Consider the following 55,872-nt stretch of genomic DNA (forward strand, 5'->3'; position numbering starts at 1 on the left):
ACGTATTCTAATACAGATTTTAGTTTTTTTCCCATTTTAGTGTGTCAGATCTTTAAAGTGTTATCTGCTAACAGCTTGAAATGTGCACGTGGTGGGCGTGAGATTCATCTGTACGGTCAAATGCGCACCCATTTCAGAGCTTGTGTGCATACCTGTTTGTTTATTGTGTTTATCTGCTAGACTAATACATAGCCTTGCTTCAACAGGCAGCTTTGCATATATACACAGACTAATGCATTATCGTAATACATATATCTCATGTTTTCCTAATAAAACAAGGTTTTTTTATATATTTGAATGATACAAAAGTAGGATGAAAAATCGGAAAAAAAACAATACTTTTTGTAAAACCCAGGATTATTTTGGGTAAAAAATAGGTTAAATTGAAAATAAAGGAGCTTTTACATATATTAGACACACGTCTCTACAGTATTTATACATATACCCAGATCTATTGTCCACCCCGGGAAAGGCATTAGAGTAGGCCACTGGCTACAAAGGCCTAAAACATGTGTTCCAACTGAAGTGCTGGCTGCAGCCAGAAGAGTAAAAGAAGGTTCAGTAATGTGGGGCAGGGAGAGGCTTAGGCCTGGTCTATAATTCCGCAGTAAATCGATCTAACTTATGCAACTTCAGTTACGTGACTAACATAACTGAAGTCAATGTTGTTAGATCCATTTACTGCAGTGGCTCCACTGCACTGTGTCGACATCGACACTCCTCCCTCCTGGAAAGTCCAAAGTGCTGCCAAACAGCTGCTTGGTGTTGGGAAGCACTGGGAGTTAGGCGGAGGAGGAGGGATGCAGTGCGCTCGGGGGGTAGGGTGGAGGGCAAGGAGAGCTTGGCAGCCGGTGGAGGGGAGCTTGGCAGCCAATGGAGTTGGACCCTATGGTGGGCCACAGGAAATAACTCCATGGGCCGCATGCAGCCTGCGTGTTTGAGACCTCAATCTACAACTTATTTGCATTCAGAAATTAAAGTGCTTGTGAACGTTTTTAATTTATAAAGTGCACCAAGTGCAGATCAGTTCTGGGCACATACCGAGTTTAAAAAACAATACACTGCAAAATAAATGAATAAATAATCTCAAATGCCTTACACTGGGTCCCGAAGGTCAGCAGACTTGGGCTTGGTTAGATCAACTGAGGGAGTAGGTGGGGAAGGAGGAGAAGGAATGAGAATTCTAGAGTCAAGGGCCATCCACTTAGAACACCATGTCCCCAGGCATTTAAAGGTATGGGCTGACTGCTTAGGGACCCTTAGTGACCTCAGCTACTACTGCTGTGCATAGGGAAGGAGAGTGTTTCTCAGGAAATTAAGATCCAGGGATTTTTAGATTGATAGGACTAAGGGAACACATAGGGTATTAGAAATCAGTATCAGCACCATGAATTGCACCCAGAAGGAAGAGCATTTGTCAGAACTTTGGTTTAATATATGCACCAAGGTTGCCAAATAGTTTAGTAGCCACATGGAGCATGTGTCTGCTGAACCTGTAGAGCTCTGAACTAACTGCATCACAGCTCAAATGGTCTAGTTCCCACAACGTCCTTATATGTACACTGAGAAGAAATGGGTGTGTACATACTCGTGAATAGAATCCCACTTAAGCCTGCACACGAATCCACAAGACAGGTAAGCCATTGCTTCAAAACACTTTCTGGGATCCTTCCAGAGAAGAAAACCAGAAGCACTCAACCACCCAATCATGGCTTTCAGGCTAAACAAAACCTCATAGATGATGGTCCCAAAGGCTGCTGATAGATCTAAAAGAAGCAGAATAAACACCTACCCTTTGTCCATCACTAGGCAGAGTTTGCTCACCAACTAGGCTACAGTAGTGTCAACTGCATGTCACTACCCAAAACAAAAGCAAGATTTAGAGGGATCAAGGAAATCTAAGGGACTCCAGGTGATACCAAAGCTGCACTAGCGAGATTCTTAACTGTAGCAGAGGCCTAACCACCACTCCAGTTAAACTGACAACTTGCCCTCTTACAGGGAGGCATTATTCTCAATAACAGACCTAGTACCTGTTTGATTTTACTAACCATGAGGGGGCATATGTTCATCTTGTAGGACTCTGTCTGAAGCTCTCCCAGTGTATCTCCTTGGTGAGCTTTAAAGTGATAGTGCTTCTACACTATAAAAAACCCCATAAATAGATATGTACAAATAGCACCTTATTATTAAGTCCCTGTACCAATGGCAAGCTGGACCTAAATTTTGCAGCAAGGCAGCTTCATTAAGTGAAGTTTCATTGAAGTAAGTATGGAAATAAATAAGTCACTACCGCAGCTCCTGTATTATTTGGATAAGAAGCTCAATTGGATACCATCTCCAGGTTTTCAATTTTTACTGTGCTGTCGATTTTTGCATCTACAAGAAGAGAAAAAGAGGTAGAGAGAAGAAGAGATGGACTGACAACATAAAAAAGTGGACAGGAATGGACTTCACGGAGACTCAAGCATTGACACACAATCGTCAGGGGTGAAGACAATTGGTTGATTGCTCATCAGTGATGGTGCCCCAATGACCAATGCGGTTATGGGAGTGATTATAAGATTTTTGCATAGAAAACAGAGAACAGCATCACAGAATGTGCCAGGGGAAAGTGAGGTCCTGATAGCTGGTGCTTTTGGCACCCAGGAGGATGCAGAAGAAGGTCTGGCATTGGGGATAACACACACTACCATGGTATTTCTGCCAAGATGAGCAGCTGAAGCCTCTGACAGCATGTGCCCAAACAGGAGACACAGTGGGCCTGATTTTTAAAATAGTTGAGCACACATAGCTCCACTTGCAGACAATGGGAGTTGGCGCTGCTCAGCAATTCCAAAGGATCAGCTCCAAGGTTGTATCCCAAGGGTGCTCAAGTTAAGTGCCTAATCACAGATGCACAGAAAATTAGCAAAAACATTTACAAAAACCCTAGCACACAAATCCTGTAAAGTCCCTTTAGTGATCAAACCCAAGTATGGGGCTTAAACTGATGCAAAGTCACTTTCACATAAACAAAGTCACCCAACACAACCGTCCGAACCCAGCTTACTGTCCCCCTCACCTGCACATCTAGTCCAGCTATTAATTTCATGCTCAGACAGTCAGTTTGCTGAATATTCCAGTCCCTCTGTTATTACTTGTGGTAGAAGTGCAAGTGCAGACCAGAGAGTGTCATTTTTACCTACCGGGCCTATCTAGCCCTCCAGTAAGAAAATCATTTGCACAGACAAGGTCCAATAGGTTAACTACGAGTGACGAAAAGTAAAACAAATACACAACACGTTTGGACCAACTCCTAGCCCTGCTGGAGACAATGGACATTTTACCATTGACTTTAATTGGATCACCATTTGGCCTTCATAAAAAAAAGGAATGGACATTTTCTCTTTATGCAGTGCAATTCCCACTACTGCCTGCAGATCAGCTGCATGCGGGTTCCACATTTCCAACATCGGGGCCCGGATTGTCTGTATAGCCAATGCTATACACAGAAAAGCACACTCTGAACCTTCCTTAACATTTATCTGAAATGACTAACACTCCAGCTCCCTAAAATGTGACATACTGGGTGGTAATAGGGTTTACACAAATTCACACTTTCCCCTTGATAGAGAAAAACACACAAGTGAGAAAAAGGACCATAAAAATAGGCAGGTACAATATCTTCTCCCACAACCCTGTAACTCATCTTCAGATGGGGACTGTGGTGGGGATTTCACTGGAATACTCAACTCCTCTCTCTCTTGTAATAGGGAGGTCTGTGGTGAGAGTCACTGGGTTATTAACCCACCTCCCACACGCAGTAGGCACAGGGCCTCAGTGTATTTCAACTGGGCAGCATTAATTCACCCGCCTACCACTTTAGGAAGGAATTTTCTCTTGCATTGTAATTGGAGCTGGGATCAAGTCACAAGACTTGCATCCAGTTAGCCAATGCCCCAGCATGCTAAGACATTCAGATCTAGGGTTTTGGTTCAGCACGTTATAAAGATGGGGGCCCTCGACAAAATTCAAATCCAAGTTCCAACATCAAAACAGCCCACAATATCAGGGAAGTAGGTTTCTTCTGCTTGGGCCCATCTTTCATTGCAATACACATGACAGTTACTCACTGCATGTTAATAAACAAGCCAGTTGTGCATTCCACTGATTATGTCACCATGCAGAAGGTAATCAGGTCTTCCAAAAAAGAACCCTGCACACTCAGTGAGAGAGACAGTAGGTGGTGGAAGGCCCCTTTGCACATGCAAACAAACCCACAGAGGGGGACAGAAGGCCCCTTTGCATACACACACCTGCAAGGGTATTTTTGTCATTTAAGGTTAGTGAAAAGACCACTTGCACACATGCACAAGAGGAATGGTGGGGGGCATATTGGCAGTCACAAGCCCGCACGGGACTGGGGGCTGCATGGTCCCTTCTGGGTGCCTGAATGCACATGGGCTATTGCGGTGCAAAGCCCCTTCTGGGCAAGAGTTTGCACACGGACTGGGGGGGTGCAAGGCCCCCTCTGGGCACATGCACACACTTGGGCAGAGAGGTGCAAGGCCCTTTGGCACGTGCACACCCACAAGCTGGGGAGTGCAATGCCCCCTCAGGGCACATGCACACCCACGGGTGGGGGGGAAGTCTCTTCTGGGCATGGATGTGCACTCATGGCGGGGGGCGCAAGGCCCCGTCTGGGCACAGGAGCACACCCACGGGTGGGGGGGGGGGAGCGCAAGGCCCCGTCTGGGCACAGGAGCGCACCCACGGGTGGGGGGGGAGCGCAAGGCCCCGTCTGGGCACAGGAGCGCACCCACGGGTGGGGGGGGGAGCGCAAGGCCCCGTCTGGGCACAGGAGCGCACCCACGGGTGGGGGGGGGAGCGCAAGGCCCCGTCTGGGCACAGGAGCGCACCCACGGGTGGGGGGGGAGCGCAAGGCCCCGTCTGGGCACGGGCGCGCACCCACGGGTGGGGGGGCGCAAGGCGCCTTGGTAAGGGTGCGCACAAGGGGGGGTGCAGGGCCCCTTGGCACGCGCACACTGGCACCGGGACAGGGCAGCTCCCAGCCCGGCCAAGCCCCGCACTGCTCGCCCGGCTGCCGTCACTGCGAGGCTGACAGGGCCGGCGGGACTCACCTCCCTGCAGCGCCCGAGCAGCGCACAGCGTCGGGCCCCGCAGCCCGTCCCGGGCAGGCAGCTCCGGTTCCGCGTCTCACAACCCCCACCTCCTGCCGCAGCGACCGCGGCTCCCGCCTGGCTCCGCCCCCTCACTGCCCCCCCCCCCGCCCCACGCGCAACTCTCGCGAGAGCCGGAGCAGCCTAGCGGGCGCTGTCCAAAGTGCTGGGCCCGCCGGCGGCGCGGGGTGCGATCCCCACAGCCGGGATGGTTCCGGCGGGCCCAGGGCGAGGGGGAGGGGACACAGGGGGGTGCAGGACTCTGACGGGGGCAGGAAGGACCGGTCTGTGAGGGGGGTGGGGTGCCCCAAGCTCCGGGGGGGAGGGGGTAGCAGGCTCTGGGGGGGGGTGCCCCAGGGGGAGGGGATTCCAGGCTCTGAGGGGGTTGGGATGTCCTTGGGGAGAGGGAGGCAGGAGGGACCAGGCTCTGAGAGGGCAGGAGGGCCAAGCTGTTCGTGGAGCGGGTGGGGCTGGCCCTAAGGGGGGCAGGGAGCACAGAAGGGCCCACTGGTCTGGAGGTGGCAGGCTTTGAGATGGGCAGAGCAGGCTGGAGGCCCCAAAATTATACCACTGCAGGATTCTCCAGTATCTTTCAGTCTGTTCAGTTTATCAAAAAGAAGACCGAGAGATTACTTGATTTTAAGGTATAAGTACATTCACACGGATTGTGAAACTTAATTCCATCACATTTATAAATGGTTTTTAAGATTTTCAGATGAAAAGTACCATAGATATAAATGTATTATTAATAATTCAAGAACTATCAAAATTTTTGCAATATGTATTGTATTTGGAGTCCTCAAACACTACAGCAATACAAGTGTAACATGTAGTGTTTGCACCATTCATGTTGATTGCTATTGCTTTTTTTTTAATTGTTATTTGGTGTTTAATCAAACAGAGAAACTGCTCAGACAATAGAGACTGTGACAACCCACATATACACATATTCATTTACTTTATGGAGTGCTTCCATTGGAAATATGCAGCAGCATAATAGTTTAACTCACATCTTCTGACAGCAGTGCAATTCCTAGGCAGAGATAAAAATAGTAGGCATGACACACAAAGTAGTCGTGACAATCTGCACAGCTCATTCCTACCTTCTTATTGCTTGTTTTATTAGCAAGACACAGTGAAGATAACCTACTGAAGAAATAGACATAGTCAACAAGGACTTTACAGTTGGATAATAGCACACCATGGGAGACACATCTTCACCAGTACAGGCAATGGTGCATACTGCCTACCATTTTGCTCAAGATAGGTCAGAAGAGATCAGTTTAGTGAGAAACTGTGAAAGAAAAACCAGGATGCCACAAGAAGTTGTGCTGGTGATTCAGGACATGGTGCTCTTCCTTCTGAATCAGTACCAAAATAATACCCTAGCCTGGTGTATGAGCCACAGTGCTGTTGATTTTTCTTCCTTTCACATGAAACGTAGAAGGGAAGACCTGACCATTTGTGGTCATTAAAGATCCCATTGCACTTTTTGCAAATCCAGTGTTAATCTCTATCCTGGCCAGATTCCAGCCTGGATCTGTTGTTATTATTTCTAAATCTCCAATCAGGATTGGTGTCCCATTTTTCAACGTACTATACACATATATAATGAAAACATGCTCCCTGCCCTAAAGAATTTACAATCTAACTGTGTGAGAAGAGGCAACAGGTGGATACAACAAACAGAGGGATGGAGTGCAGTAGGAGCACAAGGTAACAGTGACCTCTTCAGCTGAATACAGGATTCCAGTTCATTTTACAATTCACTGTTGATCTCAGTTACACTAATGTTAATACAGAGTAATTTCAGTGCAGTTACCATAGAATCATAGAATATTAGGGCTGGAAGAGACCTCAGGAGGTCATCTAGTCCAATCACCTGCTCAAAGCAGGACCAACACCAACTTAATCATCCCAGCCAAGGCTTTGTCAAAGACGGGCCTTAAAAACCTCTAAGGATGGAGATTCCACCACATCCCTAGGTAATCCATTCCAGTGCTTTACCACCCTCCTAGTGAAATAATGTTTCCTAATAGCCAACCTAGACCTTCCCCACTGCAACTTGAGACCATTGCTTCTTGTTCTGTCATCTGCCACCACTGAGAACAGCCTAGCTCCATCCTCTTTGGAACCCCCCTTCAGGTAGTTGAAGGCTGCTATCAAATCCCCCCTCACTCTTCTCTTCTGCAGACTAAATAACCCCAGTTCTCTCAGCCTCTCCTTGTAAGTCATGTGCCCCAGCCCCCTAATCATTTTTATTGCCCTCTGCTGGACTCTCTCCAATTTGTCCACATCCCTTCTGTAGTGGGGGGACCAAAACTGGACACAATACTCCAGGTGTGGCCTCACCAGTATCTAATAGAGGGGAATAATCACTTCCCTCGATCTGCTGGCAATGCTCCTACTAATAGAGCCCAATATGCTGTTGGCCTTCTTTGCAAAGAGGGCACACTGCTGACTCATATCCAGCTTCTCGTCCATTGTAATCCCCAGATCCTTTTCTGGAGAACTGCTGCTTAGCTAGTCGTTCCCCAACCTGTAGTGGTACATGGGATTCTTCCTTCCTAAGTGTAGGACTCTGCACTTGTTCTTTTGGAGTCTCATCAGATTTCTTTTGGCCCAATCCTCCAATTTGTCTAGGTCACTCTGGACCCTACCCCTATCCTCCAGCGTATCTACTGCTCACCCCATTTTAGTGTCATCTGCAAACTTGCTGAGGGTGCAATTAATCCCATCATCTAGATCATTAATAAAGATGTTGAACAAAACCAGCCCCAGGACCAACCCCTTGGGCACTCTGCTTGATACCAGCTGCCAACTAGACATCGAGCCGTTGATCACTACCCATTGAGCCTGACAATCTAGCCAGCTTTCTATCCACCTTATAGTCCATTCATCCAATCCATACTTTTTTAACTTGCTGGCAAGAATACTGTGGGAGACTATATCAAAAGCTTTGCTAAAGTCAAGATATATCACATCCACCACTTTCCCCATATCTACAGAGCCAGTTATCTCATCATAGAAGGCAACCAGGTTGGTCAGGCATGACTTGCCCTTGATGAATCCATGTTGACTGTTCCTGATCACCTTCCTCTCATCCAAGTGCTTCAAAATGGATTCCTTGAGTACCTGCTCCATGATTTTGCTGGGGACTGAAGTGAGGCTGACCAATCTGTAGTTCCCCGGGTTCTCTTTCTTCCCTTTTTTAAATATGAGCGCTATATATGCCTTTTTTCAATCATCCGGGACCTCCCCAGATCGCCATGAGATTTCAAAGATAATGGCCAATGGCTCTGCAATCACATCAGCCAACTCCCTCAGCACCCTTGGATGCATTAGATCTGGACCCATGGACTTGTGCACTTCCAGCTTTTCTAAATAATAGCAAAGGAACAGGTTAAGGAGTGAGCAAGTCACAGGTGGAAATCGATGGAGCTCTTTGTGCATTTGCAGGATTACTCCTCCATCTAAGAACCAAAGGAGACAACTGGGATCTGTTGCCAAATTAGAAGACAAGATGAATGTATGCTGGAATTAAGAGATCACACAGAGGATAAAGAGTGTACAATAAAAAACAGAATGGATACACCTGCCTCTATGAGTATGTAAATCCCAAATTGCTTCTAGATGGAGAAAAACCTCCTTGATGGCATCTGTCCGTCTATCCAGCAATGTGGCCATCATCACAACCTGATTAGATATGAATATTTCAGCAGGCTTCTAACTTGGGTTAATTTTCAGTGAGACCAGAACCTGATTCGCTGATGTAATATATGAGATTTTGCATTGCAGATGACAGCCCCTATGAAAGGGCAGGAATAGTTTGGTGGACTGCCTTGCTTCTGAGAGTTCTGGAGGCTCTGCTTTTGTGTTCTGATAATTGTAGGATAGGGGGTATAGCAGTCATTGGTGGATGAAATCCTGCCTATTGAAATCAATGGGATTTTTATCACTGACTTCGGTGGAGATAGAATTTCACTTGTGTCTTGTTGGAACTATTTGGTCTATTACAGGGTTGGTCTGGTGATGAGCTTGAGAGGAGGATTTGGCTCATATTTGTCCTTTTAACAGGTCAAGTTCTCAAAAGCAAAATAAATTAAATTCATGGTGGAAATATTTTCAAACTACAAAAAATAAGGCAACAAGAAATCATTAAAATGCTTATCCCAGGTACAGCTTTACATCTGGGCAGCATCCTCCACAGAATAACTAGGTCTGAGTCTGGGAAGAAAGCACCTTGTTCATCTCAAGAAAAATCCCAATCAGTTTAGCTTGGTGTCTTTCCCATGAGCTTTCCTTCTGTTGAATTTCCAGTTGCTTAGCTCTCACAGCTTGTTTAACTAGATTTAGAAGGAATCTTTTCAATTATTGATTCCTCTCCATTCAAATCTGGGATTCAAGATACTTGGGCAGCCAAATAAAAGTTTGAATTCCATCCAGTCTATTTAAAAGTATGTTGTAATAGACATGAATGATACCGCAAACTAGGGTCAGGATTAACTGCAGTAGTCTACCCACTTTTGGTGCCTTTAATCTTGTGCTGTATATTTTTCTTAAATGCTTAGGGCCAAATTATGATCATTCCAGAAATATGAAGTAGGAGTTGGAGAGGATGCAAAGAGCGTCAAGGTGAATTCAGAAATAAATGGGATATAGCATGGCATTAGAATAGAGATGTATCCATGTAATCTATCTAGTGTTTATTATACACCAATGTCTGTGGTATGAGTGCTACCAGATCATCAAATCATACAAACAGGCCACAGACTCATGAGTCAAGATAGAAGTCAAGTTTTACAGACTTGATGGTGAGGAGCAGGAACTTGAATGTGATGCAGAAAAAAGAGTGGAAAGCCAATGAAGGGATTTGAGGGGGAGGGGAAAAGAGTTTGCCTTGATTGTAGGTGCAGGAAAAATGATCACTTTAGCATCAGTGTGAAATGCAGAGAGACCAGGAAGAAGATTGCAGCAGTTGATGCAAAAGAAGCCCAGGGTTTTATTAGCAGAGATGGAAAAGAAAGGACAGACAGCTTGTCCCCCAGTACTAACAGTGTCTCCCAAAAGTGCTGGAATTCTTGGGCAACACCTACAAGATGGCCTCAAAAGGGCAAACCATGCCCACACAACAGATCATATGTGAAAGCTCCTCTGTAATACAGACTCTGTAATGTGACTTGAGTTTGGCGGTCTCATCATGGTTTCTAGTAGACAAGCAGGCACATCACAAAACCACCAGCACAACTGGTACAGCTTGTGGTCCATTTTTGCAGTCTCAGCAATGCAGTCAAGGATTCTCTGGAGCATGGCAGCTGAGCTCTCTTCTCAGCCCTGGAGATGAACCCTTCAGGGGTATGTGCATACATGAATGGAGGGAGGAAGCTTGCACTGACACTAACAATGGTGTAGCCATTCTGTATATATTATTATTATTTATTATTTGTATTGAGGTAGCACATAGAAGCCCCAGTTACGGTCTAGGATCCTATTGTGCCAGATGCTATATGAACATAGAAAAAAAAGATGCTCCCTGCCTCAAAGAGCTAACAACCTACACAGAGACCTTCAGCCTCCAGCCCTGTTCACTAAAGAAACAGAGTGTTTTTCAGTAGATCAAATGTAACTGCTCAAGAGAGTCAGAAATGTATGGCTGTCAAGACCAGAATATAATCAGGAGAGAGACAAATGAATCCACCTCTCAAAATATTGCAGACAGAGACAAGGAAGGGTGTAATGTAGCAAAATGTCTGTTTTAATGCTCCCCATAAATGTCAGTCACTGATAATATGCGAACAGCACTAAATAATAATAACTGTTAATATTGTTGTTTGATGTTAATTAACTTCAATGATTCTCATCCTTTGTGATACCACAACCCCCATTTCCCATCGGGAACACCCTGAGAGCCCCTCCCATTTAACAATATGGGAAAATCAGTCTGGTTGTTAATTCACAGTTTGAGAAAACATTAATTAATTAATATGTTGTATTTGCATAGTTCCTTTCATCCAAGGATCCCAACCTAGGACAAAAATCATTATTTTTTAGTCAAGGTGGGTAAAGGATTGTTATTTTTGTTTCACAGATGGGGAAGCTGAGGAACAGAGAGAATAAATGAATTGCCCAAAGTCACATAGTGACTCAGTGGCAAAGCAGAGGACCCAATCATCTAACCACTAGACACACTGCCTTTAGCTTTAACAACTCAAGTTCTAAAGGTCTGGTCCAATGCCCATTAAAGTCAAGGAAGTCTAATAATTTTGAATCAGGTCCCACATGCATAAAAATTAAAGAGAGAGACAGAAACATTTTTAAAAAACCCAAGAATATATTATTTTAAATCATCTATTGAAAACCATGATACCTTGCATGAGGACTCTAGCTTACTGACTTGTTAATGCAATATGAAGTGTTATTGCCATTTTGGTCCCAGGATATTAGTGAGACAAATTGGGTGAGGTAATATTTTTTATTGGACCAACTTCTGGTGGTGAGAGAAACAACAGAAGTCGGTCCAATCAAAGATACTACATCACTCACTTTTGTCTCTCTAGTTAATGTAATGTCTTACTCAGACCTCAAGAGGGTGCTCTGACACTTTCTGCACACCATACTCAATGTTCTCTCCTGTGAATAGAAGTTAGAATATATATACTCTGTTTAAAATAAAAAGCATTTGCAAACATGAAAGATCCTCACATTCTTTGACATCCTGGTAAAATGAAACACAGTGATATTGGACTCACACAATAGAGTAAGGCCTTGTGGCATACACAAATGACTGGATGTTTCCATCTTCTGGAAGGGAGTTAACCATCATAAGCATATAACAAACTCATCTGTTGATTTTACCTGATTACACAGAGTATCATCTTAAAGATCTATTTGTTAGTTCACATACCTAGGAAACAGCTCCTCCCCTGTCTATTCTTCATTTCCTATCTCTATCTGTGTTTTCCTCTCTGTTTTCTCTGCTACTTATTCTTTTTTTACCTGTTTCTCTGCCTCCATCCCTCTCTCTCCCCACTTCCATCCATCTGTTTCTGCATGATACACTGATCTTTTCTCAGATCCTCCATCTAGAGTTTTAATATAGCCATTTCTGTAAAGCTATTTCCTCCAAATTTCCATCTGTAGACAGGTTTTACAGAAAAAGATGTTCTGAAAGCAGATGGACATTAGCTCACAACAGCTGGGCCAAGGAATGATGTTCCCTTCCATTTTAGGTAAATTCCTTTCCTTATCTACCTGGAGTGAATTTCGTTCTGGCACTGAACTGGCAGCCTTGAAAACTTCAGCTCTGGTACACTGTGGAAAGCAGGAGTGCATGCTTCTTTCACATTGCCTTGTTAATATGCATCGAAACTGGCCTCTGTTGGAAGTTGAGATACATTGCTATGGCCACATGGGAAGTTTGCCTTGATGCTGCTAGTGGTGCATAGAGCTTGTCCTGGGGTTTCAATCCAGCACTTCACAGCAGAGTGATATTAAAAATCATCTCTGTGTTGATGATTTGAAAATCTTGCATTCCACCACTAAACTGTTGCCTTCCATCCATTCCTATGTGGCTCTTGGATGCTTTGTCATCATCTTAAATTGAACATGGCTAAAATGGAACTCTTTTTCTTCTCTCCCAAACCTTCTCCTCTTTTCCCCTTCCCTTCCTCTATTGACAACACCATCATTCACTCCATCACTCAAACCCTCAATCTTGGAGTTGTTTTTGACTCCCCCGCTTTATCTTGTCCCACACAGCCAGACCATATCCCAATCCTGCCACTTCTTCCTTCTTAGCATCTTCAAGATCCATCCTTTCCTTTTCCTGCCATCACTATTGACAAATCTCTAAGGCCACGTCTACATTACCACTTTTGTCGGTATAACTTATGTCACTCAGGGATGTGAAAAAACATACCCCTGAGTGACATAAGTTACACTGACAGAAGAACTGATGAGCTTCTCCCACAGACATAGCTACCACTGCTCATAGAGGTGGTTTTAATATGCCAACAGGAGAGTTCTCTCCCATCGGCATAGACTGGCTACACAAGCGATCTTGCAGTGGTGCAGCGGCATCGGTGTGGCTGTGCTGCTATAAGCTCTCTAGTGTAGACATGACCTAAGGGCTAGTCTATACATACCGTGCTGCAGCTGCACCACCTACAGGACTTTAGTGAAGATGCTACTATGCTGACAGGAGAGCTTCTCCCATCGGCGTAGTTAATCCACCTCCCTGAGAGACAGTAGCTATGTCAGTGGGAGAAGCTCTCCCATTGACATAGCACTGTCTATAAAAGGGGTTAAGTCAGTATAACTATATTGCTCAGGGGTGTGGACTATTCACACCCCTGGGTGACGTAGTTATACTGATAAAGGTCTGTAGTGTAGACCTGGCCTAAGGCCTTGGCTACACTGGAGCTTTACAGCGCTGCAACTTTCTGGCTCAGGGGTGTGAAAAAACACCCCCCTGAGCGCAGCAAGTTACAGCACTGTAAAGCGCCAGTGTAAACAGTGCCCCAGTGCTGGGAGCATGGCTGTAAGCTAATCCCCACAGGGAGGTGGAGTACCTGCAGCGCTGGGAGAGCTCTCTCCCAGCGCTGGTGCTGCGACCACACTTGCACTTCAAAGCGCTGCCACGGCAGCGCTCCCACGGCGGCGCTGTACAGCTGCATGTGTAACCATACCCTTAGAGTTGGCCCTCACCATTTCTGCTTGCCAGTGCCTCAGCCTTGCCTACCTATTTATCAGCTTCTCATAGTTACCTCTGCATCTTCCTCCATATGTCCCCCAAGCACAGTTCAGCTTCTCCACAAGTTCACCTTCAAGGCAGTAATCACCTTTTAAAGACTCACTTCTGCTATGCTGCCTATAGTGAATCAAGTTGACATATATATAAATTCTATATGATTTGCCTATTGTTGTTCCCATTCCATTTCCCCTAATTTCTGTCTGTTTGTCTTTAAATTGTGTGAGTGCCTCCAGGACTTTCCTTCCTGAGTGTTTAGAATGCTCTCAGCAGATAAGAGGTACTACTGTAAATTATTATTAGTATTAGTATATAATTAGGCTTGGCAGAATTACATTTTTATTTTTTTATAAATTTGATGGATAATATCAATGTTGATTTTTAAGCATTTTTTAAAATGTTTATCTATTTAAATTTTCAGTTTCACAGTGGGGCTGCAGGGGGCTCCCTACCCATCAGAGGGGCCTTGGAATACCAGATCCCTATGGGTACTAAGTGAGGGGAAGGCTGCACTAACTAGGCAGAGCAGAGACCACTCCCATCCCCACAGTGTCTTTTCCCTGTTTGATTACAATTGATAGATGTTTTATTTAGTTTATTTCTGTGTGTATGGAGAATTTTACTTTTAAGGACAATATAATATAGAATCCTACCAAGTCTTTATATAATAAGTAGGGCTTCTAACTGAAGGTTTTAACTAACAAACACCAATTAACCCCCCACCAGATACAAAAAAATGAAATCAGTGTTTATCCAATAAACACCAGAAATGTTTAGTTAGTTCATGTTAATGTCACCTCTTTCCAGTGCAGTTTGTTTACGTAGGTAATGTCCCTGCTCCCTGCTTTGTACCTAAGGGCTTGTTTACATGGAGCAGTAATGAGCATCATAGGGGGTGTGATTTCTAAACTGCACTAACATGTTGTGCATTAATTGGTCTGTGTTACGCATTAATTGGTCTGTGTAGACCCTCCTTGTGCACACTAAAGGTTCCCTAGTTTGCTTTAATGCAATGCTGTTGAAACAGTGCTACATGTATATACAAAAAGAAAGCCCCCTAAACTCCCAATTTTTGGACATCTATATAGAATTTTTAAAATGTTCAAAATAAATCCTGAACAATTAAATTAATAAACCCCTCAAAACAGCAAGGCCACCCAGAGGATTCAGGGGGCCTGGGGCAAAGCGGGGGAGTTGCGGCGCTTGTACTCACCCAGCGGCAGTCTGGGTCTTTGGCGCCATTTTGGCAGCGGGGGACCCTTCAGTTGCTCCATGTCTTCAGCAGTACTGAAGGGTCCCCCTGCCACCAAAATGCTACTGAAGACCCAGAGTGACTGAAGGGCCCCCGGCCGCCGAAATGCCGCCGCAGACCCGAACCGCTGCCGGGCCAGGGCTCGCGGGGCCCCTGCGTGGCCTGGGGCAAGTTTCCCCCCGCCCCCCCCAAGCAGCCCTGCAAAACAGAAGTCGTATGTGATAAGGTGACGAAGAATCCTATGGCACCTTATAGACTAACGGACATATTGGAGCATAAGCTTTCGTGGGTGAATACTCACTTCGTCAGATGCATGTAGACGTGATAAGGTGTGTACCCCACACAGGGCCTGAAAGGGTTAATGTAGGCCTGTGGGACCAATTAGGGTACCTGGCTGCACTTGGAGGGAGAACCAGATTTAACTGAATAAGAGGTCTGATGGGCTGGAATAGGCTGGATTGTAAAGCCAGGAAGTTTACATAGAAAGAGTCTGCAGGGAGAGAGTCTGCAGTCAGTCTCTGGGCGCTGAGAGGAGTGGGACGGAGAATGAGCCTGGGGTTTTAGACCTAGAAGAAAGGTCAACCCCAGAGAAATTGTGGGGAAAGGAATCCTGAGAAGGCTAGGTAGGAGAAAGCCCAGGGAAACAGCAGTAAGGGATAGGTCTGTGCAGACATTAGCTGCTTGTATAGGCACCCCAGAGTAGAGGGTGGACCTGTGTTCCCATACCAGCCACTGGGAAGTGGCCCTGGAGCACTGGAGATGCCAACCAGACAGCTGGTCCTGTTACTTTGGAAGGGGAAGACTATAGTGACCTGGCCAGAGGGCTGAGTCATGAAGAAGGAGCACCCAGAGTCCTGGAGAGAAAGGGGTCACAGTGCAAGGAAGGGGGCATCAGAATTGAGTGGAGCTAATCCCCAGAGGCGGCCACAAGAAGGCACCTCTCAAGGTGAGTGATCAGGTCAGGAGAGCGCGCGCACGCGCACACACACACACACACATACAGACCGACAGAGACAGAGTTGCCCACCGGGGTGTTGCAAAAGTTGTTAAAATGCTATCCCCTCTCAGAGAAGCAAAGGCATAGGTCTGATCAAAGGCTGAAAGGCTGACAATATGGAATCGACACTCTCAGATCAATACGTTGGTGGGATCCTTAGTCTAGAAGAAATATATTGTAGACTGATGATATCTGACATATAGGCAAAGTGATGGATAGTAAAAGGAAGTGCTTGAGCACTCTCTCTGTTCCATCAGTGTAGGGTCTTAAGCTGTAGCCTGTGTTCTCCCCAGTGCTGCTCTGTATATAACCACAGGATGGTGTATTGGGGTGCCCCCTCTCTATCTGGGACCCCAACCTGATACAGGGGCCTTACTCATTGTAACTCTGGCAGCTTCCCTAATTCTAGAAATGCTCTTTGTCCCATTGGGTACTTTCCCATCAGTTTGTAATATTTGCAGTGATTAATAAAGAGGTCAATTCCACTCCCTTCCCTATGCCCAATGGAAACATAACACAGGTGAGAGGCAGGATTTGGAGATCTTGTACAAGGTGTGCAGCATCCCCTGGGCTCCGTGGAGCCCAGATCCCTGGGTTCTCTCTGTGCTGTCATGCAGTAGAATATGGGGTAGAAAGACACAGAAGGTGGATCAGAAAAGTGGTGGATCCACCCTTACACAGATCCACAAATCATTGTTTACCATGATGTGGGAGCTGTACAGCTTCAGCAGTGGGTGCAGGAGCAGCTGTACAGCCAGTGATGGGAGGATCCCTTCCTTTGTGGAAACCTGTCACATCCAGCCCAGCCTCTCAGGGTATGTCTAAACAGCACACTAACCCTGAGATCTGACTCAGGTTTAAGCCTAAACCTCCCTTCTATCCAGACAGAAATTAGTTTGACTTAGGCCAGTAACCCCTCTACTCAGGACCACAGACCCTGCTAGGGGTAGGTCAGAGCCCAAGTTTCTCTGTAACATGAGTCAAAGCCCAGGCATTTTGCAGTGTGGTCACGGCTCAAGCCCAGGTCCCCCAAATCAGGTATGGAGAGTCTGCCAGAAGTATCCCACAAGCCCTTTGGGCTTTGCTCCCCAGTCCTTGAATTCCAAAACTTGACACTCACTTCCCAGGAACCAGAAGCAACCTCCTGATTCAAATGTAGCTGCTCAGCGTTTAACCCTTCATTTCCATGTGGGCTGCTCAACTGGAAACACAATCAATGCTGACATGTATTAGCTATGGACAGCAGTACGATGAAGTTCTAACCGGCCAGAGAAACACAGCCAAATTCTGGTTAATCTCTGGTGCAAGGCAAGCAAGACATATGACATTAGCAACAGTTCGAGAAACGATCATGTCTACAAAACTATATCCAAGAAGCTGGCAGCTTTGGGGATTGGCTGGATAACAAAACAACATAGATAATGCATCAAGCAGCTGAAGATAGAGAACCACAAAGTCAAGGATGCCAACAGCACCACTGAGAATTCTCCATATTCATGTCTCTTTTACAAGAAATACAATTGGTTACTTGGAACTGTAGCAGGCACTGAACCCACTGTGGTGAATAAGAGTCTCCTGAGCAGGGATGGTGACCTTATTAACACTCCCCTCCCCCATCACAGGCACCACTGGAGAGAGACAGCCACTAGATGAAGGGAAAGAAGTGACTCTGGAGTTGAGGCCAGTAACCAAAGAGGTTATGCCACTAGAGCAGCTACCGCACATCCTGAGTCTGTACTTGGAGGACCTATTTGGGGATGGCCATGGGGTGCAGCCTGCTGAGGAACCAGCATTAGAACAAGCACCAGAGCAGGAGCCAGATCCTGGTAAGTTTCTGCTGCCATGTTTATTGTTATTAATATATGGATAGAAGGAATTTCCGGCTTATAAGCCTATAAATAAACTTATTTGTACAAGCCAGGATTTTTATATGCTGTCATTCAGGGTGGAACTCAAGCAATTTGCCTAGTACTTGCCACCCACTTCCCCACAATGCCAATGGGATTCAAAATGCAAGCTGCAAAAAGAAGAATTTAATAAGCATTTTTCCTAAAATTGTCCATAAAATTGTTAGTTAATCACTGATTTTTATTCTTATGGTTTGGGGCTCAACAATTCATAGCCTCATGTACCTCTTCCATCTAATACAGTGTACCTTATAAACTGGCTATGCACACACTGTTCCTGACTATTGTGTGCGGTTTGTCCCTAGTAGCAGTGGAAACAGCAGAATGCCAAAGCACAATATTTGTCTTTCTACCTACAAAAATGCTTTCTCAATGGGGAAAAATGTGTGTTTGGCGCTAAACTGAAAATAAACAGACTTTAAACACCTGGACAAACTGGGTGAAAAATGTTACTTCATCAGATTGGTAACTTTTCATGTGCACTTTGCACTGCGATAAATAAGTATGTAAGGTGCAGGGCAACGAAGAATCAGGCCCCTGGCTTTACTCATGTAGTTCCCTTGTGGTTGTGTTCTTCGCTGAGTGAGATTCCCTTTGGTGACTCATTGATCCAAATCAAGACAAAATTTTACATTTATTATTTTGCCAAGTACTAACAATTCTGAACTAGCCTTGCTTCTTCAGACCCTGATTGTTTTTGTTTGTTTGTTTGTTTTTGTTTGTTTGTTTTAACTAAGCCTTGATGCATGGGAAAAAGTGTTCTAATAAATTCACCATCATGCAACAACTGGTGGCTTTTAATTGTGAACTAACAGAGAGACATTCCAGTTTCCCAGTTCATGTCCCATTTTACCAACGTAACACATATCAATTAATTTCTTATACCAATGATGTAGCCCACGTAGGCAGGGTGCAAAAAAATACTCTGGTGGACCCAACTGTCATGTACACCACTTCTGGCAGTGCACAGGGTGTAAATATAAGTTAGATTTACAGTAAACTAGAGCTGGTTGAAAAATGGATTTTTCAGCCCTGCTAAAATAATTGAGAATTCAGAAAACATTCCTCCTAATTCAGGATGAAAAGGCAAAATTTTGCATTATTTTGTGAAACAAAAATCTGAAAAAAAAATTAGTTTTGGGCCAATCAAAATGTTTCTCTTCCTTGAATTTGAAATGTTAATTTCAGTTTCAACCCTTTTTACTTATTTTATTATAAAATACTTTTTGAAATGAAAAGTTGAAACTTCATTCCTAAAATGTCAAAAAGGCCATTTCAGCATTTTCAAAACTTTTTTCAATTTTTTAAAAATATTTTTGCCAAAATTGATGTCAATTTTTACTACAAGGCATTTTCCGATGCAAAACTGTTTTGATAAAAATGTTCTGACCGGCTCTACTATCAAGTCCTCTACACCGTTGAAGTAGTGTAAAGGAGATAGTGTAAAGAAGAATTGCCCTCTCTCTCTCTCTCTTTCATTCTCTCCGTCACTCACACACTCTCTAAATAAGGATTACCTTGAGCTCTGCTATTTTCCGCTCATGCTGGAGATGGTCTGGCATAGATCAACTGGCTAATTGAAACATAAGCCCATACAACTGAAGTAACCTGCTTCCATTGCACAATGAGCAGTCATGCTCAGTGGTATTACTTGCAATTACAGGACTACTGGGAATCAAGGAACTGTTTAAAAGGGCTATACAAACACAAAGGTAGTGAACCATGCATGTCAGAATTATCGGTGAAGATTCCAGGGTGCTTTAGGCAGAAACATTGTACAGGACTGGTTCTGCTCCTGGCTTTGCCATGGTCTTGGCCAAGCTACTTCCTCTTTCTGTGTGCCTCAGTTTCCCAACCTGCAATGTAAAAATTGGGACTACCTCACAGGAGGGTCATAAGCCTTAATTTATCTCTCTGTGATGTGCTTTGAGATCTTCAGATGAAAGATATTAAAGAAACTGAAAATGGAGGAACACCAAAAGGCAGTTAGTGGTCTAAATACTACTGAAAGTCAATGGCAATTGGGTGCCTAACTCCCATTGGTGCCTTTGAAAATCCCTCCAGAATTATTAGTTCTGTATTCATCATTGGGCAGAGGGAAGGGTAATCTAGCTAATGGGGCTGAGAATTAGGAAGTCTTGAGTTGTTTTATTTGGCTTATAATTAACAATTATTAATTTATATTTCAAATGTAGTATAAATCAGTATGGGCTAGTGGACTTTCCATGGCCCTCATTCAGCAAGGCACTTAAGCACATACTTGATTTTAAACACATGCTTAACTCTCATTGACTACAGCAGAAAGGGAGAGGAAAGATTACTTTAAAAGTGAGGGGGAGAGGCAGGGAGGATCAGATGGGAAGGTCGCAGTCATTACAGTATGATGAGTCGAACTGAAGAAGGAGGGTGAGATCTCAGGAGGGTCCTGGTTTAGCATAACACCTGGGGCTGAGGAATGCAAACCAGAGCAAGGCTGCTACCTCAAACTGTGTCTCAACGTGCTTGTTAATTATTAATTATTTATTATTATTGTTTTGTTTGTAATGCAGTAGGGCCTAGGAGCCACAGACATGACCCAGCACCACATTCTGCTAGGTTGTGTACAAATACAGAACAAAAAAAGGCCCCTGTCCCAAAGAGCTTACTAGCTAAGAAACAATAGGTGGAGATAGATAGACAGATAGGGAGCACAAGATCGCCTTCCTACAGCTCTGCCTGCCTGCTGCATCGCTTATTGCTAATGAAACCTGGCATCAACGATATGTCTGTTAGAAGTTCCGGAGCACAGCAACTTGCGCAATAGGCACCGACTCCGTGGGTGCTCCAGGGCTCAAGCACTCACCAAAAAAAATAGGGGCTGCTCAACACCCGCAGGACCAGATTAATTTTTTGTGGGCCTTGGGGGCAAAAAGGCACACCCACTGGCAAAAACAAAATTCAGTGCCTGTGACTCACACGGTGAACTATGTCACACAGACAGGAGTTTAGCCCAGCTGTGGACCTGGTAGAAGCAAATGAGTTATTACAACTGCTCAGCCAGAGATCTACTGGCTCTGGAACAGGGCTCTCCAATGTGGATCCAGCCTTGGGAAAGACACAGGAAAGAAAAAACTAAAGGAGTCATGAATAGTGCATTGGCTCCCAGGTCACGTGAGGGGACCACCCAGGAGAGACAAATGCTCTCATGAACCCATAGGAGGCATCTATGAGCCAACAGATTCAATGGAGAGTCAGAAAGTACTGAACATGAGTCTGTGGAGATGTCAAGCTTGCTGGAGAGCCCAAGGACTGAGAATTATCCTGAGGCCAACTCTGCAGGTTGAAACTTGTGAGACTCAGCACACGAGTTAATAAAACTCTTTCCTATACCTCGGCCTGCTTGTAGCATCACTTATCGCTGATGAAGCAGCCATTACAGCAAGATTGCCATTAGTGCTGCTGATTACAGAATGGAGCCCTAGATGCCTGGGTGTTAATAGCTTTGAACTGCTGGCATCTCTGTTTAAATTTTCTTTTTATTAGCAGGGAGAAGGGGACTCTTCCAAAATCTCTTGAACACTTCTGGATGGATTTGTTGCCTGGGGACCCCATAGCCACCCTGTGTCCCCTCCTGCATTGACTGTATCCATTATGCTGTGTGAAATGGAAGTGGGTGAAGAAGACTGATTGTAAAGCACCAGGGAAGGGCATTCCTTGGGCATTTCTATTTGGAAGGATGACTGCATGGAAGCCCCTGTATTCTCTTCCCTTCTGCCTCCCCCTAGCTTTTCCAGAGGGGATCAGAAGAGCAAGGTCAGGGAAGCAGCTGTTTAATTGAACCTGAAACAAATTGATTCTTTTCCTGGGTTTATAGCAGCCACTTGGAGATGAAGTGCGCCTGAGCCCCCACAGCAGTATGGTCCCAGAGGCAACTCACTTGTCTCAGATGGTTTCCTAACAACCCTTTCGCTGCTCATATCCTCGGCATGCATTAAGCAGTTTAATTTCATGCAAGATTAACGAGTGTATTATTATCACATGGAGTTTCTTTCCTCAGCGAGAAGAACACATACGTTTATTTGCTCGCCTTGAAGTGCTTCCCAGCAGATGAGGACTCCAACTAGTCTGGACAAGCCCTGATACTTCTAAACACTGGATTGCTGTCACACATGGGACTATCAAATATTCAGTCACTTGAGCATCACCTCTCTGTTGCCAGCAGGGCAGATGCATTTAGGAGCACAGGGCTGATCCGGCAAAGTGCTGAGTGCCACTTGAAAAAATGTTGTCAATTCCTGCTGGAGTCAATAGGACACTTATTTAGCACCTCATGAGGCACTGTGCACCTTTCAGGATCAGGCCCATAAGTTTTGCCACACTGGATCACACCAATGTCCATCCATTGCAGCATCCTGTTTCCAGCACTGTCCGAAGCCTGATGATTCTGAGTAAGGCAAAATGTCCCTAGTAATGCATCTAGCAAGTTGTGTGGCACTATAAATGGGTGGAAGGATTCATTCCTGACCTCTGATCAGCTGATGCTCTGGAGAATGAGATTTGATAACAAATGTCATAGGACCAAAGAAAGTTTCTTCTGAGTCCATGTGAATACATGATTCTCTATACTTTGAAATTATACCTGAAGTGCATGTCATGAGAAATATTAGGCGCTCCTTGAATCAAAGCGCTGAGGCTTTATTTTGAGCTACACAACCACCAGCTTTATTGATCATGCCCACCCTGCATGGGGACACAACCAGCACTGACAAAACTCTCAATATCCTGTTCCCTGCCACATTGAACTCTCAGTATAAGACCTGTCTTGGATTTTTGGGGGTCTGATTTCATAGATAGTTGGCCCAAAATCCTGGTTAGGATTGTGAAGTAGATTTCCCCAGAACATTACAGATACAACCTAACAGGATTGGATATGGCATATGTCCTCACACAAGGAGCATGTGGCTCATGCAGCAGGAATCAAGCCTCATATGGTTCAGCTTGATAACCCATGCCCAGACTGCAATGGGATGACTGGCTGAGACCCGAGAAGGGATGATGTGACACAGAGATTGAGAGAGGCAGAGAGAGTGACCTTGTTGTATCGTATGCTTTGACTTTCCGAATTACTCCAGAACAAGGTCACCTCGGATGAAAGAAAATAGACTGCATGTAGCAGACAAAATCTCAAGTTACTCTGCACTCCTTACTTTCTCTCCATTCCAGCTCTCTGTTATTAATGTGGTTCCTCTTCCCTGTCCCCTCTCTCTTCCTGGTCCTTCTTATTTTAACCAGTGTGTTTTCCTGTAGCCATGCCATCTTGTGTGGGACTATCAGTGCTCACAGACTAAGCAGAATTGGGCCAGATCAGTATTTGGATGACAGAGCATAAGGAGCATTCAGAGGCTTCAGGGAATGGTGTTAGTGAATCAGCAGGTGGCACTCTCTCCTCTGAGCCAATGAACCAATGTGGTGTCAAGGGGTACTTTGTCAGGCAGGCTTGGGTTGGATGTGCTCCCCAAGGTTCTGAACTCTTGTCATCACAAGGCAGGGCACGGCACTGTTTGTAAGAGTATAGGCTTATGTATAGTTATTATATATATTATATATGTGTGTGTGTGTTGTAGAGATGTTGGCCTCAGTGCCCTGAGCACATGCTTTCTAAGGAGCTCGCATTCCACAGTTTCATCTGGATACACTTCCTCTCCTGAAGCTCTTACCTCGTGGTCCTGAGTGCTGTCAAGCAACTGCTGCCTTCCTGGCTACAGGTGGGGGAGTCACCTCAAGGTGACCCTTCACCAAGGTATCATGAGATTTACTTAATGGGTTTTATTGACTGTCCCCTTTGTTTCTTGTCCAACTTCAACTGCAACCTCAGCTCCTTTACCCTTTAGTTCATCCAAGTCCCACATCTTCTTCCTCAATGACTTCATCCTGCTGCTCCGCTGCCTCTCACTTCCCTTCCCTGACCTCCTCATTTGTGGTACAGCTCTAGATTTGATGGCACCACTCACTTCTCTGGTCCTTCTCGCTCTCCCATTCTTTCTCATCCCTGTCTCACAGAGCTCCCTTCCTGTAATCACCACCTCACCTCGTTTACCAAATTCACTGCCACCTGCCCTGGTCTGAGCCCACAATCCTTCTCATCCCTCCTACCCCTTTATATCCCTGACAGAACTCCCTCTGTAACATCCCTCCACTCCTTTGCTTCCACCTTCAACTCCAGTCTCTTTTCCGGGCTTGCCTCCTTTCCCCGGTTGCTCCATTTTGGCCATCCCACCAATCCCTAGCCCTGTTTTATCACCCTGATTCCTCTGCTCCTGTTCCTGAAATGCTGCGACTCTCTGGAGAAAATCCAGGCACCACCTCAACTTCTGCCATCCCCACCTCACTCTCTTCATCCATCTTCTGCACTACACAGCTCTGCTTCTCCCCCAAATTGATTCCTGTGCCTACATTTCTGAATATCTCTTCCCCACCTTTGACTCTCTCAGCAAATCCTTCTCTCCCCAAGAATATCACCAGTTTGGAAATCAGCATCATTATCAGGAACTTTCACTCTCTCCCACCCAGCAACCCCTCTTTTTTTGCTCAAATCTCCACTCTGAGGGGCCTCTCCTTCTTTCACCCTGCCCCCTTGACCACATCTGGGGCCTGATGGCCCTGCTCCCTCCCTCACCTAGTGTTCCTTGCTTTCAGTCAACAACAGACTATGGCTTCCCTTAGCCTCAAAAACTTCTCCTTAGCCCCAACCGCCCCTCCAGTTACTGGCCCATCTCCTTCCTTCCTTCCTTCCTTCCTTTCTCCAGACTTCTAGAATGTGCCTCTGCTCTCACTGTCTCCATTGTCTCTCTCATTTTGCCTCTGAACCCCTGCCACTGGCTTCCTTTCCCCATTGACACTGCCCTTCCCAAGGTTGCTCACCAACCACCAGCTCTGGACTTAATCTCTTTTCCAGTCTCATCCTCCTTGTTTTTTCCCTCATCTTTTACACAGCTGATTCCCCTTGGTCAGCTCTTGACATCACTACAGCAGCCTGCCTGAATCCCACTACCCTCCCCTCCAGTCCCCCTGCTATGATGGTGTATGGAAACCATCTCCCTCATCCATTACATCTCCCTCTTTGATCCCCTTTGCTGCCTTCCTCTCTCAGCCTACACCAAGTTCAAGCTCCTGATCCTCACCACCTTCTATACTACTGGGCTGTGACCTACAACTCAATTCCTCACTCCTGCTAATCCCCTGCCTGCTCTGCCCACATCTCTCACCTAACCATCCCCTTTGCATTCCTGTTCCTTTCCCTTCTCTGTGCCTTCTTCCACTCTGCTCATTTCAGCCGGAATTCCCTCCCACTAATGGGCAATGATCTCCCACAGACAGTCCCTTATCTCCTGTGGCAGGAGAACATGGCTTCTGGTGTTGCAGCATCCTGCCTTCTCCTCTTTCAAGTCTCCCCTCTGAACAAAGGCTTCATGGAGGAAGTATCAGTGTCAATCCACTGCCCAGGGAGTCATCTTATGTATCTGTATTAAAAAATCCCACTGCCTTGCTATTCAATGAATCCGCCTTCTGCTCAGCCAGACGTTTCTGTATCTGTATGGTTGTCTGTTGCTTCTCTATTCAGTAGTAAGCTCTTTCATGCCCTGCGTGGAGCTGAGTATCTCCACTCAACAGTAATGATAAGCAATGGGAGTTCAGAAAGTGCTTTGAGATCTTCATGAAGAGAAGAGGTGCTTGGATACTACAGTGATGGGCACTACGGAAAAACCTATGACAGACAGATCAAAGTATTATTGTTTTTAATTACTCTGCCTCATTGTTTCCTCCAACCTTCTCTTATTCACTCACTCTCTCTTACTTCTCCATTATTTATTACTCTTTCTCCATTCTCTCTCCTTTCATCTCACCTCTCTTCTTTTCCTAATGTATTTCTAATTAATCTGTCTCTGATTTTCTTCCCTCCAGTGTCAGTCTGTCTTTCCCTGTTTCCTCCTCATCCACCCGCAGCTCCCATCCTCTTCTCCAGCTCATCTGCATCCCATCTCCCACTCTCTGTTCTTTATGTATGAGCTAATTTCAGCTATTCCTTCACGTGGGCTAAACGATCCACTCTGTTGTCCTCCAACAAACAAGCTGACAGGGTAATGAATGGCTTTGGATAGTAATTAGTGATGGAGTTGCTAATAATGAAATTCATTTACATTTTAAACACTGCACACAGAGAGAGGGGGAGAGAGAGATAGAGAGAGAGATTGGAAGTAGGACCCTGTCATTAACACCCCCTGATATCCCTTGCCTTGGGGGGAGCTCCCGACCAATCAATTTTAGTGATGCGTAAACTGTTTAACATGATTGCACCTCATCTTCCCCATTTAGGAGGCTGTAATAAGCAGAGTTTGTTAAGCAGCAATTAGACAATAAATGCTGCCTTGGATTTAAATACCCAATCAGTGCAGCACTGTGGAGGCAGGCTCCATAGAAACATGCTGAGATTTCAGGATGCATCCAACCAGTGGAGAAGAGGTACAGAATTCTGCACTGGACCATCAAGCCCTTGACTGGCTGCTTTGCTTAGCATCATGTCAGGCATTAGCAGGCATAAATATGAATTTGGAGACAAATGCTGAGCACCCACAACTGCCACTGATTTCAAAAGTGGGGACTCAGCCTATAGCATCCCTTGGGATCTGGTCCATATGGCATGGACTGGATTGGGACATATAGCTATAACCCTATGCCACTCTGAGGCATTGTGCATGATGCCATTCAGAACTCAGGGAGAACATGCATGTTACACCACCTTTGGAGAAGGGGTAACATCCACTCCCCCCTGCACTCAGCCAGTTCCACTGGCTGATTCAGAAGGGTTGGGTTTATTATTTGTATTGGTCCAACCCTCCCCCCAAGCACCATGAATTGCCATTGTTCTCAGCTCAAGTGCAGGAACGGTGGGATGGGTAGAGAGAGATAATCTGGTCCCAATACATATGTGGGGCCAGATCCTCAGCTAGGGTAAATGAGTGGAGCCCCCTAGAATTCAGCACATATAAACCCATGAGAAAATCTCTACAGCAGGCAGTATCTCTGCTCCTGATCCTATATCAACCAGGGCACAGCTTGATTCTCAAGAGTCTTGAGAGATGCACAGCATTGTGCTGAAGCAATATGCATTTCAGGAGCTGTTTAATGTCTTATCAAGATTTGTCATCTTCTGTGCCCGCAATAAAGTTTATGCATTGAGTTAATGGGAGCTGCCTCTTCCTTCCCGGCCCTTTATTCTATGTCAATACATTCCATGAACAGTTGCCAAATTCCTTCCCATTTGTTTTCCTAGGCTTTTAGCCTGAAGATGCATCTTTTTAAAAGAAGCAATTTGTGTGAGAAGCTTAATTCATCCCAGCCTGACTGAGAAAGGAGCAGAGCCGCTCTGTGCCTTTCTTGAGAATTTCACAAACATTCATCAGACATAGGGGAGAAAAATAACATTGTTTTTCATCATATGAATGAGGAATTCGTGTTTTAAAAGTAGCTACTGTGCATGATCACTACAGCAAGGCACTGGACAGGGACATAGGACATCTGATTCCTTTCCAAGCTCTGCTACATACTGCTTGCGTAACCTTGGCCAAGTCAGTTAGTCTCTCTGTGCCTCAATTCCCCACCTGTACAATGGGGACAATTTGTCCTCTGTCTGTCTTGCCTACTTAGGCTGAGATGCATATACTGGGTGTATGTGCAACCCATAGCACAATGGGGCTCTGATCTCAGCTGGGGCGCCCAAGTGCTACCTTTATACAAATAACATCGTTAAGGGCCAATCTTTAAGACAGTGGGACTAACCCAATTCTACTCAGCAGGATGGAGCTCACTGGGCAGGAGAGAACACGACAGGATGTGGTGCATCTACAACTGTACTGATCCACCAGCCATCTCTTCACTAGCATATGTCATCTGTAGATCTCAAAGCCATTTACGAGGTATCATTAACTCCATTTTACAGATGGGGAATTAGCGAGACAGAGAATTAGCCACAGTCATACAAGAGGTCTCTGATTCCCATCCCATGCCAGTGCACTGTCCTCCAGATCACACAGCCTCACTGGGAAGGTGCCCCTCACCTCTCCCCCTCCATGGAGAGCAGCCACCAAGCAATTCTGTTCTCACTCCACACTCTTATGGGGAAAAATTCCCTCCCTCTGCAGCATTGTGGGAAGCCCATGTCCTCAGGCACAGGTTCCAGGCTTTGGCCGTAATATTATAACAAGTCAAAGTGTCAGTCCAGGTTTCCCAGACACTCACTGAATGTGGACTGGTCTTTGGGGTAGATTGGATCTGAACACCACTTGTAACTGCACAGCCAGGTTTCATCCAGGTTCCTGCTGACATGAGATCAATTAGATTTTTAGTTCAGATGAAAATAGTCTGTGGGTCTCGAGAGGCAGAGCAAACTCAAGTGCAAGTCAATACTCAGGATCTCTTTCCAACTCACAATTCTGTGATGCAGTGGAGAGGACCACACATGCATTAGGGATTATTCCATAGGTGGAAGTGAATTTAGTGTGGGGAAAGATGCCAGCTTTGGAGGCTGAAGTCTCTCTTTAGCCATGGCATGGTACAGCACATGCAGCATCAGTGCATGCTTCTGCACAGACCTGGAGAGGCTGGAACAGGGTCTGAGGGGAATCCAGTCCCCAGTGCCTATTCAGGTCTTGGAGTTCCTGCTGAGACTTACACATGCTCTCATCCATGTGCTCATGCAGCAAGGCAATTGTGCATGCAAAATCTACAGCTGGGACTTTCAAAAAAACACCTACAGGAGTTAGGCTCATAATTCCCACTCAAATTCCATGGAACTTCGGAACTGAACTCCCATGGCTTCTTTGCAAATCCATGGCTAAGTGTTTGCAAAGATTGCTGGGCTAGGTAAGGAAACCAGCTGAATATTTGTCCCTGAGCATTAGATCTGTGCTGGGGGCACCTGTCCATGAGATTTTGCACACAGACCGCTAAGAGCTGACATTACCTGGTGTAAGCTGCAGGGGAATCTCCTCCTACCTTCTAGGCAGTCAGTGCCACTTGGTGGTTGAGGATGGCCCTCTACCGAGCCCGAGCTTTGGGATAGATTTCCTAATAGCAAACAAACTGGTGCTGCATATGTGTTTGAATAGGAAATGACCCAGTGGCTTTGCCATGGGACACTCACATGCCATGCGGCCTCTATCACTGGGGAGGTTAATCACAGCATAGAGGTGAGTCTTCCTGCTCTTGGCTGAGCATAGTGAGACAGCTGGGAGGTCCTGAGACATAGCTGGCTAGCTAAGCACCCAGCTGCATAGACAGGGTAATTACTTGCTTAATTGGGTGCCCAGGCCCACTTGTGCTGCTCGCAAAGGGAGATAATTGTGATTGATTTGAGAGCTCGTTTACATCGTGTTTCTTGCTTGGTTCCAATGAGAGCTCAGCCCCTCACTGGATCAGGTCCTCACTCTTCATGTAAGGTACCCATGGCAAGGGTGGCATTGATATTCGTGGGCCCTGTTGCTTGGGGAGACAATCAGAACCCTTAATGCACATGATCCCAAATAACTGTCTGCCTCATCCCTGGCACTGACCTTCCAGGAGCCATCCCATATCCCCTGGGAGTCACAGGGATCACCAGCTGGATCTTCACTCCTTTCTGTTGTGAAGTGTTGGGAAAGGAGCCAGTGGACCAGGGAGCTCGGTGCTGTCCTCCCCTATGTCTGGGCAAAGGAGGTAGCAGTCCATGGGGGCTCTTTCCTCCTTCTCTCTCCTGAGGACCCATGTGTCTGAGCCCTCCCCACCAAAGGCTTTCCCTCTCTCCTCTAAAGGGCAGGGAAGACTCACCTTGGGGATTGTCCCTCCCCTTCCACACCATATGGTCAGGAGGAGAGGAGTAGCCTGATGACTCCCAGGCAGATCTGGGCTCCTCTGCCACCGTCAGCAAAGACTGGAGCTCCGTTCTCTCTTGCATTTAGCACAGGGATAGAGGGAAGTAGGCAAAAGCTACCTTTGTGCTCTCCATAGTGCCAGAGCAGGCTGGGTTGTCCTCCTATCCCTCAGATGTACGTTAGAGCAACCTCATAATTGCTCTAATTTGTGCCTGCCCAGTGCTGGGGCTGGGAGTGCTCCAGCTGTTCCGCCTGCCCAGTGCTGGAGCTGGAAATTGGAAATTGTATGGCAGGCCATGAATGCTCATGAAATGGAAGGTTGGGGTGCGGGAGGGGAAGTGAGTGAAGGCTCTTGCTTGGGTACTGGCTCTAGGGTCGGGCTAGCATTGGGGCTAGGGCCGCTCTGGCCGTGCCGCCATCCCAGTGCTGAGCAGGGCTGGCTCTAGGCACCAACGTTCCAAGCATGTGCTTGGGGCAGCTCTTTTCAAGGGGTGGCACTCCAGTTTGTTTGTTTTGGGGTTTTTTTTTTTTGCTTGCGGTGGCAAAAAACCTGGAGCCAACCCTGGTGCTGAGGCTGGGTCTGGCAGCTCGCCTGGGGGGCGGGGGGCGCCTTCAGGGGCCAGGAGTCCCACCGGGGGTCAGGCCAAGTGGTTTGGCCCAGGGCTACTGAGGCATGCTGGCTGGGGGTTGGGTCAGGCAGTGCAGCCTGGGGAGGCTGGGGCCACGCTGCCTGGCGCTCCGGGGCCAGGAGGGACTAGAGGTGCTAGCCTGGGGCAGGGGCCAGTGACCACAGTGGGAGCTGGGATCCGGTGGGCATGGAAGGGATGGGGCCTCCTCAAGCCAGGGGTTTACCCACCGCCCTTGCATGTGGGTGCCAGTGGATGCAGCAATGCAAATTCTGCTTGCAGAGCGCTGGGAGCCTCATGCCACCGCCCACTGGATATTGATCCTTGTCTTCCCGGCGAGGCTACTTTTCCTCCTTCTTGATGTCTCTTTTATTGCATTCATTCACTCCCTCTTTTAGGCAGTGAAATGAGGACAACACCAAATGGCAGGCTCTCCATCCCTCATCACTACTCCGTGGGAAGGCATTGCTGTCAAAGGGAAAGTGGGCCTTGGCACAGAGGAGCCATTCCATCCTGGGAAGAGATTGAGGGTAATATGGTCCTCATGCTCATTTATTTCAGGGCTCATATGCACTGCCCCACTGCTGGACTCAGACACTGACCTAGGCAGCCCGCTCACCTGAGCTCATTTCCTCTCAAGAGACCCTAGGCAGGGATGGGCCACACATCTCCTGGAGTGAGCAGAGGATTCAGTCCCTGTGGTCATGCACCATGCTGCTCTGAATCACCAATGAGACATTTATCCTGACCCATCTCTGCACCTTGAGATCTTTAAACCATGATTTGAGGACTTCAATAACTCAGACATAGATTAGGAGGTTGTTACAGGAATGGGTGGGTGAGATTCTGTGGCCTGCGTTGTGCAGGAGGTCAGACTAGATGATCATAATGGTCCCTTCTGACCTTAGAGTCTATGAGTCTATCTCCTCCTAGAGGGGCATGGCTGGAACTCCATGTTCAGTCAGTCCAGAGTTCATTTGACTGCAGCACTGAACCTCAGCAGGACTCTGGGGCACTGTGGGCATTCACTCACTGCTCTAACTCTGTACCCTCGGTACCCCATCCCTCTAGCCCCTTTCAGACTCCCCTCGATGGCAGAAGAACTGTTTCCATGTTTGCTCATCTTCCCTCCACGTTGCTCCAGCCAGGGCCCAGCTCAGCCCTAGCGTTCATCCCCAAGTTCCTAGGAAAGGGACAAATGAGACTAGGAGGTCTGAGCTGAGTTATCCCTGAATACTCTGCTCTGGCGGCTGAAGAGGGAGATTGAATCATGCTAAAAGCCTTATAACCTACATGGGGATGAAATGTTCTATGCTGATCCGTGAGCGGAGTCTGAGGAACAGATGGGGCTTCCTGAACATCTCTCAAGAGATTCCCCATTGACCTGAGGTCAGGGATTGAGGGACAGGGCTCCCTGCACCCCTCACAGGAGACTCCCTGTGACAAACTGGAAATTTCCTGTAATATTTGTTTGAATCCTGGTTGTACCTCAGTTTCCCCATATGCTGCACTGTTACACTGTGGGTGCAAAAGAACTGTTTGCTCTCAGGGCACGGTAAGAGGCATAGTTATGAACGCCACCTGGTTGTCTGAGTCAGGATGGGTCATTAAAAAGGACTGGCTGAGGGTGACCCCATTTCAATGGAGAATCTGAGAAGACAATGGAAAATGCAGTCACCAAGACATTTTAAAGAAGGGCCACTGAGATCTGTGTCCCTTGTGGGGATGCATGGTGTGGGAGCTGATCCAGCCAGGTAGGGAGAGGCACGAGCAGCAGCAGCTGCCTGCACTTTGCTGACATTTGCAGTTAGCAGTTAATGTCCTTGAGCTGGAGAAATCACCCATGAGAAGGGGCCAGTTTCTCTTTAAGGGGGCAGGACTCCGGAAGCATCATGAAGAGAAAGAGTAGCTTTCCCTCTCCCTCCCCAAGCTGCTCCTGGACTGGGGAAAAGTCAGACTCTCCTTTTGCCAGAGACTGAGGGAAGTGCAGCTGAGGGATGAAGCAGAGGGCTCCGGGCTGGGCTGGGAGGCTGATCGGGAGTGTGGGGAGAGGGAGGAGGAGAGCGTGGGGGAGGAGAAGGAGGAGGAGGGGGAGGATCTGCTAATTACACAAAACAGCTCTGGGGGCTGCTGAAGTCCAGAATGAAGCAAAGAGCAGCAGAAGCGAGTGCTGCAGTGGGAGCAGAGTAGGCACCGGCAGGGATTCCCACCCTGGGGAGAATTCTGCAGCTCCATTCCTTCTGGGGATTGATTCTCCGGCACAGCCAGGAGGGAACTATCTGGGCTTGACAGAAAGTCCTTCATCAGGGGAGGGAGAGCGCTGAGTAGCCAGATGGAAGAGCAGCACTAAATTTGCCCCCTTTTTCTGCTGACCTGGAGCAAAAGGAGTTTGGAGCCAAGGATAGTCTCTGGGATGGATGCTGGCATTTAGACATCTGATCTGACTCATTTTGCCTCCAGGAAGGGCAAGCAATGGCTGCCAAAGGGGTGGAATACACACCCATGCCACCCGTAGCCCAGTCCAGGATGGAGAACTTCAGGAAGGTCAAGACGTCAGAGCAGGATAGCCCACTGCCCTTCCCAGACTTGCCCCCTGGTGTGGTGGAGATGAAAGTGAAGGAGGGCAGCAAGATCAGGAATTTGATGGGCTTTGCCATGGCCAGGATGGAGCTGAAGGGCACCCGGCAGATAGTCTTCAGTGGCTGTGGTCGGGCAGTCACCAAAACCATCACCTGTGTGGAGATCATGAAGAGGAAGCTGGGGGGCCTCCACCAGGTCACCAAGGTGCATTATAAGACCCTGCTGGAGGTCTGGGAGAACAAGGACCCTCAGCCTGATGGCCAAGTGGAGAAACTGACCGTCCACAAGAATGTGCCCTCCATCTGTATCCTATTGTCCAAGGACCCCCTGGACCCCAATGAGATGGGCTACCAACCTCCGGAGCCCAGGGATGGGCTGTGGGCTGAAGATGGGGGAACAGAGGAAAATAGACTCAGTTCACTTCCGCAAGGGGTGAAGAGACCTTTGGCACTTCCGCACGGGGAGCTGGCTAACAAGAAAATGCAGGTACAGGTACCAGAGAGTCAAAAGGGCTTGGGGACTATGGACTACATGCTGGACTATCATCACTGACTCACCCCCACCCCCCAGAGAAATAACTTAAGCCATATGTAGTGTACATAGAAAAGAGATTATATATTGAAGACACTCTAGATTTTTAGACGCTTTGTAATCAATAAAGGGATGATTAAGCCAGTGCCTTGCTTGGTCATGAGTCCTGGTGATCTCGCGTGTTGCGTAGCTTTCCCCACAAAGACTCTGATTCATAGACACTGCTGCTCCCCTCCACTTCCCCATCCCCTTAACCTTTGCTGCTCTTAGGGCTGGGGGCAGTGATCAGCTCTGTTCTCAAGCTGCAGGGAGCTGGCTAATTAGAAAAAACGTGATGAGAGAGATCAATCCAGTGGAGGGGGCAGTAATGCACCAGGAGCAGCTCATTTGCTGTGGAAGAATGCGGGGGGAGGTGTCATAATTGGATGGGCATGAGGCTTTGCATACGGTCATGGGTGCCAGGTAAAGAATAGGTTCCCTGCCCAGAGAAACTTGCAAACTGAAAGGCATGAGAGGGCAGGGGTCTGACAGAGTATGCTCCAGGGTGTGGCAGTGTGTGGTCACTGAGGCTGGAAAGGGTTAAAGCCCAATGATCATATTAGCTGATGCTGAGGTGAAAGAAGGGTCCTGCTGGGGCTGCTGACCTCAGGCTGTGTGTGTGTATCCATCCATACATCCATTTCCTGATCCCTCTCCAGAGAAATGGACGTAATAATTTTAATCTAATATCCCTACAGGCCATAAAGGTGCAATTTGATCTGGGGGAGCTCTGAGACTCTAACTGACTGTCAGTAGCACAGCGTGCAATTTCCCTCAAAGGCTTCTCCATTTCAGTAACTGCTCATTCGAATTGGGTATGTAATACTCAAGATCCAGGAAAATCCACAGTGCTAAAAGTTTTTCTCCCTCACCTAGGCTGAGATCTCCTGATGCTGCACCTGTGCTTTTGCGTGTGCAGGAATTTTGAGAGGTTTTTTAAACTGTTCCTCAACCTCTTCCCATCCCCCTCCCCACCCAGCTCTTCCACACTAAATAGTACCCTCTTGCTTGAAAGGCTGCCATCTCCCCAGCCCTGAGAGTTCCTTCCTCTGCTAAAGTGTTCTGCTTCTTTCTCCTCCCATGTGTGTGTAAAGTGAGCAATTCTCTCTTTCCGTGACACTGAGATGGTGTTTATCAGACACTGTTCATAACACAAGGCCCACTCTGTTCCTTCAGTGGATGTTTATATTCCTGTTGGGAGCACAGAGGATGGAGGTAGGGAAGCATTAGTTGATTCTGAGTGTGATTGCTTATATCTATAAGTGTCCAGCTGCTGTGGAATGCAGCAGTTTCTTCTTTAGCTACAGGGTGTGTCTCAATCCATAGGCAGGAACTCCAGACCTGGGGAGCTCATGTGTCTCAGATGATTGAGAATGTGTGTCTAACAGACCCCTTGCACTTGTCAGTGGGACAAAGAAAACCCTCAGGAAAGGAAATCGGTGTAACTGGTCTGTTTCTAACCACAAGTGGAATGACTTGTTTGAATCTCAGTGCTCTGACTAATTGGTGACAAAGCTCACAACTGAGATGTGCAGGTAGTCTCAGATAGTGGCCCAGACACCAAACTGAAATTGCGGGGACTTAATATGAAGACCAGACTCTTCTCTCATTCGAGCTGAGGGGGATTTCCTCCATAATAAGCTTTGGGTCCATTTCTGGAGTACTGTGGCTAAAGACCTGCAATGAATAAACATGTAACCCAGGTCTTCCCTGACCCTGGGAAGTGAACAGTAGTCGAGGCCATTCGGTACCTTGCACGATTGGTCCCTAACATCAGGAGATGTGGTCCTTCCATAGCCGGGGTGGAGTCCATTGGTAGAGCATTGTGGACACCTAACATTGACTAAACGGCTCCCAAGCTGGGGAAGGTGAGGAACAGTGTGAGGAAGCACAGGAAAATATGGATGTGGAGACAGTTCGTGCCCTGGGAGGGAATGTTCTTCAGAGTCTAGCGTCAGTGGGTATGTGGGACTATATGGAGGTTGTGCACCTAACGCTACAGGAAAGAATCAAACCATCTGCAGTGGGTGTTGTAGGGAATGCAAAAGTTGCTAGTCACGACTCTCCATGCACAGTGTCTGGGGGTTGTCAGATCACTATGAGACATCAGGAAAGATGGTTTGCTTGAAGCTTGTTGGAGTAACACCTTCATTATCAGAGCTGCTTCAATTACAGACAGAGAGGAGCTGTCAGGGTTATTAATGGAGGGCTCAGCAACTCATGGCTCTGTGATTCATTTTGAATAAAACACACAAACAAGCAGATGGATTGTTTTCTCCTCTCACCATTTATTGAGTACCAAGCTCTCCATTTTCCATAAGCTGTGAGCCACAGGGCATTGATACATCTGAAACCACTGTGTCTTTTTCCTCTCTAGTGTGTATTTTTCAGTAATTGTTTTATTTTGTGCTCTATGGTTTTGGACTCTGCTCTGAAGTAGCTGAAGCCGGACTATCCTTTGCATTCCTTTCTTGGGAACCTCACACAATAGCTATTATACAAGGGCTACATATTATCATGATTTTTATGTTGTGAATATCTTTCAGCTGTTCAAGAAAGGTACTGATTCCACCTTGAGCAAGAAGGAAAGGTAATACATGGCTGATCTGAAGGTCTAGGGTTCAAACCCTCCCACTGATCCAATGTGGGCGAATGCTATGGTTGTATGTGATGGAATTGTGGTTGAGCCAAGCAGTGTGACGTAATGGCTGAGGCCCGAAGCTAAGGCTCTGGAGACCTGGGTGCTGTTCCTGGCTCTGCCTGTTACCTTGGGCAAGTCACTTCCCCTGTCTTTGCCTCATTTTCCCCTCCCACCCTCTGTCTGTCTCTTGCTATGTGTTTGTATGGCACCTACTGCAATGGAGTCTTGGTCTGGGCCTCGAATACAGCAATACTAATGATTATAAAGGGTCTGATTCTGCTCTTAGTGTTTTTTACACTTATCCAGAGAAACTATTTACACCAGTGTGAGAAGAGAATCGAGCCTGTGATAGTCTTTCATCAAAATCTTGGTCCAAGTTCTCTGCTGTTGTTAATGGTTGCAGCTCTCTTGACTTCAATGGAGTTTTACCCATTTATACAAGCAGAGAACTTTGCGCTTTGTTCTTATTCATACTAACTACCCTGGAGCTGATTCTACTCTCACACTGACTTTACACCTGTGTAATTCTGTTGGCTGCTGTGGGCTCACTCCTGATTTACGCTGTTATAAATGAGAGCAGCACTGGGCCCATTGACATAAACACAAATAATTCCTGACAGCAGTATGGCTCAGCCTCCAAACTGGGGAGAAATGATCCTACAGCCTGGAAAACTGAGGAGAGCTCTCTGGTTCGGTCTTAGATAGGTGAGCGAGAACATCTAACTCATCTATCTGTCCAACGATCATCACTGTGATATCTGAGCTTGTTAGAGAGTTAGTAAAGTCCACTGGGTGATCCAGTCCTGTCCCTTTCACATTTTAAATTTAACCTGTAAAAGAAACAAAGATTGGACTTCTGTCTTTTTTATTAGAAGTTCTGAAAGATTTCACCAAAAAAAAATCAAATCTTTTTTTATTTTAGAAAATCAGGTCTTATCTACCTTGGAAGTTTCTGAAGAATCAGTGAAACTATGACATCACAGGAGACTGAGCAATTGGGAGGGGGAAGGATTTTTTGTCAGACTATTCTGTTTTATTAATCTAATTTCAATGCCTAATGAACACTTGGGAGAAAGTACATCTTTGTTAACACTCTTCAGCTAAACCAGTGGCTCTCAGCCTTTCCAGATTACTGGAGTCTGATTTGTCTTGCATACCCCCAAGTTCCACCTCACTTAAAAACTACTTGCTTACAAAATCAGACATAGAAATACAAAAGTATCATAGTATCAGAGGGTAGCCGTGTTAGTCTGGATCTGTAAAAGCAGCAAAGAATCCTGTGGCACCTTATAGACTAACAGACGTTTTGGAGCATGAGCTTTCATGGGTGAATACCCACATGCATCTGAGGAAGTGGGTATTCACCCACGAAAGCTCATGCTCCAAAACGTCTGTTAGTCTATAAGGTGCCACAGGATTCTTTGCTGCTTTTACAAAAGTATCATAGCACATTATCACTGAAAAATTGCTTACTTTCTAATTTGTACCATATAATTATAAAATAAATCAACTGGAATATAAATGTACTTGCATTTCAGTGTATAATATGTAGAGCAGTATAAACAAGTCATTGTCTGCATGAAATTTTAGTTTGTACTGACCAGAGGCGGCTCTAGGTATTTTGCCACCCCAAGCATAGCAGGCAGGCTGCCTTCGGCGGCTTGCCTGCGGGAGGTCCACCAAAGCCATGGGACCAGCGGACCCACCGCAGGACCAGCGGACCCTCCGCAGGCATGCCGCCGAAGGCAACCTGCCTGCCGCCCTCACAGGGACCGGCTGAACGCCCCCCGTGGCTTGCCACCCCAGGCATGCGCTTGGCGTGCTGGTGCCTGAAGCCGCCCCTGGTACTGACTTAACTAGTTCTTTTCTGTAGTCTGTTGTAAAACTAGGCAAATATCTAGATGAGCTGATGTACCCCCTGGAAGACCCTGCTTACCCCGAGTGGTACATGTACCTCTGGTTGAGAAGCACTAAGCTAAGCTGCTGAGTGCTTGTAAGCACATGTGAATCTCCCAAGAAGTCCTCCCACAAAACCAAGGAAGAGGGGGCTTGACATTCCTGATATTTCTGAGGTGGAAAAAAAAGGAAATAATTAAAAAAATATATTTTTTCTGGTCATCTTTAGTGACAGTCTTAAAGTATGGATGTGGAGGCTTGTAAATAGAGGAGAGTCTTTCCTGTTGAGGGTGCTTGATCTCTCAATTTGGGTTGAAAGAGGTTTTTCATGCAGGGAGAGTGACCTCAGGTGTTTCTGTCTAGGAAGCTCATCCCTGAAAGGCATAGTCCCCAATACCTAAGCTTTCTCTCCCCTCACTGGTCCTGCTATCTCTGGGGTATGGGGTGAGATGGCCACCACCAGTCACACCACACAGTCTCTGCTCCAGCAGCACCAGGCAGTCCACGGTGCTTCCCACATGTCTCTGTCCAAGTCTGCACTAGAGACAATTTGCCCATATAGCTATTTTGCAGAACCATCTAGTGTAGATGCAACATATACTGGCAAAAAATGCTTTTGCCAGCATAGCTTATCCTGGTTTGGCAAGTGAAATAAACTATAGCAGCAAAAGCATTTTTTAGCTGGTATAACTGCATCTATACTAGGGCTATTGCAAGTATTGAAATGTCATTAGAAAAAAAAAACACCCCTAACTGATGCAATTATACCTGCAAAAGATTCCAGTGTAGACCTGGCCTTGCTTGGCGCTGTGCTCTGTATGCACTGGTGGGTATGTGGTGTGGCACATTTCCACGTGTTGTCTGGCTGTGTTGTGAATTCAATTGGTGCAAGTTACACCAAAAGTTACAAGTGGCTAATTCACTTTTGGTATGGAAAAGTGTGTGTGGCTTTCATGACAGGTGTGGCCAGGCTGCATCCCGTACTTGACATGTTCCCTGTATTTGCCTAGAACAGATATAAATTTCTCCTTTTGCCCCTCTTTGTATCTAATACAACTGCTAATGGGAGGTTATTGCTCTTTGGGGGACAGTGTATTTGCTGAATAGGCTGATGCCAAATTGAAAATAGTCCATTCTAGTGATATCCATGTCATATTGATAATATATATTGACTTATTTCTAATCTGGATCAAGACCCTGTTGTGCTAGACATTGTTCAACACATAGGAAGAAACAACCTCTGTCCCATGAAGCTTACAATCTGTTTGCAATATGGTCCTGCTTGAACCCCTCTGCATTAGGTTGTAAGCTCTTTGGTGTTCAGTTTAACGTTATTGAATGGAGGGGTTTCCGGCTGATTGACTTTGAACCGGCTGGGTGCTTGTGAGGGAGATAAGCCTGGTTAGCTTAACTCTGCAGCAGACGTTACTGATTGTACAAAACAATCCACTGTTTTCCAACTTCAGCATCTGTGAGACCGCAGTTCTGGAGCTAATAGGTGTGTGTGATTATGGCCGGATTGAGATGGGAAGCGCTATTAGATAAAGAATGCAGCACTCTCTCTACACGCAGGGCTTGATTTTCAGAGGGGACAAATATCCTCAGCACCCAGGGACTTCAATTTGAGATGTGGCTACTCAGCACATCCAAATATCAGGCCCTTACTGTACGGAGTGTACAGCGCTCGCTCTTCTTGACCCCTTCAAACTGATCTTTCTCACAAATTATCCTCTCTGCCAGGATTCAGCACCACAGTCCCACTCTCATATTGCTTGTGTGAATGCTCCTGCTGAAATACCTGCTGGCTCCCATGCCCTCTCCCTTGACTTAGCAAGAGGGATCTCCCGTTTGAGATGATTGCTATGTTATAGGCAAACAGCTGCATGCTGGGTCTCCAGGAGTCATCAGTGAGGCTGCTTTTACTGCATTTGAATAAATGTCACCTTTTCCTTCTATGAAACATCTGCCTTGCCCTATTTGAAATTCTTAGTGGGATAACAGGATGCAATTTCTTCTTTTCTAGCTTTGCTCCTGCTCACATTTTTATTGTAAAGGGAAAATCTGGTCTGTGTATTTTAACTGTTGAGAGTTCTCCTTTGCTTGGGGTTCACGATTTTTCATTCCTGTCTATGTGTTCGTTTTGTGAGTTTGTCATGTGGGGTTTGTATGTGGAGTGTTTTATGTTTGCTTAATGTTTTTAAAAGGCGGCTGTGTGTAACATGAGGTATCTCTTACGGGCAGGCAGCCAAAGCTTAGGGCATTTCTAAGCAAACACATGGCGCCCTCTGCTCCAGTACCTGACTGTTGTCTCTGCCAGGTAATAATGAATGTGAATAATCCCTAACAGGCGACACCTCTCCGCAAGTTGCATAGCACAGGGGCATCAGGACATATGCTCAGACCTGTTCAGGGGCAGCTTTTTCTTTTGGAACTTTTAGGACCAGATCCTCAGCTGGTGTAAATCAGCATAGCTCCACTGACTTCAGCAGAGCAGCACCGATTTACATCAGCTGAGGATTTGGCCCTCAGTGTGTTGATCAGTGCGAGGTAAATACCATCTCAGCATCCCACTGAATAAGTCAGGACAGTCTTGTGGTTAAGGCCCTGGACTCAGGAGACATGGTTCAGTTCCTGACTCAGCCACAAATTTCCTGGGTGACTTCAGGCAAGTCACTGATCCTCCCTCCCTCATAGGTCATTTGCTAACTCTAAAGAAGATAGCGCTACTGCAACTTTAAATTAGATTGTGATCAGAGAGCAATGTAACTCTTTCCATCCTTCCCTCTTCCAAGCCTGGGTTCCAATCACATTATACTTTGAGGGGGATCCAGACTCTACCAGTAAAACATATAGATAATTATTCCATTTAACAAATGGGAAACTGAGGCACTAAGTGATGTGGCCAAGGCTATACACTGAGTTAGTGACAGAGGCAGGATTAGAACTCAGGAGCTCCTAATGCCCAGGCTTGTATAGATGCTGCCTGTTTGGAGAGCTGCTGGACATGTTGTTATGCAGTCCAAGAAGCTTCTCACTAACATCAGAACAAATCAAACTGTCACTTGTTCTGTATTACTGAGCTGCTCGGCCTCTCGTTCTTCACTAGGGTTCAGAGCAAAGGAGATGGTATCAAATTCAGATGTCTCCTGCGAGCTGCTCTTACATCCTGCCAAGCGCCCAGGTGAAATCTAACTCTGCGGCTTCAGGCCAGAAATACTGAGGTACAGCAGTGCCAGGCTGGTGCCAAAGTGCAATAGGGCATGAATATTTATTTGGCAGGCAAGGTTAGAGAGAGGATGCAGTAGGACTCAATTCATTGTTGGGCAGTCCAGGGTCAGAGATGGTGCAGAGCAGGTAGGTGTATGTGTTCAGTAGGACACAAATCCTCTCTGGGTATGGCAGAATCACTCAGAGGGAGATGTGCAAGCGATACAGAAATGGATCAACTTCCTGTTTCAATTCCAGGCTGCTCTTGCTCCCCAGTAAGGCAAATACGACAGTGCCCCAACTTTTCCAATTGCTCCCCCCAGTCTGAAATGAGGCCGGGAAGGGGCTCAAAACCTACAGTTTTTAACAGTAAAAAGCCAAGGTGCCAACTGGAAAAGGAGAAATGAAGGGGCTTGTGGTACACAGCAGAACCAAAACTTCCAGGGAAACCATGACTTGTATGGAACAGGAGATGGATGATTGAAAGAATGGAACCTTCATCTGCAAATGAGCTTGAAGCAGCAAAACCTCTTCAGGGCACATGTGCTGCTTGGCCAATTTCTCTTTAGAGTTAAAAAAAGCAATTTCTCAGATGCCAGCCTGCCTCCCGTTTTCCCTCCCTGTTCAGCTTGTCGGCTGGAACTGCCGCTCCAGCAGCTTTTGCTTTACATTTCATTGGTGGACCTCGAATCTCTCCCTCAGGATAGGGAAAGCAATGGCAGCTTGGACATCAGCTGTCAGGGCCAGGCGGGGAAAGGGGCCAAAGCCACGGCATTTCTCAGGCTGGGTGTAGCTCATGAGGATCAGTGCTTTGGTATGTGCTCAACTGGTTGAATGTTCAGCCCAAGCCTCTCAAAACCTCTCCTTCCTGGGGATCTCATGGGAAGAGGCTTTCTCACGTGGCCTCTACCCAGCTAGAAACTAGAGTAGCTGGGGGGTGGGGACACCCACTAATCAAAACTCAGTTCAGACTCTCAGAGTGATGGTTCTGAGGGGTTCTTGCCTGATCAAACCCAGTTGCAGAGCTATTCAGGAGCATGTGCCTCTGAAAGGCAGTGTGCAAACCACCTCTGAGCCCCATCTGATGCCCCCCCTACAGGGATAGTCGCCTACACTTGGCTCCTCCCCTTTTTGCCCTATGCCAGTCGCATCTCTGTTTGTTCTCTGTATTTAATTGTATTTTAAAATCTCTTTATTGTCTTGTCTGTTAAGGGCCAGATTCAATTAAAACAAAAGTCAATAGTTAGAGTCTATTTTAATGGGCATTTAATTACATTATAAACTCTTTGGGTCACTGACTCTCATGCATCCGTACAGAACCTAGCACAATGGGATCATTATCTCGAGCCCTGTCATAAACATACAGCTAAAGGTAGCATAAAATCCCTCCTTACCCTGTAAAGGGTTAAGAAGCTCAAATAACCTAGCTGGCACCTGACCAAAAGGACCAATAAGGGGAGAAGATACTTTCAAATCTGTGGGGGAAGGTTTTTGTTTTGTGTTCCTTGGTTCTCTCTGGGTCAGCGAGGAACCACGGCAGGGAAAATACATCTCCCTAAGCCATATCTGAACTAAGCATCAAATATTACAGAAATAGTAAGTAATAGCAAAGAAATGCATGAGATTATCTTTTGGTTTAGCTTTTGAATTTTCCCTGTGCTAAGGGGGAGGTTGTTCCCTGTTTTTGTAACTTTAAAGTTTCTGCCTAGAGGGGAAATCCTCTGTATTTTTTAATCTTTTGTTACCCTGTAAGGTTATCTTCCATCCTGATTTCACAGAGGTGATTATTTTATCTTTTCTTTCAATAAAATTCTATTTTTAATAATCTGATTGATTTTCAGTATCCTAAAGACCCAGTGGTTTGGGGTCTGTGCTCACTTTGGTTAGGATATTATTCTCAAGCCTTCCCAGGAAAGGGCTGTAAGGGCTTGGGGGGATATTTTTGGGTAAGAGAGGGCTCCAAGTGGCCCTCTGTGAATGTTTGTTAAATCACTTGGTGGTGGCAGCAGACCGTCCAAGGACAAGGGATTTGTGCCTTGGGAAAGTTTTAACCTTAGCTGATAGAAATAAGCTTAGGGGGGCTTTCATGCTTGTCCCCTCATCTGTACCCCAGAGTTCAGAGTGGGGAGGAAACCCTGACAAGCCTGTGGGTGCTACTGTAGTAAAAATTAAAGTAATAATTAATATACACCAGCCAACCCCTTTGGCAGGAGGCTTGATAAATAACATTATTGTCATTGAGCCAAAATTTCAAATGCACATTAGGGATTTAGGAGCCCATGTACCATTGAAAAAATCAAAGAGCTCTAGGCTCCCAAGTCACTTATATGCTTTTCCAAGTTTTCCCCATTATCCTAGTAAACTCAAATTAATAAAATTTTAGCCACTCTCCATCTCATCTCTGACTGCACAGAGATCGTTAATTCTCTTTATCATAGAATCGTAGAAGTTTAGGGGGTTGGAAGAGACCTCAGGAGGTCATCTAGTTCAACCCCCTGATCAAAGCAGAAACAACACCAATTAAATTTGTCAAGCTAGGCCTTATTTCTATCTATAAGAATTACCTATCTAGTGTTCTCTGTGCATCAAGGTCAAGTATGAGAAATTCTTGTAGACTTAGAGAAAATCTGATTCTAATGATTTATGGTATAACATCCAGGTTCTAACAGACAAGGAGGAGATCATATCCACCCAGGCATTCAGCCTCCACCCACTCCATATTCTAAAAGCTACAGGGACTCTCTGATGGTAAACTAAAAAATTCTTTTTTACATAGCCATCTGCCTCTCTTTTCAATAATCCAGACTTCCCTGTATGTCCAAGATCATCTGAAGTCACGTGAGGGACAGAATATATATATATAATGTTTGTGTGTAAGGGGTAAATAACTCTTAGCCATTCAGTCTGCACCCTCTCTATATCATTTCCTGGTTTAAAGCAGCAAGGAGACGTCACTTTTCCAGCTTGCCACTAGGGGATAGCAGTGCCCTAGATGAAATGTCCAATCTTTTTGAATCCCAGGCTGACCCATGTCCAGTGCTGGCACGTCTTGAAATTGTCCAACTGATGGCAGTGAGAGAATTCAAAGAGATCCAAGCACTGCATTCTCTCCAGGGAAATGGAAAAATCATCTAGAATGATTATGATATCCATGAGGAGTAAGGGCCTGGTTTTGCTTTCATTGAAGGCAACAGAAAACTATGCATGGACCTTGATGCAATCTCAAAGGAAAAAAAAGCTTAAAACGAACTAGCTGTGATTTTGAGCCTGGGCCTTTCAGATCAGGCTCTCTTGTGAAGACTCGGGGATCTGTTCTCTGAAGAGTTGTTGATGTGTTCTAACCCTGGCGAGCAAGCGTTACTGTTCATGTTCCCAATGCCACTGTGTGGGGTAGATCCTTTAAAAGAGGCATGAAGTCGTAAATCCATGCAAATAATTTAGGAATCACTATTTTTTTTTCTGTCTGAAGGCAATTTAGTACTGGCAAACGATGCTGGATCAATAGCCCTAGAGAGTGGGGTACAGCATGGATCCCTGGAGTGCTAGCTTCCCCCATACTGCCCCACCCAGATACTTCCACTCTGCTCTGGAGAGGGAGTTCATTCTCCCAAGCCCATTCACTAGAGAGACCAGCACTGTGTACCTGCCCATGAGTAATTGAACTGGGACCATCAATCTCATTTCACATCAAAAAGTCATCAGATAGTAACGACTTTTGGTCATGCCCCACCTGGTCAGGCTTTGAGCAGCAGCTCCATGTCCCCAGTAAACAATCCTCTAATCAGTCAGCCTCTGCTCATGGTCCTACGCTTACACAGCATTCCAAAGAGCATAACAAACTGATGCACGCACCTCTGGAGCTGAACCACAGCAACAACACATAACGAGAGGCAGCTGCAGCAGTACTACACAAAAGCTTAGGAGAGGAAGGGAAGAAGGCAAAGAGAGCTGTCAAACCAACAGCCACAGCAGGAGCTCAGATCACAGAGACACTTCCCTGCCATGACAGAGAGGGGCCCTGATCCTACTTTAGGGACCCCATGACCCTAACATCTGAGCACCTCCTAATCTTTAATGTATTCATCCTCACAATGCCCCTAAGAAGCAGGGAACAACTGTTCCCCATTTTGGAACTGAGGCACAGATCCACAAAGGTATTTAGTCATTGAAACCAACGGAGGGCAAGGTGGGGAGGTAATATCTTTTATTGGACCAACTTCTGTTGGTGAGAGAGACAAGCTTCTGAGACACACAGAGCGCTTCTTTAGATCAGAAGGACTGACTACAACTACATTACATACCCCAAAATCAGTGGAAGTTGAGGAGCTTTGAGGATCTGGGCCTAAGAGACTTAGGAATCAGTGGAAGTTTGGAGCCTCAATAGCTCTGTGGTTCTGGGACTAAGTAACTTGCCCAAGTCACATGCAGTCTGTGGTGGGGCACAGGTTCTCCTGAGTCATACACAGACCATGCTGAAATACTAGTGTTTTAATAGTCAGCGCTCTTGGCCAACTGGCACATGGTGTGGCACACAAGTTGCCCAAGAGCTCTGCTTGGAGAAACTGGGGTGTCTGGACAGAAGGCCTCAATTTGCTGTGCTCCTAGCTGCCCTTACTTGCACCAGTTGTGGACACATTCCCTACTGGCCTTCCCGTCCCCCACCTGGCACTGAATTTCCCCCTAGCTGGCAAGCCAAAGGAGCAATGATGGGGATGTGTGTGAAGTGGGGAAGGTCATCCATTGAATCTTGGGTGTGGCAGCAGTAGGGGCTCAATTTAACAGCTTTTCTGAGGACCCAAGACTGACTGAAACCAGCTCTCAGAATAGTGGACAAGACTTTGGTGACTAGGGGTACCTCAATATTGGAGGACCCAGCTTGAGGCGCCTTACAAGGGCCTGATATTCAGAGGGTGAGTGCTCAGCACCTTCTGAAACTAGGCTCCTTTAAAGTATCTCTGGTTGGAAGTCCCACAACTCAAGGTACCCCAAAGCACTAGCCACTTCTGAAATCTTGGCCACTGCATTCAGCTGACCCAGAAGAGGAATGTGAGACTGGCACAGTGCAATGAACTGAGCTGGAATTTGGCCAGGACACTGGGGTGGTGAGCCCTACCCTTGCAATATGTGCCCTCTCAGAGCTGCATAGGAGCAGAACTTAGGCTTTGCGGTCTCATCCAAAAGGCAGCTGTCAGGAAATATTTAAATAAGCCTTCAATTGGTCTCTCGTCCGGAACAGGGCCTATTGGATCTGACACTGCAGGTCGGCCCTAATAACCAGTGATGGATGGGTAGATGATGAAGGAGCACGGTACGGTGGAGAGAAAATGCATTTGCTGCTCTTGGATTCAGCCACACGCTCTCTGCCAAACATATTAGAACAAGGAGAGGCCCTCAGAGGCGTCAGTGGATATTGGGTTTGTTTTCCACCCTGGCTCATTGTGATGCACAGGCGATGTCGACCACGACTGAGACTTAGCTGTTCAGACAGCTCTCGGTTGCTGTTTTTCAGCCTGATGTACAGAGATTGGGGGGATGAACCTCCGCTCACTCCTCCATCAGCACTCACATGCTTGCTGCAGTTACAGTAGCCACCGATCTCTGTCTTGCAGGATTACAGGGCAGCTCACAAGGGCTGAATACAAAAGGGAGTCAAAGATGCCGCAAGCTCTCAGTCTTTTCACTCCCATCCTCTCCCCTCTGCTGCCAGCCCTGAATGGCTTTTTCCTATCAGTGTCTGCAGGCAGCCAAATGTATTAACTGTCTCTGTAAGCCCTGAGCCTGCAGCAAGAGAGAAATCCCTTCAGCTCTGCCTCGCTGTCTCTGTATCTCTCCATTATCTCTCTCTCTCTCTCCCCCCCTGGCTTCCAGTCCAGCTATGTTCTGCAGCTCAGCTGCTGCTAGGAAAAGATGTCAGAGATCTGGAAGGGGGTACACAGAGGCAACAGTCACGTTGCACAGAAGGAAGCAAACCTTTTCTTTTCAGCTGTCCCTTTGTCTCACTCTGGTTCTGCAGGGCTCGCTTTGAATCTCAGCTGCTGTAATGGAGGAGATGAAATGACTGTGGAAGGAAAAGGAAGAGAAACAGGGAGCGAGGGAGATGAGGGGATGTACCAGAGGGAGGATGCAGAAAATTGTTTTGTTTTAGGATGACCTCCTTATCTCTTAGCAGACAGCTGCTTCTCAGGGCCAGAGGCAGTTGCTTATCTGCCTGTGGCACAGATTGATTCATTTCACTTATCTGACACCTGTGTAATTGAATATTAGTTTCTGATTGTTATTATTTGCTCTTCTCTTGGCCCTTTTGTCACATTCCAGGCTGTGGGGAGGAAGAGGATGGGGGGTGAGGAAATAGATGAGGACACAGGGATGAACATGCCCAGCCTAGATGGGATAGAATGCTTTGCAACTGAAAAGCAGCTATGGATGTAATGAGTTTGTTGGGGATCCCGCCAATAATGAAGACTGGAGATGATTCTTTGCAGGGGAGTTGAATTAATCCCTCATATGGTTTCATAGCTTTACAGAGTTTAAAGCCTGAAGGGACCGTTAGGTCAAACTAGTCTGACCTCCTGTATAACACAGATCATTATACTTCATCTAGCTACTCCTGTACTGAGCCTAGGAACTTGGGTTTGGCTAAAGCAGATCTTCCAACAAGGCATCCACTCTGGTTGGAGACATGAGGAGCTGGAGAACCCACCATTCCCCTTGGCAGTCTGTTCCAGTGGTTAATCACGCCCCCTCCCTCTCTGCCCCCCCTCCATTTAAAAGGTTTTGCCTTGCTTGCAGTTTGAATAAGAGTCTAATATTACTTCAGTTGCTGTATTGATGCTCTCCTGTCTCTTTATACATCAATGGCTTTAAATGCTGGATTTTCAGTCCTGGTGACTGAAATCCTCAATGCACAGGCTGGATACAGAAGGCGCAGTAGCAGGCCAACCTTCCCCACTGTGCATCCTCACCTGGAGGGAGCAGCCAAAGGGACTGAGAGCTCAGACCAGTGTGCACAACCTATTCAATCTTTAGAGTCTCTGCTGAGAGCAAACAGCAGCTATAGCTATATGAGCTGGGACAAAAGTTAAACCTCCTGCTTCAGGGCATCAGCAGATGGGCTCGGGAAGCAATTGCCCCCTTGGTGGAACGATTATAGAGATTTATAGTGATGTGTACTGCAGGGATTTACATCTTCCTCTGAAGCATCTGTGAAATGAGTTAGTGTCTTCGGTCAGTTCCCAGTGTGTGTGTTCACATCACAAACCAGTGATCACCGTTCACACTAATGGTGTGCTGCCCCATCCCTTCCTCTCCCCACCCCCTTGTTGACAGCCTCAGCTAAGAGGCAAATGACTGCCTGAACTGCCTTCTTGCTCCTAGAGGTGGTCCCTCCTGGTCAGGCATGAGGCTCATTGGCAAGGGGCAGCATAAGGAAGCTTGTGATGCTGCTGCCTATGGTGTAACTGTTCTGTGGCTAAACAGAGGACATCACTCTCTAGAACAACTCAACTGGTGGGTTGCAACCCCCATGTGATCACAAAAATCAATCAATTGAAAACTTGATTACAATCTTAGGCAAAGAAAATGCCACTTCCCCCACTCCCTGCACACTCTTATTCTTCCTATTAGCCTCTTAGAAAACAACACACAAATTATATAGGCTTATAATTGTTAGCATTGATACATGTATTGTAAAAGGAAGAGTGAAAAAGCAGGCCATGAAAATTATTGACTTTGAATGAGGAATTGCCAAACTCCACCAGAGAGGTCCTTTGGGGCCATCTGCCTGTCCCAAGTCAGGATAACAGAGGAGGGTTGGGCGTGGGGCTAGCAACTCCACCCTGTAAAAAATCAACCTGCTACAGAAACGCCAACAATAGAGACAACAGAGACTTTTACCCTGGAAAAAGAAGGGTCTTCAATTCGAAGATGCATGACGCTGGGTGGTAAAAGCCGTGAGGAAGCCACTAAGCCGATTACCCTTCTTGCAACCAGGAGGATTACCATAGGCACATGGAACGTGAGGACCATGTACGAGTCAGGAAAGACGGCGCAGGTTGCAGCAGAGATGAGGAGCAACAACCTGACCCTATTAGGCATTAGTGAGACAAGATGGACGCAAGTGGGGCAGAGACGACTGTTGACAGGAGAGCTGTTGCTGTATTCAGGACATGAAGAGAGCGACGCACCCCGCACACAGGGAGTAGGCCTCATGTTGTCCAAGCAGGCACAGAGAGCACTGATTGGTTGGGAGGCACATGGTCCCAGGATCATCACAGCATCCTTCAGAACTAAAATGAAGAGGATTAAGATGAATGTTGTTCAGTGCTATGCTCCAATTAATGACAGTGAAGAGGAGGACAAAGATTATTTTTACAACAGATTCCAGAAAATATTAGAGATTCTCCCAGACAAAAACATCATCATCCTTATGGGAGACTTTAATGCCAAAATTGGACCTGACAACACAGGATACGAACAAGTCATGGGGACCCACACTCTGGGAGAGATGAGTGAGAATGGAGAGAGATTTGTGGATTTGTGTGCACTTAACAACCTGGTCATAGGAGGTAGCATCTTTCCTCACAAGCGGATCCACAAGAGTACCTGGGTATCACCAGCAGGCACGACAGAAAATCAGATCGACCATGTCTGCATTAGCAAGAAGTTTAGAAGATCCTTGCAGGACGTTAGAGTTAGAAGAGGAGCAGACGCGGCGTCCGACCATCACTTAGTGGTGGCCAGATTGAAGCTGAAGCTGAAAAAGAACTGGATAGACGCGTCAGACAGAAGAGTGAAGTACAATGTCAGCCTTCTGAAGGACCATAAAGTCAAGGAAGATTTTGGACTGAGGCTGAAGAATAAGTTTTCAGTATTACAGGATCGGTCTGAGGAAGAGGAAGACAGTGTACTAAACAGATGGCAGAAAGTGAGAGAGACACTTAGGTCAGTATGCCAGGAAGTGCTTGGAATTAAGAAACACCAGCAGAAAGAGTGGATCACAGCAGAGACCTTGATCAAGATAGAAGACAGAAAGAAGAAGAAGGCAGCAGTCAACAACAGCAGGACTAGAGCAGCAAAGGCCAAAGCTCAAAAAGAGTATGCTGAAGCCCACAGAGCAGTGAAGAGGAATATCAGGAAGGACAAGAGAGAGTATGTGGATGAACTGGCAGCAGAAGCGGAGCAGGCAGTATACAGCGGTAATATGAAACAGCTGTATGATACTACTAAACGACTGTCTGGAAAGTTCAGCAAGCCAGAACGTCCTGTTAAAGACAAGCAGGGAAAGTCTGTAACAGGAATAGAACAACAGATGAACAGATGGGTGGAGCACTTTGAGGAACTCCTGAACAGACCAGCACCACCAAATCCACCAGATATCAACTCAGCTAACAAGGACCTCCCAATTAATTGCGATAAACCAACCAGAGACGAGATCAGAAAAGCCATCACCATGATGAAGAATAGGAAGGCGGCTGGACCTGATGACATCCCAGCAGAGGCCCTGAAAGCAGACCTGGATGCTTCAGTGGAAATGCTATACCCCCTCTTTGAGAAGATATGGGAAGAAGAAGTGATTCTGGTAGACTGGAAAGAGGGATATCTCATCAAAATCCCCAAGAAAGGAGACCTTAGCAACTGTGCCAATTATAGAGGAATCACACTCCTGTCGGTGCCAGGGAAAATCTTCAACTGAGTCCTCTTAGAGAGAATGAAGGATGCTGTCGATCCACAGCTACGAGATGAACAGGCAGGTTTCCGGCAGAACAGATCATGCATGGACCAGATAGCAACGCTTCGCATCATAGTCGAGCAGCCTATAGAGTGGAACTCCTCGTTATACATCAATTTTGTTGACTATGAGAAAGCGTTCGATAGCGTGGATCGAGAGACCCTTTGGAAGCTCCTTCGGCACTACGGCATCCCAGCAAAGGTGGTCAACCTGATCAAGAACTCATATGACGGTATAAACTGTAGAGTGATCCATGGAGGGCAGCTTACTAACAGCTTCCAGGTGCAAACTGGAGTCAGGCAAGGATGCTTGTTGTTACCACTTCTCTTTCTTCTCGTCATAGATTGGATTATGAAGACATCCACCTACGAGCGTAGGAACGGAATCCAGCGGACGTTGTGGACCCAGCTTGATGACGACCTTGCACTCCTTTCGCACAGTAAACAGCAGCTGCAAGAGAAGATCAACGTAGTGGCAGCCACGTCATCACAGGTTGGCTTCAACATTCACAAGGACAAGACCAAGATCCTTAGGATTAACTCTACTAGCAATGACCCAGTCACACTGAATGGAAGCCCCCTGGAAGAAGTGCAGTCCTTCACCTACCTAGGTAGTATCATCGACCAGCAGGGTGGCACAGGCGCAGACATCAAAGTAAGGACTGGTAAGACACGAGCAGCCTTCTTACAGCTCAAGAACATCTGGAGCTCTAGAGAGCTGCCTTTGGCAATAAAAATTCGACTGTTCAACTCCAATGTGAAATCAGTCCTACTGTATGGAGCTGAAATCTGGAGGACAACCAAAATAACCATCAGGAAGATCCAGACCTTCATAAATAGCTGCCTCAGAAGGATTCTCCAAATCCGCTGGCCAGACACCATCAGTAACATCCACCTCTTGGAGAGGACCTGTCAACTCCCAGCAGAGGAAGAAATCAGAAGGAGAAGGTGGGGTTGGATAGGACATACACTACGCAAGCAGCCAACTAACATCACCAGACAGGCACTGCGGTGGAACCCCCAAGGCAAGCAGAAAAGAGGCCGTCCAAGAAACACCTGGCAACGTGACCTTCAGGCTGATAGCAAAAAAATGGGCTATACCTGGAACCAGTTAGAATGAATGGCCCAGGATAGAGGACTCTGGAGATCTGTTGTTGGCAGCCCATACCCCGATTGGGGTGATGGGCATGAGTGAGTGAGTCTGAAGCATCTGGCATTATCCAGCATTAACTGGTCCATTGGTCTGATCAAGTATAGTAGTTCCGATGTTCTTACATCTGCTAATGTGTGCATGAACTCTGCAATGGGGATAATGGCTTTTGTTATATGGACACTCATCCATTAGGAACAGAAGTGACACCACCAGCTCCTTTCACATAGACAGTGGCTAGCTAGGAAAGATTTTTGGTTACTTCCATGCTGAGTTGGGTAACCTAGAGTTCAAAGGCTCTTCAGTCCATCTCCAATCCCACGAACCAGGCTTTGCCCCTGCTTTCCTTTGACTGTGTAGCATCTTGGCTGTGGCATATTATGCAGCAATGATAAAATTAGAAGTGACTTGGCTTTGATCCTCTGACCAATATCACTCTGCATTCATTGCAGGAGACAGAGTGGACCTTGAACCCAGCAACACCCATCCAGGGCTACATTGTAAAATTTCTATTCCTTCCTCATTGAGTTTGGTCCAAATTCTCATAGCTCTGCAAAGGGATTCTAACCTCATCAGTTCCTCTCTTGGCGTTCCTTGTAGGAGAGCACTCAGTGCCACCTGTCCCTGGGAGACAGGCATTTGGGGTTGTTCTTTTGTCAGTTATGGTATGTAGCTCAGCTATAGGAAGGAGATGTCTCTCTGTATTCCCAGCCGGTTCCGGCAGGCTCAAGCGGCTCTCCCCTGGTTCCATTCTAGTGAACCATCACCACCACTTCACCCCCTCATTGTGATCTCTTCGGCCATCACCGATTCTGGGCTCCCACTCCAGCCTGGAGGGCAACATTTCTAAGGACGATACCAGTGCTATTCCATGGATCAGCTAGCAGGAGGTACTTGGGGCCTAACTCTCCTCTCACACCAATTTCACACAGCTGAAACTCCGTTGACTTTAGGGTAGTTACTTTCTAATTCCCCTCTGTTACACCAAGCCCCTTGCTTTGCAGATGCTTGCTACTCACACCTTGCCATAGTGAGAGTTCTAACTCCATGAGCAAGAGTCCTGAAGTTTTATCTGCTCTGCAACAGGCAGCAGCATGAGCTGAGCTGCTAAATCATCCCACCAGCTTGTCCTTCTTGAGCTCCTAGTAGAACAATTTTCAGTTAGTTCTTGGCAAACAGTTCAGACAAAAAATCAGCACCTGCTTGAGCCAGTCCTGTTGAAGTTCAGCAGATTAAATCCAAAAATAATGATACTAGTGATATTTGGCACTTCCATAGCACCATGCATGCAAGCGGAATAAATTGTGGCTACTTACATGAAAAGACACAGTTGCCGGTGAGGATCGAATCCTGGAACTTCTGCAATAAATGCACAAGCTACTCTCACTTCTGCGAAAGAAGTTCCCTGGTTTGCAAGCAAGTAGCAGGTTGTGGAGTCTTTGGGTTCAGCCACTAGAGGGAGACATAATCACAAGCACTAAACTAGTGCTTTGCAGAGACTGAAAATGACAGAGGGTAGGTATCAACCTCTCTGTGCAACTGCAACCATTTGTCCATCTGTAAAACGAGGTCATATGATTTACTGAAGATGAACCGCAAGTCTGTGGGAGAGCTGGGGACAGAACCCTGTCGTTCTTGACTCTCAGTCCCCAATCTTAACCATTAGGCACATAATTCTGATTCTCATTTATACCACTCTGGCAATGTCATGGGACTTAAAGTACCGGCAGGCGCATGCACATCACTGACCTTTATTGGAGGAAACCAAAACTGCTTGACTGTGTATCATAGACCCTGTGTTGCTAACACTCATGGGAGATTCTCCTTTTGCTCAAAGGAAAGGGGTCTGCAATTTCAGAGCAGGAGGGTGTTGGTTCTTAATAATAACTTATATCCTGTCTAAGGCCACTTTCCATTGCCAGAGTGGTGTAAAGGGGCATACAGGTAAATGAGTCAGCCCCATATATGTTTAAAGAAATAAAGAAAGATTACAATTCTTAATGAGCTATTAATGTCAGCTCCAGTGCTAACTTGAGTGTTTTGAATTTGGGTGAAAGATTTCTGCCTCAGGATTCAACCTAGCTTCTTCTTCACAAAGCAACATGCTTGATAGAGTTCAGATACATCAGTATACTGGAACATATTCATGGCCATATAGGAACCTCATGGCTATCACTATGCTGAACATCACGACCTTTCAGAGGTATACAGAAGCAGTGGAAATTACTGCTGAGACCTTCCTGCTCTGAAATTACAAACCCTTCTACTTGAGCAAAAGGAGAAACCCACTTAGGTGTTAGCAGTACAGGGCCTATAATACACAGATGTCTGAGCAGTTCTGGTTCCATTGATAAAGGTCAGTTCATTACCATATAATAACCCACCTGCCCACTCTGCCTACCATTTCCCACCACAAATAATTATACAAAATCCTCATTCTTCCTCCCCAGAAAGTGACAGAAACTCTAGGATCCTCAAATCCCTCCCTGCTATTCATTACTCTCTGTTGAACTACCAGGAAGATGGAGCTGAACTGATTGATGGGTTTAATTTGTGCTGTATGGTGCTGTTCTGACACCAACAAGAGAAATGACAGATGCTTTTCCACTGGACAAGTGGAGTCTGTCGGCAAAGTTGGGGCACTTGGGAAGACAAGCTGAGTGAAATTCAGTCTAGATACTCAAGGAGAAGTGAAGGGGGAGAGAGGGAAAAAAGGAAAACACGGTACAACAATGACAAGTATGCAAGAAGGAAAAACAGGTGAGGTGTAGGCCAGTGAAATCACAAGTCAGAAGCTAGAGGAGAGATTGTCACCAGATAAACAACCCCACCCTTACCTGCTCAGGCTTTTACAATGCGGTGATTAGCACTGGTAAGAGCAAGGAGCAATCTGTGCAGGACTGTTGCTGAACACACTCCTCACCCCAGCTCTGCCAGTGCATCTCAGACTCCCTTTTACATTTTAGGGCTGGTCTGATATATTTGTAGAGAGGGTGTGAGAATTATGGCAGGACAGGGATACCAGTCCCTCTGCCTGCAAACTCCTCCAGTTCAATTAGCTCCTTCCGCACTATACTGAGCCCCCTGGCTCAGATCAATCAATTACCTTTCCTAGCCACGCTCACAGTGTCTTGTGCTCTCTCCCAGGACTGAAGAATGCTTCCTTTTCTCAGCCTCATGTGATGCTCCCATGGTCCCAGAGACACTTGCACTTCTCTTCTAGCACATGCCTCAGCCTAACAACCCTGGAGTCTTCCTGCCTGCAGAGCTCGCTGTTGATGCAAGGTAGCAGCCTCTGTCCAGCACCACCCCTGGCATGGAAATGCTTGCAAGTGGCGAGCATGTTCTGGAAGAAGGTGAGGTTGCACCTACCTGGGGAAGTGCTAAGGTGTCCTCTCATAACTGCTATCCCCCTCTGCCCACTGCAGTGCCCTTGTATCGGCACATGGGCCAATAGGAGCTGAGGTAGGGGAAATCTCTGGCCCTGCTATGGGCTATGCTCATCACCTGTGAGTATAAGCAAC

The 55,872-nt window shown here is 46.4% G+C and overlaps 2 protein-coding genes across 2 annotated transcripts in view; one reads left to right on the forward strand and one right to left on the reverse strand.

Moving 5' to 3' along the window:
* SCAMP5 (secretory carrier membrane protein 5) overlaps positions 1 to 5,227 on the reverse strand; it is a 24,170-nt gene extending 18,943 nt beyond the window's left edge. Inside the window, exon 1 of the mRNA XM_030577904.1 lies at positions 5,124 to 5,227. The gene's annotated coding sequence lies outside the window, so the exon portion shown is untranslated. The remainder of the gene's footprint in view (positions 1 to 5,123) is intronic.
* A 27,457-nt stretch (positions 5,228 to 32,684) lies between these two features.
* Positions 32,685 to 33,815, forward strand: RPP25 (ribonuclease P and MRP subunit p25). The gene has a single exon (XM_030578500.1). The coding sequence runs from the start codon at positions 33,051 to 33,053 to the stop codon at positions 33,708 to 33,710; it is 660 nt and encodes a 219-aa protein (XP_030434360.1). The 5' UTR covers positions 32,685 to 33,050; the 3' UTR covers positions 33,711 to 33,815.
* The last annotated feature ends 22,057 nt before the right edge of the window (positions 33,816 to 55,872 follow it).

This window comes from Gopherus evgoodei, chromosome 10, assembly GCF_007399415.2.
Source record: "Gopherus evgoodei ecotype Sinaloan lineage chromosome 10, rGopEvg1_v1.p, whole genome shotgun sequence".
NCBI lineage: Eukaryota > Metazoa > Chordata > Testudines > Testudinidae > Gopherus > Gopherus evgoodei.

Coding starts and splice junctions, on each gene's coding strand:
- RPP25 (XM_030578500.1), top strand. CDS start 33,051: ATGGCTGCCAAAGGGGTGGAATACACACCCATGCCACCCGTAGCCCAG.